This window comes from Hydra viridissima, unplaced genomic scaffold (assembly GCF_058129835.1).
Source record: "Hydra viridissima isolate aposymbiotic clone 2 unplaced genomic scaffold, HvirCarnegie_v1 scaffold_2, whole genome shotgun sequence".
Taxonomy (NCBI): Eukaryota; Metazoa; Cnidaria; class Hydrozoa; order Anthoathecata; family Hydridae; genus Hydra; species Hydra viridissima.
The window spans coordinates 4214570-4285601 of record NW_028324301.1 but is presented as its reverse complement, the minus strand read 5'-3'; the positions used below and the strand labels follow the sequence as shown (position 1 = coordinate 4285601).

The following is a 71032-nucleotide window of genomic DNA, read 5'->3' as shown; positions in this document are numbered from 1 at the left end:
AAGCACGTATGTATTTTATTACGGAGATACTTAAAAAAACTATGTTAAAGTTGTTGTTGTTGAGGGATGGTCGTGAATGGGCTGGCGTCTAAAACAAAGGAATTTTTTTTTTTACATTTCAAAGATAATTATCCTAGCATATCATTAAAATCTCTCTGATTATATCTTTAACCTCCCACTTACCGTTTGTACACCGCATAGAGAAATATATTCACTAAAGGGAGACTCTGTTTCAGCATTGGCACAATTTAATGCTTATCCATTTTCACTCTCCCGCAAAAATTTTAAATTATTTATATGAAATATTAGAATAGGATGAAGAGAGGATTTGATTGAGAGAAAACTGTATAATGTATAGTTGTTGATTGATCGCAAAATTGCCGATAAATATTGCATAAAGGTATCCTATTAATATCCTTAAAGATGTTTTCGGGGAAACAATATCTTTTATAGATAAATCTGGCGTTATTTCTCATGCCCACCCAACTTAGCATTGCGCTGTTGGATTCGTTTTGACAGCCCTGTAGTAAATAACTTTTAACATCAGAAAGCATTCTCAAAGTTAACTACAAAACTGTTTTAAGTACAATCTTGAAAATAATGTGATCTGATTTGCAATTTTTTTAAATTTATCATAATTCAAACTTATCTAATAAAAATAAATTTAAAATAATGATAATATTAATAAAAAATAAAAAATAAAAAAAAGATAAACAAAAATGTCTATAGTTATATTTTTTATAAAAAGAACACGTTTTCTTTTTTTAATAAATAATTAGACAATAGTCTCTGAACTCTACTATCTGAATTTTACATCAAAATAGGTATTAGAGCCATGCATTCATTTAAGTCATTTGCAGATTACTTAGGATCAGAAAGTTTCCCCACACGTGTTTTAGTTATTTGTTTAGCGTGTGGTGGCTAATTTTTTTCTGAACTCAAGTCTTTTTTTTTTTCTTTTCAGGTTTTCGTAAAATGCTGCCTTAAAAAAAAAGTTTATAATTTTTTATGATTACCAAGTCGTTCGCTTATTTGTTTATCTGTTTGAAAATGAAGTATACGTAGAGTGCACCGTAGAATAAATAGATTTATAAATTGTAAACCTTCGCTCGTCTCAAGCTATTACGTCAGTAAAAGCTTTTTTGCTCATAGAAGCCTTACAATATATTATTTGGAAATGATTATGGCATATACAGTTGAATTATTTAGAGAGGTTCAAATTGTAATGATTACTTAGAGCAAAGTTTGAGAAACATGTCTTAGGAACAGTGAGAACTTTTTAAAAAACATTAACTTTATGAGGTTTTGTGCGCATGTTATGTTAAAAGAAATTATAGCAAATAGTTATAAAAAAGTTGTTTTACGAAGAATGAAATTTAATTATAAAAAGTTACTTAAACAAGGCTAAACTTCAAGAAGTGAAGTTTTTTTTCACGGGGAGTTATTTTCAAAAAAAGAGCTTCTTTTTAAATTCCGCAAGAGTTGTTAACAATCTATAAAATTATTGCAAGGATGCAAGATAAACAAAACTTCATAAGTCCCTTTCGAGCATTCCATCTGTTCCTATAAAATTAAAATGAAATGTTCCGCGTTGCGCGGGTGAACGCAGCGTGAGGGTTGTTCTTGATTAATGAAAACAAAATACGAGAATTAACACTAAACACGTTGTCATCTTCACTTTTGACGTTATTTCAAGGCAATATTTTTAATATTCTTTTTTCTTTAAAACAAAAAAAACTTTTTAAAAACGTATCATTTTATAAACACTAATAGTAAAGTATGGGGCAGTAAAATATGGAATATAGATTATCTTACTTATTGGTACCAGTTTTTTTTTAAATTTATTTAAAAACAGTTTCAAGTTAAAATAAAGTTTTCCAAAATTGTTTTTCAATTTAGTCGTCTTTTCATGAAGTATTTGTTTAATTTTTATTATTTATAAATATCAATAAAAAAATAAAAAAGGTGTTGTTTCAATGAAGAACTTTGTGAGGTTACTTGCATGACAACTAATTCTTATGCGCACCAAAAATAACCATTAAAAAAAGTTTTTCAGGCACAAGTTTTTTATGCATTAAATCAATGCTTAACTGTAAATATTAGGCTCTTTCTACAGCATTCTTCATAGCAGCGAATCCTATGATATGTGTATAATATCGGACCGTTACTCCGCATTGTACACTCTAAAAGCTTTGAGTGGGTTTGGCTTTGATTTTTAATTCCCCTGAACATTCAACCCTAAATAAGTAAAATCTGAAATTTCATGATATAAATATTGCTTGAAAGTCTTTTAGACGTTTTTGACAGTCATTTAACATCAGTTTTTGAGTTAACTGGATCTTATGCGAATGTAAATGTAAGCCTGACCGCAAAATTCGGTGTAGAGATGATCTTGAAAGCCTTATTTATTGCGCCCTTATTCTTATTGATGTTTCTGGATCTTTTTCTGTTTAATGTTTAACAATGAACTCCGCGCCCGTGGTCTTCCTGTTCGTAAGTTATGGTATTTTGTCCCTACTTCTTCGAATAGAGCCCGCAAATGCTGGATTTTTGGTGGTAAAGGAGAATATTTTCTCGGAAATTGAATCTAAAAAAAGCCGTTTTGAAAATTCAGCGTTACTAAGAAATCATTATGAATCAAATAAAAACTCTATTCTAGGAGAAATCACCAAATGTTAAAAAGACTTACCGAAATCGATAGAAAATGCAATGCTCATCAATCGAGTTGGCTTGAAGTTTTATCATTAGAAAAAAAAAAAGATTTATACCAAAAACAAACACTTCGCAGATTTTTGCAAAGCTCAAGCTGCACCCTTGATTTACGGTGTGTTACAAAACCTGTTTATTTCTTCATAAGATTGTGCATTCGGTAACCTCAGTTTTCCAGAAGTTTTGTCTGATAAAGCAAATATAAAATACTTTGAAATATATTTCAAAATACTTTTAAAATACTTTCGCTCAAACGGGGGTTTATATCCTTCAGTAAGTGTACATACCTTGCTGCCAAAAAAATTTATTAGTTTAGTATACCATATATACAATACTACAAGAGAACTACTCATATACAGGTTAACAGGTTTTCAGCACCAAAAAGTATTGCATGTCTTAGGCTGAGCTAGAATGTTTTGGTAAATATAAGACTTTATATAAAGTAATACAAAATGGTTCATATTGAACATTATGAGCTGTAGTGTAATGATTAGCCTAGCTGCCTTGAGTACTACAAAGAACTAGCCGATACCGATTCGTTAAAAATTTTTTTCTCTTGACACATGCCAAAAAAACCCTTTTTCAGTTGAAAGAAGAAATGTTTAATTTTTATTTTGAATGATTTAAAATACAAATACTTTTCGAAAAAAGATAAACTTTTTTTTTGGAAAGTATTTTACAATTTCTTTCAAATAAGTTACAAAATACTTTCGAAAAAAAATTAAAAACACAAATACAAAATATAGTATTTAGTATTTAAAATACGTATTTGTATTTTAAAATACAAATACTTCCACATGTCTGGTAAAGAGAATAGAAAGAATGAAAATTCTCTAGAAAATCTTAGAAAATTTTTTCTATTAATTAAAAAGAGGTTGAAAATATCTGCTGTTCTATTTTTGTGATGAGTTACTGACTGTAATTAAGTCTTTGGATTTAATATACTTGGGAGGAACTTTTCGAGTAGTTACCTGTATTTGAATCCTCTCTAATAATCCTGCTCTCTCTAACAATTCAACCTCCTAATAATTGCTGGAAACAATTTACTAAAAATATCAACTATGAAAGGAACCTCAAAATACAATTCTGTTGAATTCAAACTTCGTTCAAATAAATGATTTGACAATAAGGCATACTTTACACACCTAGGACAGAAAAAAACAATTTTCCCGAATCCACTCCACCCTACTCTGCAACTTGCAACGGCGCTGACATTGCATATCATACATCTGTTCTTGATAAATCTGGATGGACAATAAAGATGGCGCTTGAAGTTGAGTCGGCGGAGTAAGTTTTAAAATTCAAAATAAGATTGATTAGTTAAGTTTCATAAGGTGACAAGAGTGCAAATGTTCCTAAGAAATTATTTTTAATTTTATGATTTTATTTACACATGGGTAGCTTATATAGATTAATTCTCATAAAATTCAATAATTATGTAATCGCAAAGTATTTACAAAGATACCTATTACCTACCATAAAAGAGTTTAGGCAGTTTTACTAGTCGACAAATTTTATTATTTAGAAATGCAATCTGCTTCTTTTATATAAAAATAAATGCATGATACATTACTTGTAGTATATAACTGTTTCTATTCTTATTTAATTCTTATTTAAAGCAGAATATTTAAGTGCAAGTTAAAAAACATGCTTTATTATTTCACATTTGGCTCTTATAAAATTATTTTTTTAATATTTAAGTCAAATTTTTTATTTTTCTTACATCTGGACATATATTTTTTTTTGGATAAAAAGTATATTTCAAATATATCACTGTTATCATGAAATCCAATATTGCCAACCTAGCTGACCCAAGAATGCCACTTATATGGGGTGATAGTGTACACATCCCAGGGTCACCTGGTGCAAATTTTGAAATCTTTTAGATACGTCTGCAGGAAAAAAAGTGACTTTGAAGTTACAAAAATGGAAAAAATTTACCTTCTTTTTTGACATAGCAAAACCGCTATAAAGTCCATATTATTAATATAGACCAATAAAATTTAGTGGCAATGTAACCTATGCCAATACCGAGGTTTGGGTAAAATTTTATCCCAATTCCTGCAGTATAACAGAAGTTATGGTAGTTTTAGTGTTGATTTTTTGTTGATTTTCTCACTTCCAATGCAAAACTTTACTAATTACTGCCTATTACAGGCCCCCAGACCGTAATGTGGGTAACACATGTGCTCTAGTTGAATATACCAACAACATTGTAAAATAAGGATTTTGATGTTCTTACCAAAATTTTTGGTTTCGGGGGTCAAAACTGTTGTTCTTGAATGAGCCCTATTTACACCATATAGACCTTATTCTATATAAAACCTTATATGACAGTACTATTAGTGCCCCATAAGCTTTCTTTTAACTAAACTACTACCTTAGAAGTTAGTTGAGACATTTTAACAGATTTTTTGATGAAAATTATAAAAAATCTTGACATTTTTTACTCTAGTAAAATTGCGCTTATTCTACACATGGATTTAGCCCTGAGGATTTGTGAGCAAAGCAAAGAAACGTGTTGAAAACCTTTTGCTTGTGATTTTTAACTGGGCAACATGTACTGTGTGTTGAAAAACCCATTTCATACATAAAATCAGCTAAAAATGCCTAGAATTTCCTTGTGTTTTGTTTTCAAAATCATTATCAAATGTACAAATTGTAAAGTTCAACAAATTTACACTAACAGTGAATTAATTTCTAAAATTTATTCAACTCTATTTTCACACTCTTTAACTTATTTGACATCGCACTTAAAGCACTGGTCAGCTTACTATTCTCAAATGGCATTAAACTTTGACGTAAGATTGGCATAAGTTTTAAATATTTTATTTGAAATTGACTATAATTCATTATAATGGGTTTAAATTCTCTTCTAACATGTAAAATTTATCCATTAAAATGAAGCTTACCAGATGAAAACTTTTCGTTATTTTCTAAAGGTGTTTACTATTCAAATCCACGAGACAGCTGAACAGCCTTTCTTTGTATTCAGGGTGGGTTTTATCTCTTTTGTATCTTGACCAATGCTAGTGAAAATCTTGATGTGCAGTTTCAACAGCCTGTTCACTGAGTTGTCCTAAGGGCAATTCTTTTATGTTTACAAAGTCCTTGATGTGATGGAATACTGTGTGGATTTTGGGCGTAATGCTTCCAAGTTGGATTGTCAAATATGTAGCTTTAAATTGATCAATCTTGACAGAAAAATCCTTTTCTAGTACATTTCCAAAGCTTGAATTCACAACCAAATTAAACTTTTTGAAAGCTTCAATGACAGCAAGAACTTGGGTGTTGGAAGTTTCTTCAGCAAGACATTGTAAAACATCAACATTTTCCAACAATTTCCTGCATTCATTGCCTTCAAAGTGTTTGCTATGATATGGGCTTTGGTGAATGTGAAGCATGGCTGGCCACTTTTCAGCATCAGACCACACAGTTTTGAGAATTTTGAAGAGCTAATTGACTATGCCCAAAAGAAGGTGTAACTCCATTGGTGGAATGATGTCTAGAATCAGTATATCCTAGGTCCATTGATAATTGACTTGTGAACAACATTGCCAAACACTTTGGCCTTGGCCAACACTCCACCCAATTTTTCAAAAGACTTAAGATTTCTTTTGACTGAGCCAAGTGTTCTTAAACTGCCTCTGCAAGCAAGGTTCTTTGAGTCAATATAACACCAACAACAAGGGTGCATGCTTGAGTGTGTTTGAAGTCCACAAATAATGTTGGCAACTTTTATGTCAGATGCAATAATCAACTTCAGAGCATCTGCATTGATGAGTGACCAGACCTTTTGAATATTAGAATGAGTGTCTGGCAAATCTTCAGAGACTGCTACAAGAATTTGTCTTTTCACACTTGTTGCTTTTGCCACTCTGGAACTCAGAAGTTGCTTTTGAGGTGGTGAGTTTGATTTATCTTGTTCTGTGGAACTCTCAATAACACTGACACAAAACTTGAGGAAACCTTTGCCTCCATCAATGCCTAATTTGACAAAGTAGCCACCTGAAGTTTTTCTGGATTGAATGACTTGACTAACCAGAACAGACAAATCTTTGCAATGAACAACAACATGTGTCACAACCTTTGGAATCTGTGGTTTTTAAGTCTGCCACATTTTTGAAGGCAGAGCATGCAGACACACTTTCTGTTCTGCTCATGGTTTCTTGCCTGATTTGGCATCTTAAGGAGTCAGTGGATTGTAGCTGTGTACCTAAACAAATTGAGCTATAATATGAAATTGAAGAATATGATAGACAACCATTAAGAATTCTGGCAATGTTATTTCATTATTAACATTACTAGAGGATTCTCTGTAATGTCATCATAAGAGATGCCTAGATTTATTTTGATTGGAGTTCAAGATAATGATAATCTTTAGAATCCTGCCATCTTTGGTAATGTGAATTTAATGCAATAACATATACGTCACATTGAGGTAGGTATATATCAAATAAATAACATATGGCTATATGTAGAGCTACATATTTACCTAAACCAATCCAATTACTTCAGCCTAACATTTTGTATATTATAAAAAATGAAAAATAAAATTTTTTACCACAAACAACGATTTTCAAGTTGATATTGTTAATTCTTCTTATGCAAAACCCTTTTACTTTTCTAATCATTGTTAAAACAAAAATGGAACAAGACTCAAATTAAAACACTTAAAAACTTAAAATTAAATTTAAGCATATCTTATAATAGAGTAGAAAAAATGTTCATTTTGAGAATAGTAAGCTGACCAGTGCTTTAAGTGCGATGTCAAATAAGTTAAAGAGTGTGAAAATAGAGTTGAATAAATTTTAGAAATTAATTCACTGTTAGTGTAAATTTGTTGAACTTTACAATTTGTACATTTGATAATGATTTTGAAAACAAAACACAAGGAAATTCTAGGCATTTTTAGCTGATTTTATGTATGAAATGGGTTTTTCAACACACAGTACATGTTGCCCAGTTAAAAATCACAAGCAAAAGGTTTTCAACACGTTTCTTTGCTTTGCTCACAAATCCTCAGGGCTAAATCCATGTGTAGAATAAGCGCAATTTTACTAGAGTAAAAAATGTCAAGATTTTTTATAATTTTCATCAAAAAATCTGTTAAAATGTCTCAACTAACTTCTAAGGTAGTAGTTTAGTTAAAAGAAAGCTTATGGGGCACTAATAGTACTGTCATATAAGGTTTTATATAGAATAAGGTCTATATGGTGTAAATAGGGCTCATTCAAGAACAACAGTTTTGACCCCCGAAACCAAAAATTTTGGTAAGAACATCAAAATCCTTATTTTACAATGTTGTTGGTATATTCAACTAGAGCACATGTGTTACCCACATTACGGTCTGGGGGCCTGTAATAGGCAGTAATTAGTAAAGTTTTGCATTGGAAGTGAGAAAATCAACAAAAAATCAACACTAAAACTACCATAACTTCTGTTATACTGCAGGAATTGGGATAAAATTTTACCCAAACCTCGGTATTGGCATAGGTTACATTGCCACTAAATTTTATTGGTCTATATTAATAATATGGACTTTATAGCGGTTTTGCTATGTCAAAAAAGAAGGTAAATTTTTTCCATTTTTGTAACTTCAAAGTCACTTTTTTTCCTGCAGACGTATCTAAAAGATTTCAAAATTTGCACCAGGTGACCCTGGGATGTGTACACTATCACCCCATATAAGTGGCATTCTTGGGTCAGCTAGGTTGGCAATATTGGATTTCATGATAACAGTGATATATCAATGATAACAAGTTTGGAACAATTTATGGAATATGATAAAATGAGATCTAAAAATAATTATTTCTAAAAGTATTTTTTTAAAAGTTATCAATTTTAAAAAATTATTTTTCATATTCATACTCATTCTATATTTGCTTTTAATTTTATCAAGAAGGATTGATCATTTAACCGCTCTTACTGTTTTTATACAACTTGAATTCTAAATGAGCAAATATGTGCGAAACACATATATTTTAGCCTTAAAAATGTAAAGCATTTAGCCTTTGTTTTTGTGGTATGTAAAAAAGTTTCTTTTTTAGTGTTATCAGGCTAATCCAACAATATTTGAAAGAGAGCAATTTAAGAAGAACACTTCAGACCCTACAGGTAAATATTACAGCCATTTTGCAAATTTCCTAAAAAAATTTAACAATTTCAGTGAACCTATGTCAATATAAGTTAACAAATTTTAAAGCTAGAAGATTGCAATAGGTTTGTGAAATTAGCTAATATCATTTTAAACCATATGAAAATTGGCATTCAAGCTTATATAAAAAAGCAAGAGAAATGTGCCTATAAAAAAAAGACTAAATTTATTGTGCCTATAATTAAAAATTATTTTTTTGATTTTTTTATCTTCTAATAAATAAATTATCATTGCAAATGTAATATTATTTTAAAAGTAAAAATTAAGTTGATTTAATGATTTTTTATTAAGGCTTATTAATTCAAGTTCAAGAAAATCACACTTTTTTCTATCTATAAATCGCAAGTAGATTTTTTAAAAAATTATTCATTATTTGTTAAAAATCCAAAACCAAGGGTTGTTGAAGCCTCAAAAGTCATTATTCACCAAAAAATACTTGTATCTCGTCATTTTTACAGACAAGTAATTTTGTTTTGAGAGTTTAAAAATTAGCAAAATATCTATTTAATGTTATCTAATTGTATTTGTGTTAGTAGTTTGTTTTTGGGTGAGCAAGCAAATTTTTTATGTTGTATTATCACATTTATGTTTTCTTTTATATAAAAGTCAAAAAGAGAAAGTGAATTAGCTGAGAATTTTAGTATTTTTTTTAATACTACAATAAATTGGTATTTAAAGGTGATAATTGATAGTGTAAGTTTGTTGTACAAATGAATCTGTAGGCAGTATCAAAGAAGTAGTATGTTTTGTGATTTTCCCGTAAAAGTCAGTTAGCAATGATGAAAACTAACCTGTGGCTGTCTGTGTAAGTTCAACCATGTTCTACATAATAATTCCTAATCACCACACCTTAGCACTAAAACTTAAAACTTATAATACTTTATAGCAGGATAAAGATGTCTATTTTTGAGATTTGTTGTAATTGAAAAAAAAAAAAAAGTTATTCTTGTAAAACTTAAATCAAAAACGTCAAGAATCAGACAAACCATCAAAACAGGCTTTGCCTTTTTTATCCTGCTGCTGATATAAATGATATCTTATTCTAGGTGAAAAGATTTTGTCAAATAGATTTTTATTCAAAATTTTTGTTTTTAAAGTATTATTTTAATTTTAATTTTTATTGTTAGGAAGAGTCTAGTGTGACACTGAACACAGTTGATAGTGTGGAAGGATTTGTGTCAGATATTAATAATGGACATTGGGATATAGTATTGCAAGCTATTCAGTCACTCAAGCTACCTGACAAAACACTGATTGATCTTTACGAACAAGTTAATATTTGTCTATTTTGTTTGTTTTGCGTCAAATAAAGCAGTTCTATTCTAATTTTTATTTTTACATTTTAGATAGTTGTTGAGTTAATTGAATTGCGTGAGCTTGGTGCTGCTAGATCTCTATTACGTCAGACTGATCCTATGTTGATGTTAAAGAAACAACAAGCTGATCGGTATCTTCGTCTTGAAAATCTTTTAGCCAGATCATATTTTGATCCTCGTGAAGTAAGAGGATTTAAATTTTTTGTTTTCTTGTAATTTTAGAAATTAATTTTTTTTTTTTTTTTGAATGTATGTTTTTAAACTAATTATTTTAAAAATGTTCAGGCCTACCCAGATGGAAGCAGCAAAGAAAAACGAAGGCATGCAATTGCACAAGGTTTTCTTTTTTATACTGTTTTATACAAATTACATGATATTTACAAGCTTAATGGTACTGTACTGATAGCACTTTTTAACTTTTAGCTTTATCAGGTGAAGTTAATGTTGTTCCCCCATCACGTTTAATGGCTTTGCTCGGTCAAGCTCTTAAATGGCAGCAATATCAAGGTTTGCTTCCACCTGGAACATCAATAGACCTTTTTCGTGGAAAAGCAGCTGTAAAAGGAACTGAAGAAGAAAAATATCCAACATATTTGAGCAAAACAGTCAAGGTTCATTATTTATGAAATTTTATATTCCTATAGATAATAAATAATACACTTAACTGCAAAATTAATGCACCACTTATACATTTCAAAATTAATGCACCACTTATACATTTTTAATTGTTGTCAATATTATCATATATTTTGATAAACATATTAAAAATCCAACAAATGTACAGAATTATTTTGATATTAATAATAAAATTGAATTTGAGGATGGTTAAAGAAAAAAAAACTAAAACCAAAAATGTGGTTTGTTTAACAAAATAAAGTAAAATAATTATTATTGTTATGCACACTAACACAGCTTAAATTGAAATGTTTTTGACTTATCAATAACTAGTGCTACCACCTCTTGATGTCACTACAGCCTAACAGAGCCATGGCATACTTTCTATTAGAGATCTAATCGTTTCTTGAGGGATATCTTCCCACACGCGGATAAGACTTTGTCACAGCTTGTCTAGGCTGTTAGGTGTTGGATGTTGGCTTCTAACACGAGGTCCTATTATGTCCCAAAGATGCTCTATTGAGTTCATATCTTGACTGCAATCTGGCTAATCCAAAACTTGAATATTAATATTATTTAAATATTTAGTAACAATATAAGCCATATGCGGTCTAGCATTATCCTGCATAAAAAGGAATCCATCCCCAATGTATGATGCAAAAGGTACCACAAAAGGTTCTAAAATGTCTGCTATGTATCATTGAGAAGTCAGATGTCCACCATCAACAATAAAAAGCTCTGTGTGAACTATTAAAGATATTCTGCCCCATACCATCAATGAGCTGCCTCCATATAAAGTGGTTTCTCGAATGTTACAAGCGAAATATCTTTCATTTGGTCTTCTGGACACTCTTGGGCGGCGATCAGAACTTACAAGGCAAAACCTTGACTCATCTGTAAATAAGATCTTTCCCCAATCATTTATTTCCCATTTCATATGCCTCCTTACAAAAGTTAGTCTGTTTCTTTGGTGGTCTACAGACAATCTAGGACCAGTAGCTGCTGCTCAAGGTATTCTTATGGTATCTTGTCTAAAAGCAGTTCCATGAACCTCAGCAACTTGTATTTGGAGACATTGTCAGTAGTGAACTGTTCTCTCAGTGTTCAAAGTATTAAAAATTGGTCCTCCATGGCATTGGTAGCTCCTGGTCTGCTTTGGTCAAGTCGTCTAGCGTGATCATTGGTCTCTACAAACCTTTGTAGAACCCTACTGACTGTTGTATGAGACATTCCAAAACTTCTACCAAGTTGGCGATTTGTTAATCCTTCATTGGACAAAGTAATAATTACAACACATTCATTACAACTTAAATTTTGTCTAGAATGCTGCTTCGCGAACAGATGTGTTGCTCAAATGACAGTTATCTTTTTTACTGTTAAAACAATTTAAAAGTAATACATAATTTTCTTTTAGAAGTAAGGTTTAATTACAGCAAAACATGCTACTTATGAAAAGCTGCTATAATTTCAAAATGAAATAAGGGAAACAGAATAAAACCTACAAAAAGGTGTAACAATAAACATTATTATCATCTTTGTAATTGATAAATCCTAGAAATATATAATATTTTTCAAAATTAGTTGGATTTTGTTAAGTGATGCGCTAACTTTGCAGTTAAGTGTATTTCCAATAACAAATGTCTATTGTATACTTGAATAAAATATATAGAGTTTTTCCATGATAAAATTGGTTATGCATTTTAAATTTAAAATTTTTTGTCTAAAGGTTGCTTAAATAGAAATTCTTCATAATTTATTTAGTTTGGTGTTAAATCTCATCCTACATCATGTGTGTTTTCACCTGATGGTCAATATCTTGTCACAGGAAGTGCAGATGGTTTCATCGAAGTTTGGAACTATCAGACAGGGAAAGTTAGAAAAGATCTAAAATATCAATCCGATGTAAGCATTAAATATTTTCTTATTTTTACTAAATTTATATTGGGAAAGAAGTATTAAATCCTTGAAGCCATGGTAATATGAAATTAAACAAAATTTTTTAAATTTTATTTGAAAAATTTAAAGTGTTCTTTTAATAGATTTAGCTTTGATTTTTATAGGACAACTTTATGTTAATGGAGGATTCTGTACTTTGCCTATCATTTAGTAGAGATAGTGAAATGTTACTATCAGGAAGCCAAGATGGGAAAATTAAGGTATTAATTTATTTTCCTGAAACAAACTTCATCCTAAATTATGTATCTATAGTATTAGCAAAGATAGTATCTATAATATTATAATATACCTATTTTTAAAAAGAATGGTTTTACAGAAGGTTAAATGAACTTTTTTTATGGAGGTTTGGAAGATACAAACTGGTCAATGCTTGCGTCGTTTTGAAACTGCTCATTCTAAAGGCGTTACCTCTGTTCAGTTTTCCAAAGATTCTGGTCAGATTTTAAGTGCTTCATATGATCATACTATACGGTGAGTTTTAAGTTTTTCAATTGCAACTATATTTAATTCTAGTAGTTAATTTTATATATTATTTTCAGAATACATGGGCTTAAATCTGGTCGAACATTGAAGGAATTCCGAGGTCATACATCTTTTGTTAATGATGCAATGTTTACACAAGATAACTATCAAGTAATCAGTTGCAGTAGTGATGGTACTGTGAAGGTATGTTTTATGAAACTTATTTGTTAGATACACAGCAAATAAGTATTTATGTAAATAAGAAGGTTTCATTCTCTGAGACATTTTATTTTTGTTTTTCTTACCATTACTTAGATTTGGAATGTGAAATCTGGAGAGTGTGTACATACCTTTCAAGGAGGAATCGGAGGTTCAACTGCAGGTATTCGAATTAACTCAGTACATTCTCTCCCAAGAGCAATGGATCAATTTATTTTATGTAACAAATCTAGTACAATCTTTTCAATGAACATGCATGGGCAGGTAGGTGTATACGTTTATTTTTATTTCATTCTTTTGAGGTTTATCTTCTATAAACATCTTTATGGTTTTCACTATCCAATCTATTTTATAATGAAAATGTAAAAGATATTGGTCTAATGATGTTGGTAACCTCAGACAGATTTATTATTTTTAGGTTATTTTTGTAAATTTTGGTTTTTTTTTGCAGTTTATGTTTATTATTAACATTTTTATTTTTATCATTGAGGTTATGCGAACTTTTACATCTGGTAAACGTGAAGGTGGTGATTTTGTTTGCTGTGAAGTATCACCTAATGGAGAATGGATATATTGTGTAGGTGAAGACTTTGTTCTGTATTGCTTCAGTGTTTCTTCTGGAAAACTGGAAAGAACAATGACTGTAAGATTTTTGTTTATCTTTTTTAATGTTTTTTCAGTTTAAAAAAGAAAAGCATCACAGTATCAGTAGCATGATAAACTCTAAGTGATTTTTAATTGACAAATAGTTGACTTCTAGTTGTCAAAAAGAATAATAACAGACCAATGTGTGTTTATTTAAATGAACTATTTTTTTTGATTGAACCATTTATTTAAATGAACCATTTATTTAATTGAAGAAACAATTTCAGTAAGAGGTGGGTTGTATGAAGGAAATTGTGTGAAGAAATGCAGAAAAGTATGTATTAAACAAAGTATTTTTTAGCAAAAATGATCTTAGATGTTTTAAAATGGCAAAAAAAAAAAGAAACAACAAAAAAACAAGTGAAAAAAAAAAGAGTAATTACTGCTTATCAAACCATAATATGCAAACAAGGTGAAGTCTAATGATGCAAAAATCATAGTATGTGAATTTATCTCAATCTACAATGTTAGTATATACTAAAGATTAAGAATGAATTTGAAATAGCCAATTTACTTGAAAAGGGTGTGTTCCCATAAGCTGAAGTGGAAGTGCCTTGAAATGAGCATTTCAAAAAAATTAAGTTGGTTTTAGAAAAGTGTTAAGGTGACGGAGTGGTTGATTTGATCCAATTCAAATGCATCTCCGTTTTTTGTACCCCTTTTTAAATCATTTTGATCTAAGATTTTTTTCTTTCAAAACGGACTTTGAATTTTAGGGAATCAAAGTAAATTTGTTGAGTTACTAAAACAAATGTTTAAATTTTGCAGATACTAAAGATGATAATATTTTCTGAACAGGATAGAATTCGTGTAAAAAAATAAAGCAGACCTTATAAAATTGTTTTGATTTGGACTTTAACTTAAAGTTACTAAAAAATGCTTTCACTCCGTTTCATTTTTGTAGCCACTATTTGTTTAAATTGTTTTTTAAAGTCCCACCCTAGTGTTCTTTTACATTTTATTGTTGATGCAGAGATACTGACTTTGGTTACACAAATGAATTTTATTTATTAGGTTCACGAAAAAGACGTTGTCGGTTTATGTCACCATCCACATCAGAATCTTTTATCGACATATTCTGAAGACGGCACCATGAAAATTTGGAAAGCATAGGTACAATCGGTTTAACAAACACGCGAATTCTTGTTGTACAGATAGGATGCTCCATGCGACTAGAAACCTAAGTTTTAAAGGAAAAACAATAGGTGTAGAACAATAAACGACCACTAAAAATTGTGGAATCGTAGGATATGAATGACGTTGGGTATGACTTGAGGATATAAACAATGTTTCTTTTAGGTTGTTTCCTTACAGAATTACATATAGGAATAAGATGAATTTAAGGAACTTTTATTAGTTATCTCTTGTTTATAGTTATTAATTAACATTTTTGTAAGTTGTCTAAAAGATAGTGCAAAGAAGGTTCTCAACCCTTTTCCTACTTTAAAAAGAAGTTATACTAATATAGATTTAAAAAAAACTAATAAATTTCAACATGGATTTCAACAAAACTTGGTATTCGATCATAGAAATACCCTTGTAAAACCTTGTAAGTCCTTTTTTTGGTAAGAAATCGATTTTGAATGCAGTTTTATGAAAAATATATCAAGATACGTCCTTTGCGCAAGAATAAGAATTACTATGTTCACTGAAATTATAAGTTTTAGAGTGTTTTTAATGACCTAAAAAATTTGAAAGGTTTTGCAAGAAAGTCGACAATATTCAAGATCCACTTTATGCATTCAAACCCCGCTGAAAATTTCATGATCGTCCTCATGCTTAAAATGGGAACTCTCTCCCCTGGAAAACCCCAATCACATAATACAGAGAACTTTATTTTTTTTTTTAATTTCTTTCTTTCGTGTTTTAGATTACTTTCTTTAAGTTTGTTAAAGAAAGTAACATGAAAACGTTTTTTTTTCTTGTACACAAATGAAAATACTTTTCAATAGCAAATCCAACAGCAACATAAATATCATGCAGGCCAACTACTTCAGAGTTAAGTTTATAATCGCAGAACTAACTGGTATCTGGCTTTATTTTTTTTTTGAGCAAATTTTGTTTAAGAACAACGATCCCAAATCAACAGGTTTTTACGTTTTCGTTTACGTTTTGTGTTTTTCCATGTAAACCTTTAAAAAACACAGGTTTGAGAAAATTTTGTGATAGGAAGTTATTACTAAAACAGTCAGAGTAACTTATTTTTGTATTTGCTCTTATGTAGTTGTCACATGCACCAATTCGGAATGATTCTGGGATATAACATTTGTCTTTGCAGATCAGATTCAAAAAAGGGCATTTTTTTGCGTAAAATAAAATTTGTTGATGAGAAAGTTAGGGCCATTCTCTTTTTTTTTTTTTTTTTTTTTAATTTTACAACATTATAAGTAAAATCTAAAAGCTTTAAAGAAATATTTTTTTAAAAACAAATTAAACACTTTCTAATTTTTTTACAAATTTGATGGAGGATTCCAACCTTAGATTCATTTTTTTCCCCAAATTTGATGTAGTAGTCCTACCTTTAGATTTACAACAAAAAATATGATTAAACAATCTTAACAATAACGATGTGAATGTAACATTTTTTTTATTACTTCAACTACAAAATAATACTACAAGTATAACTTTACCGATGAAGAAGCTATGAAATTATGAAACGTTATTTTTGATATTCAGTTACCTATCATTCGTTTTCAACCTACAAGTAAAACGAATTTAATTAAGTTAATAAAACAAGAAATGAGTTTCCTTAAAAACAAACGCAATGTACACAAAAAAAATTCTAATGTAACTATATTTATTTTAATATTAATGGATATATAATTTTTGATATTGAATGAACTCTCTACAAGCCAAGGTTTTGAGTTCTCTTTCTTTTTTCTTAATATTTAAATAGCGATCAAAATCTCTAGCAGAGACGTATGGTGACCCTACGTTGATTAAACTTACGTATAAGGAATGCATTTTGTACAGATATAGCAGTATTTACATTCATCGGAAAGCAAAATAGAAAAATCTAGAGAAATTAGACCTTTAAAATTGGCCCAGCAGATAAACTAACTGTATAAGTGAACAAAAATCGTTCAACACTGTTGCTAAATTTTGATACTTAAAGTAACAAATCATTTTTTAGTGGCTTGTGAACAAAGAGGATATTAATAACATCACTTATGAAAGTTTTACGTGCATCTTATGTTAACAACTTTAAATTTTCTAAACAACTTCTATTACCCTACTTAACTCTCATTTATCCAGAAGTTTCACTCAATTTAGAGTTGATCATTATCCTACTACTGTCCAGTGGTAGATAAACCCCTAAGAGCCTCTATCAGAAAATATGGAGAAGGAAGAGGGACTTGTATCACTGCAATAAGTTTACTATGCTTTTTAGATTGCAATTTCAAAAAATTATTTTCAGTTCGTTTAACAATCATAATTTATGACTACACCAAGTATCGATAAAACTCGCGAATTTATGACTACACCAAGTATCGATAAAACTCGCGAATTTATGACTACACCAAGTATCGATAAAACTCGCGAATTTATTACTACACCAAGTATCGATAAAACTCGCGAATTTCACAAGTTCTCGTTAAACTTTTTTAATATACAATACATATATATATATATATATATATTAAGTATGAATACAAAACTAGTTAATTTAAGCAACCCTGTGAATAAAATATAAATATTTTTTAAATTTCCCACCAAAAATATTTAAGAAATTTAAACAATTTTCATAGAAAAAGATTTAATATTAAAAAATTTAGAACTGTAAAAAAAGTGAAAACAAAAAAAAAACAAATAAAAATAAAATATTCCATAAGAAGTTTTATTTTGTAAAAAAATTCCCTTTTGTGAAAATTATGGCACCAATAATAAAAACCATAATAAAAAACGCAACAAAGATAATTAGAAGACGAAATGTTAGTAAAATATCATGTTCCAGTTGAGCTACGTGTTTCTGTAAACGGTCAACCTGAGAGGATAAAAGATTAATAATTCATTTAGAAATGAGTCATTAAAAGTAAATAAAAAAAGGTTCTCTATTTATTAGTTAAAGCAACCTTTGTGCCAAATTCTTTAAGCTGCTTTGACGTATATTCTACTGGGTCACTGGATTTGTCAGATTTACGACTGAGAGATGAGTCATGGTCGCTTTCAGATGGTAACGCGTAATCGAAGCGACATCGAAGTCTAAATTATAACACAATACAGGACATAACTATATCAAAACTGCTTTTAAAAAAAATATTAATTACTAAAATTTTCATATTTTTTAATAAAAATCACCTTTGTTCCATGATGCTAGTTCGAGGAATATTTTTCCACATTGTATTAATGTCTTTTTCATTATCCGGTACAATAGCAGAAAGAATAAGAAACTTATCTTTCATGACACTCTTAACATCATGTCCTAAAAAATTTTGATTATAAAAAAATCTCTTAGGTAGCTCTAATAATTTTTAAACTAGAAAATAGTATAGTAGGATTATTAAATTTTATTATTTGGTCTAATTCATTTTACCCTGCTGAAGGTATATTTGTATTTCTACAGTTGCAAAAGGAGAAATGGGTCCAGAGCTTGGACGAACTCGAAAGTTTTCAGGTGTAGTTGTTTTGATCTATATAAGGTAAAAATTAAATTAAACACATTGAACAGTTTTGTAAATACCAACTAAAAACAGAGACTAGAAAAAAAACAAACTAGAAACAGAAAGTAAAGTAACCTTAAATCCAACTAGGCTGGAAACAGTGTTAGTTATCGTAATTGTTTGTGATATTTCAGCAGATTTATTGCTGTAAAACACCAACTCATTTGCTGGGCTAATGATAAGATAAAAATGATGTAAAATGGTATCAAAGGTACTTTATGTAACTGATATTTCCATGATTTTAAAATTTATATACCTTATTGTTATGAGAGATCCAGTGTCTTCCAACTTGCTTTTTTTATGATTGCGAACATTTCTCTAAACAGATAGAATAGTTACTTTTATCCAATATCTAGTATTGTGCAGATCTCTCACACTGCTGAAAAATAAATTTAGATTACTACAATCAGTGATGTGTAAAATAGTTCTCAATGATTTTTTAAAAGAGGATCTATAAATATCATAAAATGTTCAATCTTGTATAATATTTTTTTTAAGATACCTACCCTATGTGAGGAGTGTTTTGAAATTTGATCTGAATTGTTTGTAGTTTGCACCTAGACACATAAGTGCTTCAAAAAATTGAAGGTTATAAATAGCCTAAGTAATCATCACAATTATTTACAAATGTTATAAAAACATGTTAAAAATGAATATACCAGTTGGTTACCAACACTAAGGGAATGTTCATTAGATGAAGATACGACATTTTTTTTACTTGTGCTGTCTAAACTCATTGTGATGCTGCTAAAGACCTCATTGGTAGAAAGCATCTTCATGTTTTGGCTACTAGAAAATTATTTTAAAAAATGTTAAAAGACATAGTTTTAAAATAAATTTAAACTTGATTTATCTTCTAAACTTTCGTAATTCAAGTTGTCATAAAAAAGAACAAATTTACAAAAGATATTTCCGTATTAAAAGATACCTTGCATTATTTGGAACTGAAAACATCTGTGGAGGATATTTGTAAACAAAGTCATCCTAATGTTTAATGCATGAGCACAATGTAAATATTTAACATATCTAGGAAACCTTTCTAAAACTCCATATAGTTATTTACTGGGTTAGCTTGGAAAGGGTGGAATTTTAGGTAAGAAATAAAAACAGTTTTACAAATAATCTCTAACAGAAAAACCCAACATTTTTTTTTTTTTATCTAATCAAAATTATGTATTGGATGACTCTATTATAAAATCTTTAAAATATTTATTCCACATAATGAAGGTATTTAAATGAATTGGTCAACTTTTATACATATTTACTTTAATCAAATTGTAAAAATGTTAATAAACCTTACCATGCCACCCATGCATGAAAGTAATTTATCAGGTGCTATGTAGTTTATTATGTCATTTTTCCCCACCATTCTAAAGTATAGATTACCAACAAATAGCGTGCTTACTTTCTCAACACTAATTTAACTGGTGTTAAAAATAGTAAGAGCTAAAATAATTTGTTCAACCTTTAAATCCTCAAAATATTTGAAACTCTAAATTTACTTATTAAGTCACATTCTGCTCCACCAATTGCATTTTTTGGTTTATTGAGTGTGAAAATGATATGCAATATTTCAACTTATCACAAAACAATTTGGGATATAAAGACAATATGGTGGTAAATGACTCATAAGGATAGGTTTTAAAAAAATTCATTGTATAAAAAAAAGGTAAAGTAAATTAGGTAAAGATAAGAAAATTTTGCAAGTAGTCTAGAAGTACTACTGTAAAAAATGATTTCAAAAAAAAAAGAAAAAAAAAAAAAAGAAAAAGAAATATAAAAAGTAAGCTAAACTAAAATAACAACAAAAATATTATGAAATATTTTTAAACTTTTTAAATAAACATTAAATATTACTTTATTTTTGAAATTCCTTCACTACTCATCCAACCCTTCACTATTTTCCAAGCAGCTAAACAAAAATTTTAATCAGTTGCAGTTACATAAATTATAAAAAACTTATTTTAGAAATAAAAAAAAAAAAAAAAAGCTAATAACTTCTATAGAAATTGTCTAACAAAAAAAATAACTCTCCATTTGTGTCTTCATAAAAATGCACATTTGCTTTTAGGTTTTACACGAATTATTTACCTGTAAGTATCCAAGGAGTTTCATATACAATCAAATATTCTAAAGTAACGAGTTTTAAAGACTTATTAAAAATAATTATAAAGATGTAAACTTCAGTGTAAAAATAAATTACCACTGTTATCAATGGTTATCCTTAAAAAATTACAACCATGCACATAAAAAAAATTTAAGTGAAATTATTTAGAAGTTAAGCATGGTTGCATAAGTGCTAAGTGTACTTATTGTAAGACCCAAAATATAAAAAACCTAAACCCTACTTGTAATTTATGCAAGAAGATAAAGATGGTGGTGGTTTTCATGATGATGAATATTAAATAGAGATATTTACCCAACATGTTGGGGAAGTATGACTGAAAACAAGTTATAACAAACTTGATAAGATCCATATCCTAAAAAAATTAAAAGTTTAATTTCTTTATTTTACATTGATTGTTACTGTCACAACTGAATATCTTATACGTTAAATGCCTTACATAAATAGCATAAACATACAGCTTATACTACTAAAATAAGGCTTTCTACAATTAATGTTTTTTCTTTTATAAAAAGCAAACAAAAAAGTCCAAAACCGTAAGGACTTAGTTAAGACCAGTTATGTTAATAATTGAATAAGTTTACCATATTAGATATACCAGAATCCTGCATGTCAAATACCATTGTGATTTGTTTTCCAGGAAATTGTAAACTCTAACAAAGTAACAGAAAGGTTGTTAATTATGATAAAAATAACAAAAATAATATAAATTTTAATGTTGATAAATTCAAGTAGTTTGAATTAATTTTTAGTACTTTGATTCAAATGAAGTACACTTTCCTCTTTAATGAAATATGCCTTTAAAAAAACTACTGATCAATAATGACCCCTTTAAAATAATAGCAGTTCTTTAATATAGTTAATTTGTCCAAATATTAGAAAGAATGGTGTGATTTTTAAATTAAAAATCATTTAAAAAGCATTCACTGCCAAGCTTTGTCAGTATGCAGAAAAATACTTTAAGCGAGTAAAATCTTTAAAGTAAATGCATTTTTGATTCATTGCAAGTTATTTGAGAGGGGAAAAACAAATTTTAACAAAATTTTTTTCTCCTCTCAATTAACATTTGTTTCTTATAACTCAACATGGTGTTTTAATACAAAAAAAGGTTTCAAAAAATACAAATGTCCAGGAAATCTGGAAATTGCTTCAAAATAAAAAAAAAACACAATTAAAATATGATCTCACAAGCTTCTCAAGAGCAAATGCAAACAACTTTTTAACTTCTTTCATATCAAACAACTCCTTTTTGTATTTCTTCATATGAAAAAAGACTAAAAAGAAATCAACATTTCTAAATTCAATTATAAGATTTGTTAGAAATCTAGAAGAACAATATTTTAGAGAAAACATCATTAAAATAGTTTTCAGAAACTTTTTGAAAAGAAATATATTTTCATCTAGAAATTACAGTTAAGAAATATAAACAAAAATATTTTACGTAAGGGGTTTCCATGTTTGTCTTTACTTCGAGGGTATAAAAACCCAACTTCAAAAAGATGTCTGTCAATATTTCTCTCTATTATATCTACACAATAATTTAGAAACTAACTGAAATATAATCATTATAATAAGTTTTACAATCAACAATTTAAAACAAAAAAAATTTCTTAGAATTACTTTCTTTGGAAGTGCAAATAATAATAATTTCCTATCTAGACCCAGTTCTCAGGTGGATTTATATGAGAGGGTGTGCATTTTCCATAGACCTTTTTTGCTAGGTTTCTAAAGACAATTGGATGCAATTGTTGGAAGTAAAACCAATATTCTTTTCTATCTCATCAATCAAGGAAGTATATTTATCTACTGGTATTTTACCTAACAGTGTGTAGATAGAAGTATTAATATTACTGAGGAACAGCACATATAACAAAAAACTGATGAACAATTGGAGGAGATTATCCTTTAAAAATTGATTTTGTATCTAAACATTTAAGATACAGCTCTCAACATGTTTCCAATGAGGTCTGAGAAAATGAGAGCACTCTTCCATTAATCCTAACAACAAACTAGAAGCTACCTACAAACTAGAAGCTACCTACAAACTAGAAGCTACCTACAAACTAGAAGCTACCTACAAGCTAGAAGCTAGTAAGACCAAATCTAACTGCACATTATTGCTAGTTTAATCTAAAACTTTAACAAACATATTTATATGCTTTAAAAACTTATGTTGTAAATTGAAGTAAATTGTAATATAATATTAATATTATACTTATAATTTATACACAACAAAAAAGTCATATTTACCATTAATACCAAACTGTGATCGCCACTTGAAGCAATCAACCTAAAAAAGTGTGTTCTTATTTCTTAAATTTCAGATTTGTGATTTTGTTATTTTTAAAAACCCTCCCAAGTCAAAAAATAAATAAATAAATGAAAAAGTTTAACATTACAATATAAACATAGATCTATTTAATTAAAACTCTTTTCACCATCATTTCAAGGGCTTTTTCCATATCTCCATGCTTATGCTTAAAAAACAACTCAACATAAGCATCATCTTGATGGACACGCTCAATATCTCTTTTATCAAACTCTTCTAATTCTGGACCTATTAAAGTAAGAGATATTAATTCACTGGGATGTAAAATACACATTTACAAAACTATTTTATCTGCATATATACTGTTATGAAAATTGATGGGACTCATTATGTTAAGAGCTTATCTCAATGATTAACATGGTATGTAAAAACATCAGTTAATACAGTAATTTTATGAGCAGCATTCTAAACATGACAAAATTTATCCATGGCAAAAATAACTATCAAAGAATCTGTATGGTTTATCATTCCTTGTGAAAGTTTTGAGGACTTTTTTTTCTTTTTCTTGTTTTGTAAAAAAAAAAGACCAATACAATAAAAAACAATACAATAGGCTTGTCTCCTTGTTGCTTGTCTTCTTGTTGCATCCCCAAAACTGTAACAGAAATATTTATGAAAAAATTTGAAAAAATTTTTAACATAAACCTCGTGAAAGAAATCTTTTTCTGAGTTCTTCAATCAGTACATTATAATCTTCATTCTAAAAAAAAAATTAGCAGCATGAGTAAAGCATAAGTAAAGCTTGATTGAAATTAGCAGCACAGTCATAAATATGGTCTGTAACTTTAAAAGTCTAATTACATTAACAAATCAAACATCTTTTTGGAAATTTATTTGAAATGTGAAGTTATAACAATGCCCTATTTAAATACACAATGATCAATCTTGAAAAGCATATTATCTCCTCACAGAAAGATTTTTGTGAGCTGGCAGGAAAAGTAGGAAGAGGTATGGCAACTATTTAAATGAAAGACGCAAGTTGGTGACTACTCTGTAAGAGTAAGAAAGACACCTAATATCAACCTGATTGCTGAGAGTTTGTTAAAATTCATTAGCTGGCCTGAAGCCTATGACCATTTAGGAAATGAAGAGTATCTTGGCTGTTCCTATAGATATACTAAACTGACATGTTTACTCCCATTCCCAGTAAAATAACTAAAGCAGTTGACAAATTTTCATGAAAAAATGGATGGATACATGAAAACATCAAAGATCTTGAGAAAACGGATAGGTAATACAAAGGTTATTGAAGGTCTCATGAGGGAATGGATTGTCATCAAGAAGAACTATCTCCAATAACAACAAAAAGTTGTAACTAAAGAAAAAAGTTTTTTAAAAATCTTTATTTTATTTGTAGAGAGGACAGAAAATCAAGATATTAAAAATATGATCTTACATTTTATTTGAATCTAGATACAGAGATCAGTTTATACTTACTTTTATTGATCAAATTATAAAACTTTGAAGAAATTTTATCTTATGACATATGCTTATTTCAAAATTAAATTTTTAATGTCCTTATTGACATACATTCTTGAAATTGTTAATACCATAGATATGTAATTATCCACATAAAATGTGATGAACAAGCTCATCATATTTTACGTGGAGAATTACATATGAAAATGTTGTTTGGAAAAGTAGTGCTGCATACATTGACTATTCAACAAAAAATGAAACAAAAGAAACTTAATCAGTATTATCTGGTTTATTTGGTTAAGAATAAAACCAAGTATGCATGAGAGTTGGATCTATGAGTATGATCTTAAATTGAAACAGATATTTTTATGGTGGACTGATTTTGCATATTCAGACTTCTCCAGAGAGAATGATAGATAAAAAAGATTATGAGATTTTTTTTTTGGGGGGGGGGGGGGGAGGAGGAGGATTTAAAAGTATTTTTGTTTACTGGATATCTTATAGTAAAGTGAATCAATTAACTCAGAATATTATATAAATTTTTTGTTCAGTCTAATTTCAGTATTTATGTTCTTTATGTTTTTTAAAATTTAAGTCAAAAACTTAAATTAGCAAGGCCCCTACTTAGAAATATCTTTGAGTACTTTAAATGATTTGATAGCATCACATCTTTAAGTTAAAAAATTTTTTTTTTATTCTCTACAACAAAACAGCCCAATAGCAGTTTACTCTCATATGATACAGATTGTTTTGGTTACAGGTTTCTAATACTTTCTTCTGAACAGTATTGACTTCTGTTTAACAGTAAGTTAGACTATTTTTTATCCAATAATGCAAATAAATAAGTTCTTTACTTAGATACAACTGAAGATGTAAAACAATCTGAAGAATAACTGCAGAAATACTTTTCCTCCTTATATTTCTTTGATTCTTTAACAGTTGTAGCTTAAGTCTTGGTGCATGCAGAGCTAGAAAGGCCTAAAACTACGCCTTGAGATAAACTAGGGTAATAACGTTTCTTTTTTTCAACGTAGGATTTAAAGAGAGTTGATTGGAAAAAGGTTTCAGCAAACATTTTATTCAAAATGTATAACAATTTACAAATTGACAAGTGAAATAAAACGCTTTTTTCTTTTTCTTTTTTTTTTTTTTTAAATAAAAATCAAAACTTATAGTAAGGAGAGAAATTCTAATTCAATTTTAATTTTTCTCCCTAAAACTAAAGTTGATATTAAAAAAGTCTCTATTTAAACTTAATGTTTAACTTCCTGATTTATTCTTTAAAATAATAAAATTCATGTGTTGGGGTGTGAGTAAAATGTGAAAATCAAAGAAAAAAGTTTGAATAGAGAGAAGCTCTTTATGTACCTGGAATTCCATACTCCGCCATTAATGTCAAAATCATGACACATGAATGAGTTTTATTATCAATTCCCATAGAGAACCAATTTTTTTACGATTAATTCTTATACGGATGTACATTAAAAATCCGCTCCTGATTTAAAATCGTTGGTTAAAATTTTTGTCGGTCAAGAAATGATTTGCCTCGTGACACTAATTATTACCGAAGTAAAACAGTGGTAACCGCAGTATTGAGGGTAGTACCTCCAGTATTTTTCCCAACAAAGATATAAGATGGTACTAATGGTCACAGAAGCTCTTTTTCCAAATATTTCTATTAAATATTTATTTGGACTTCCGCACGAGAATAATTTTAATAGGTAATTTCGATTGAAGTTTTGCATTACAAAAATTTACTTCTCTACTTTAAAAATAGAGAAATGCGACAGTAAATTTAATAAAATCAGTTATCATTATTGCTATCAATATAAGCATCAGTATTTTTTAGAAACTCTTGATTAGGACTTTTGGTATTTGTTTGTGTCATTGGCATATAAACAAATTAAGAAACATAAGACTTGTACCAGAAAAAATCGAAACGAAAATGTTAATGTTAATATTAGAAAAAGTAAATTGTATTTTAATAAAGTTATCCTCAACAAAAATAAATCTAATAGTTTGAAAATTGATTTTAAATTTCAAATTTTATCTTGATAATTGCAAGTTATCATGATAATTCTTTTTGTTACTTCATAATAAATATGGTAAACAAAAAGAAAAACAGCAAGAAAAAAGAAAAGAGAGAAAGTTTCAAAGTAACATCTACACTAAAAAAGATAGTACATGTTCAGAACTGTAACCTCTGTAAAGAAAACTCTTATAATGAACCGACAAAGACAAAGAGCAAGAGATTGAGGTTGGCAAATCTTATTTTCTTGGCCAATATTGATTTTTTAACGAGAGATCTTTTTAATTAGTAACTTTTAACTTAAAAGTCTTTTTTTCCAGTTTTACTTTTTAAAAATATTTCTAAAACTAAAATATGAATATCTTAAGAGCTATTTTCATCTTTTCATTTTCATATAATAGTTTAAAAACCATTTAAAACCTTTCATTGAAATTGTAGAAAGGACTGGTAGTAAAATACCTACATGACTAAATCTGCCATTTTACTTTGGCTTCGTATTTTTGAAAAACTTTACTGTGGGTTTCTCGACCAACAGTTTACCTTATGTGTATAAAATTTCAAACTTAAATCTTAAATAAGGGAAGTTGGGGCACAGTGGATCGGTTTTCTTTATTTTTTAAATTGAGTAAAAGTTAAAATCTGTATTTTATCTTTTTACAATTGAAAGGATGGAGATACATGTCCTTTATGATAAGAAATCACTGAAACTCAAATAATTAATATTATTCGCTTCACAGAGAGGTTTAAAGTAAGTTATATTAAGTTATTCACTGCACCCCAGTACTGGGGTACCTTGAATCGCTACCTTGGGCACAGTGAATCAGTAATGACAATGTGAAAAATTGTAGTGAATAGGTAAAAAGCCAAATAATTTTGAGACTGAGGGAGGAGAGACCCTATGTTTTTGACATAATTTTGGTAACTAGATTATTATAAAATCGAAAAAATAGGCATTGAAAATTGAGAAAATAAAGAAGGATTTCATTGACAAAAAAAATTATTCAAACATCTAAATAACAACATTTTTATAAAAGTAAACATAATAACAGAGTGCATCATCATACATGTTTACAGTACTTGTTACAAATTTTTTTGTCAATCTGTTTTCGATTTCTGACCATATTGACTAAACCAAATAAAACATAAACAACCATTATTGTTATAAATGAAATTATGTGGGAAGTATTTTGTTAAACTATTTTTTCAAAACAATATACACATCAAATATTATAAAACCATAATGAAATAATACTTAATACAAAATTTTTTTACTTCATGAAATTAAAAAGTTACTTTAAATATATTTTTATTTATTATATTCATATATTTAAAAGTTGTTCAAAAAATAAAAAATTAATAATAACACAATCTCTAAACTTGAAACTAATAAATTTATTTGCATGTAGTTGATTTGTTAAAAATACATGAATTTAATCTTTAAGATCATTAATGTGGCGCAGTGAATCAACCGATTCACTGTACCCCGATTCACTGTGCCCCACTCATAACAAATTAAATTCAAGTCAAATTTTCTTGGGGTACAAGTGTTTGTAAAAGAAAAGCTAAAGTGCTAAAAGGAAGCAAAAAAATATCAATAATCCGAATAAAAAACTTCAACTTTTTACATAATTTCAACCGTGATCTCCATAACAAATAAAAAAAACGTAAAAAAACTTACTTTAGCTAGCTAAAAAAAAAAATTACCTTCTATAAACCGGTAGTCAAAATTTATGGGATAACAAATATAAATATGCCTGATATATGAGCATATAAAATGATGACATTATCATGATGAACAAAATCCTAATCTTTGAGAAAATGCCTCTTATTCACTGTGCCCCTTAATTCACTGTACCCCACCTTCCCCTGTTGCTTAAGTTACTTACGTGCTTGTAACTGTTTTGTCTTGTTTTGTGACACAGCAGCTAATACACACACACACAGACACACACATTTCTCATTTTAAAAAAAAGTAATATTAAATCAAAGGTAAATTAAAAAGTGGAGTATGGCTAGAGACACGAGATGGAATCTGCATCTCAACAAAAACAACACTTGCTACTCTTCAATTTCGTCTAGAAGAATTCCAAAGTCTTCCAATCATTCAAACATTGTATAGATTAAGATTTTGCATAGCTGTCAACACTCACTAAAAAAGTTACAAAAGGGAGAAGTGGACATTCAGGCAAGAAGTGGGACAAGCATGTTAAATAAGACAATTCAATGACAAACAAAAGAAATAATGAGCTCTCCCACTTCAATAGATTTTATTTTACCTTTCCTTCCTGCGTTCTGAAAAATGCTCGAACTTTTATTTTTGGTTTATATAAACAAAACACAAACGAACGCTTTTTGCAATAAGTTTTAATTTAAATATAATATTTAAACAAAAACAAAACAAAACAAAAAAAAAAAAAAAACTTTCGTCAGAAGTAAACTAAAGGATAAACTAGTACAAACTGTCTATGCTTTTCTTTTCAAGAAACTCTGACATACGATTGACAGCTATTTCTAAATCGCTATGAATACGATTCAATTGTGTTGAGTTTTTTTTGGAGATCTGCGCGAACTTTCCTAAATCCACTTTAGTTTGATCCTCACAATTCTTAAAAAAGCATTCTAAAGCATCGTGCAATCGAGTAAATGTTTTGCAAAGCTAAAAGAAAAACGCAGAAAAAAGTGAATTTTTTGGAGGGGTGATGGTGGTGTGGTGGTGGGGAATTTGCTGATTTTAAAATTGGCATAAATTGACGTATTTAAAGATTTTACGTTTTGCTTGTCTTGTAAACTATCTTGTGCAAGGATGAACTTTTCGTATAAGTTAATGAAACGAGTTTTGACGAAAATATATTTGCTTTGTAATAAAATATACATGTGGGCAAGTTTTGTATTTGTTACACGACCATTTTGTATTTGAATCTAAAAAGGAAGAGGAAAAAAGGTATTGAAGATTAAAAAAACCTAAACGTTAATTTTTTGGCACTTTGACGCATCAAGAAGGTAATATGAAGAAACTGAGCTACAAATAACTAACAGAAAAAAGTTATTATTTACTCGTGTTCTCTTCAATACTTGATTTCTAGACAACATCCTTCTTTTATGGATCTCAGCTTGAGCTTCAGAACGATCTGTTGATGTAAAAAGTTACTTTAATAAAGTTACATTTTTAGGAAAGGATCGAAATAAAATAATTTAAAGCAAAATACTCGATATACACATAAAGATATACACAAAATACACATAAAGTGTAAAAGAAAATCCAGAATAACAAAAAATATAAAACATAATACCAATAATTTCTTTCAAAGCAGACGTAAGAGCAGCCTCGATACTAGAATTTAAATCTATCTCTATTTGCAGCTCTTCATCTTCCTCACTAAACAAATACAAGGCTTAAATGCTTATTTCTGTAAACGGAAAAAAGAATCATTGTTTTGAAAGATGAATGAAAATAAAAATTAAGGAAAAACATAAAGTATAAGTATTACACAAAGTAAAATAAATTTTACTTAAGTTTATCAATCACAGCATCATTTGATGAAATGTTCTTCTCCACAGTAACTCTTGACGATTTAATTTGAGCCATCTTTTTTTCTAACTCTAGTGTCGTTTCCTCTTGCAATGACTGCTTTTCAATTATTTGAGACAATTCCTTCTATAAGAATTTTAAAAGCAAAAAAAAAAAAAATAAACATAAGTTTAAACATAAACATAATTTGAATTGCTTTGATTTGATTATTTGATAACTTTAGTAGGGGAAGATAACAATATGTTAATGCATATATTTAGAAAATATTAAAAAAAAAAAAACCTTGAGCGTTTCTTCTTTAGGCTTTAGTAAAGATATTTCTTCCTCTAATGACATTTGAACTTGGTTATTCTTGTCGAGAACCTTACCAAACAGTTTTTCGAAGCCTTGAATTGTCTAAATAAAAATCTATATTTTTAGCTAATTGCAGCAGCAGATAAAGATTTTTTAAATTTATCATCAAGATGTACCTTAAATCTTAAATCAACTTTATCCTTGAGCATATCAACCTGAAAAATGAACGTCATGTATTTAATGATAACTGCAAAAAGCTTCTAATATCTGTTAATCAAAAACTTGATTTATCTTTTTTTTTTTGTTATAAATCTTTTTTATTTGTTGTAAAGTGAACATAATCAAAACGAACTTGGTGATTGACTGTTGTCAAAGCAGCATTAATTTGTTCTTTGGCTTCAGCAAGCTAAATAATTTCATAACATGATTTCTCAGTATATCTTTTATTACTTATGAACACTATAAGAGAATTTTAAAATAAAAGAATTACTCCAAATAAGTATTACTACACAATCACATACAATCCTCTTTTTTTCTGAACATAGATTTTTTAGAAATGTACATAAATTAACATAATTAAGAATTACAACCAATGTTAATCCACAATACTAATTTTTCTTACTTTCTTGCGTTTATTTTCACAGATCTTTTTCTGAGACAAATATTCTGCAGCATCTGAACTGATTTTTGCCTAATAAAAGTTTTTCTTTAAATTTATTTAATTAAATAATCCCAAGAGAAAAGTAGCTTAATTACCCTCAATCAAAAATTATCATCATAAAAAAAACAGGCTTCTGGTTTGAAAATAAATGATAATTATAAATAAATGTAATAGTGATCTAAATTTATTGAATATTATTTGGTTTTAAGGGACATATATATCTTTTTTACAACTTAGTTTAAAAATAAGTTAATTAATTTGAATAAAAAGAAACTTGACCTGTAAAATAACACAATTGCGACTTTCTTCATCGTTCTGTGACTTTAGATCATTACAATGACATAGTAGACTTTCTTCAATTTCTGTTGCCTGAACACGTTGTTGGTCATATGCTAATAACAACTTGTTATGAATAACTCGAAGTTTGTCTGTCTCTTCTTTGATTATCTGAAGAAGAGCTTTTTAGATTAAAATGAAAGATGTAGAACTTTGCAATTCTATCTTTATTTCACTGTAAATTATTTTAACTGTATTCATTCTCAAACATTCTTCATTTGATAGTTTTCACAAGGAGTCTCAAAACAGTCAATATCATTCAAATTGATCAGTTTTGACTAGTTTTTATACTTTAAGTCAATACCTGGAACTACATTTACCCCTATACCATCCTTTAATCCATTTTAAGGCTCTTTAATAGGAGTGTTTCTTGTTTCCAAAATTCTACCAACTTGTTCCTCGGAATAAATTAGGGCTGCAATAAAATTCTCAGGTTGGAAAAAAAAATTGTTTCTTTGAACAATAGGAAAATTTATACCTTACAAATCAGTTGAATAAATTGGAAGATTGAATTGAAAGAAATGGTTTTGGCCCCTCAATAAAACTTTTAGACTTTTTATCATACAGAGTCACATTGAACCATATACTGTTTACATTTACTCAATAAAATCATTTAACTTTCTATTTGGATTATTTTTTCTTGTGTTAAAAGTTCTTCTTCAGAAGTTTGTGAGGTACTGATTTAGCATCACTAGTTTGTGTAGCATTTTTGGAATTTGCCTTTGGTTCCAACCCTCTCCTTTTGACCTTTTACATAAGACTACACTTCATATGGAGCCTAAACAATTTGTTGTGCTTTTTACTTAACTCATAAAATAAATAAAGTGTACCAAATATATTTTAACCTCAAGGCTTTTTCACTCCATATTATTTGATGAGTTAATTTCTATAATGACTTATGAATTTATCATAATTGGAATTACTCTTAACATCTTTTATACATCAAGATACTCTGAGAAACTAAATTTGAAAATCTATTTGTTCTTAAATTAATTTCTCTTTAGAAAAAAAAGACAGGGAGAGTGTTAATAGAAATTTAAAATTATGGTTTTTTTCTACATAGTTATATTTTTTAAACCACAACTTTTGTATCTTACTAAAGAAATTTATTTTAAGGTGATCCTTTCAGTAGATTAAAAAAAAACAACCTGTAAATCAGCAAGTACTTTTTCTCTATCAGTTAGAGCACGCTTTGCTGCCTTAATGTCAGATATTTTCTTCTTTTCACTATTTCACATAAAAAAGATTACTTACTTTTTTATTTAATTTGATGCTTTTATTTTATTCAAAAATCAATAACAAGATAAACCTTTGTGAAATTTTTGCTTTTAAATCATCGATTTCTTTATCTAACTTTTGGTTGCCAAGAACCAACATCCTCAAATTGTTAGTTTGATTTGAAACTTGCAAATTTAACTGTCCTAACTCTTTCTTGATTAACATCTGCAGATCTAAGCATTTTTGATTGTTTAATCTTTCTTCCTCTACCAATTCAGCATACTTAATATTATTCCTTCTACAATGTTCTGCTGTCTGTTGCATCTAAAGAACAAATTTAAATAACTTAAACATACTGTTTACATATTATACATTATAATAAAAATCATAAAATTAAAAAAAATAACACATAAAGGATATAACATAAAACATAAGAAGCTAGTTTAAAATAAATAAATTATATCAAGTTTTTTTAGGTTTATAGAAAACTGTGGAAGTAAAATTACATCTTTCTCTAACTCTGAATTAAGCAATTCTATCTCCATAATTCTCTGATCTAAAAATTTCAAATATACATATTTATATTAAAAATTTCATGCTCAGCTGCTAATATCAACTCATATAAACACTTCCTGCTGAAGCAAATTTGATTGAAATATCTAATTTTTAAATTACTAAGCCAACTTTAAATTTAAAAATAGACTTCTTAATTTACGAGAAAATTTAAAAATAAGCATAGCAGACTTCCTTAAAAAAAAAGCTTCACAATAAATAAAGAATGAAATTGAAAAAAAATACCTACCAAGCACAGAAATTTCGCTTTCTAAAGTTACAATAAGGTTCTTCATCCCTGATAATCTGCTACTCATTTCTTTGTGTTCTTTCTGATGATTAATGTAAACTTGTCTAAATAAAACCACTTCTTAAATTTAATTTTAAAGTTGGAACCAAAATACAATTCAGTGACTATGAAGATAATATATTTATTCTATTTTTCTACTTAAACTAATTCTATAGAGTTTACTAGGAAATCCTTCAAAATAGATTTTATTAATATTAGAAAATAAGCAACAAAAAAAAAATTTCAATTCTGCAAGATTTCCTTTGTTATTTTTGAAGCCTATAGAAATATCAACTACTGCAATGATGTATCCGCCAACCTTATCAGTACTCTGAAAACCTTGAGCCATTTATTTTGTGGGATGTAATTCAAATATTTTAAATAATACTTTAATTTCAAATGAAAATCTCTGGAATAACAACCAATAAACCTCTTTATTGTTTCAATATAAAAAAAATAGAACACAGACACATTAAATGTTAAACTGAGCAAAATAATAAAGCCACTCCTCTGATGACAGGCCCAGGATTAAGAAAGATCTTTTTTGATTCTGACTCTAGACTTAGTTTTCAGATCCATCTTGATCACATTTCTGATGGTGTGCTTGCTCTTTGCCCAGAAAGTATTTAAAGGATTCTTAAGCATCTTAGCAATATCTTTAGACGTAGTGTCTTTCATGACGAGGTCAACAATTGGCTGATTTTTTCTTTTTGATTTTTTTGTTTGTTATTATTTACAGTCTTTGCGTAACAACAAATAAAAAACTGTTACAGACATCTGTTTAAAAAGCATATTTTAACGATTTGTATTAAAATACGCTTTAATTAACATAAAAATATACAAAACTCCTGCTTAGTATAATAGAAGTAATTTTCCAAGTTCTGATACTGTCAAGGTTCATTATAATAATATATACTTAAAGTCTGGCTACAAAAAAAAACAACAAAAAACTTCCTTACTGCATATCATTTAACTTCTTTGACAACAATGAAAGCTCATCTGCTGATATCTTCTGCTCCTTAGTAAATATTTTCATCAATTTATTGAATTCTGCTTCCTGAATATTAAGTTTTTCAAGCTCTGAACTTAATTTCTTATTTGTTATTTCTTGTTCGTTTTTAATGCAGTACTTTGCTTCTTTTTCACATTCAAGTTTTTCTTTAATCAAAGGACTTAAATTGAAAGAAGGTTTTTAATAAAAGATTAAAAGCAAGAGATGCAATAAACAGATTCAAGTTGACTATTTCAAATTGTAATTCAATTTTAAAAAATTATAGAAAATAGTTTTATATACCTAAAAGTATACCAAATATATATAATAAAATCTATTTAAAAGCATATTTAGTTAAATCAAGTGAAAAAAATTATTCTAAGAAAAGATAACGTAGTTAAGAAAACATAAGTCTTAAAATGATTCTTAATCATTTATACTGAGTTAAATAAATTGAGAACCTGCTGATTGGATTTCTTTGATTGGATAAAATAAATAATGAAAGCCATTGAAGTTAGTAAATTAAAATACAGACAAAATCAAAATTCAAAGAACAACAATTAAATTTACCAGTTTACTTCAATAAAACTAATTTGTTGATGTAATTTGCTATTACATTTGCCTAAAAGAAGAGAATGTTAAAAGGTTTTGATAAATATTTAAAAACCAAGTGAATGTATTAACAGCAAAATATATTTGTAAGTAAAATCTGTAAATAAGAGATTAAATATTTGAAAAAAAAAAACAAAAAAACAATTTAGAAGTTTTTTTGACTCCAAGAACAAAAAGACAAAGTTTTAAAAAACAAATTTGACTTTGAGAACGAAAAGATATTTTGTTTAAAAAAAAAACAAAAGAAAAACATTGCATTTTGAATTTGAAAAATGTATTATTATGAATGAATTAAAAGATTAAAAACCTACAGACTAAATAAGAATATATTTTGATTAAGAAAATATATTGAAAAGAACAAATTGATTCTTTTTATAAGGGAGATTTTAGTTGCATCACTTCAAAGAGAATTCATGCTGTGTATTTGTGAGGAATAAAAAACTTTAATGCTATCTAATAGCACAATAAAAACATTTAAAGGACAAGAAATTACCAGCTACTCTGATTTTTTCTTTTAAACGCAGCTCAATTCTTCCTTGAAAATCACAATGCCATTTAAGTTCTTGAACATCAACTGCACATTTTTCATGTTCTATAGGAAACAAACATTATTATCATATTTGATATTCTCATCCATTTGTCTTGAATTGGATTAATTAGTGTGGTTTATTCCAGTGGTGGTGATGTTTTTTTTTCAAAATCTGTTATAAACCTTACAAACCAAACAAATTTTTTTCAACTTCTGTGTTATGATTCATCCAATTTTAGAGTGATTTATAATTTTAAAAGCAGACTTTTAAGAAATTCAGCAGGTAAAAGTTAACAAAAACTTTTAATTTTTCATTTTTCAAACTTTTAATTCTTCAGAATTAAATCTTATTCAGTGATCTTATTTGGTTAAACAAGTTAAAAGCTCTGATATTTCGATAGTATCAGAGTGAAAAAAAATATCAGATTATTGGACTAATATATGTATTGGACTTTGACAATTGGACTAGCTATAGTAAATATCCTTTATCCTGATAACTTCTGGACTAAGTAAATTGTATCAGAATATCTGTCTAAAAAAACAATTACCTGACTTCGACTATTTTGTTTTTCTGCCTTCCTAATTTATATATATGAAAATAGTAGTATATAAGTGCAGATTCAAAAATTGTGGTTTATGTATTTGTTCCTCAGCATTATGCCATAATCTCTGCACTTATAGGAGACCTTCACCGGTACTTGGATGCATGATCATTCATATCTTATCTGTTCCACTAACAACTCCTGTTTTTTTTTTTTGACTGTTGCTTCACCCCTTTCCGACTGGGGGCACATCATTCTCTATTTCAACTGCTGCAACAAGTTAAAGTGTCCATCAGCACTGCTAGATTCTTAGGCCAACAACGGCGTAAGATGGATTTTGGGTAAGATTTTCTCCTCCTTACGCTTGAGTCCCAAGATACATTGGCCTTAGTTGCCTAAGTTACTAGTTGCGCCACAAAGAAGCTGTTTAATATAGATTTACTACAGTAAATTTGAGAAATGAAATACTTCCTTTCACAAAACGATAGCAACCAAAACTAGTGTTACTAACCCCCTGTTTCAGTTTTGCAACTAAGCAATATTTTTTAATATTAATAAATCATTAATTATTAAAAAAACAATCATTGATGGGTTTTATACTTTTTAAAAAAATGAGACAAACCTAGAATATTTGAGAAAAAAATGGGACAATCAATAAATACAAAAAAACAGGAATGTCCTGGCCAAAACAGGTCATATGGTTAGAATACTGCTAAAACTTGCTATACTGTTAGCACATAACTGTGCTAATAGTATAGCGAGGTATAGCAGTATTCTGTAAATCACTAAATGTAATTGAAATAACTCAGTTGTCTGTTCAAACAATCAGTAAATGTAATTGAAATAACCGCTGTCTGTTCAAACAATCAGTAAATGTAACTGAAATAACTCAGTTGTCTGTTCAAACAATCAGTAATTGTAATTGAAAAATTCAGTTTTCTCTTCAAATAATTAGAATATTAAAAAAAGTTATAAATCTTTTTTATAACCTTTTTTAATATTTTAATTGTTTGAAGAGAAAAACTTGGATATTGAAATGTTTCATTAATTTTATAACTTTAGTAGATTTAAATTTCTGTAAACAACTACAGTTAGATATCATATCAAGTTGAAATTGACAAATATTTGACATTTAAATCAAATCAGTCATCTAGTGCTATGAACCACAGGGATATGTCAAGCGGGCCTGATAATGAAATGAGCCAGAGGAGTAATGAAGAGGAGATGATAATGCTTGACACCTCCAGCTAGGGAGATGACCAGTTTTCCTATGATAGCAATTTAAGGCCTCAAACTTCCAGCCAGAGAAACAGCCAGTTTACCACAGGCAACATAGTCAGCCTGTCCATCATGCCACCACCCTGAATCTGTGAGTACATTTGATTTTGCTTCACTTCAACCCAAAAAAAGATGGCTCGGAGGTCCTTAGGAAAGTTGGGCAGTAAGGGTTGTGACAAGGAAATCAAGCACTCTGGAACTTCACTGAGCAACCTCAAGGTCCACAACAAAGCCCAGCATCATCTGAAGGCTCCTGATTTCATAGCTGCCCTAAGTGCTGGCTCTAAGTGTGGTAGATAATCATCTGGAACCAGGTAACTATTAATACTAATTACTTAGTCAACAAGTGTGTTTTGATTCTTAATCTGCATGGATCCTTGTAGATTTTGTATCCCATAGTGTTCTGTATCCATAAGTTTTTGGCTTCCAATATCTTTCCTTTTTTATAACAAATTACCAAAATCTAAGTAAATTTTTCTGAAAAATGAGCTGAATTTGACCTTTATTAAACAATTTTTTTCTTTTTTTGCAGTGAGACATTGAAGTTGACCCTCACAAGAAACAGAGCAGCATAGAGTCTGTCTTAAGAGAAAAATTTGACCAGAAGAAGGTGCGTAGGCAATACTATACCTTCATCATCAAAGTCATTGTGCCAGCTCTTATCACATATTCTCCTGCCATAAAGGAATTCCTGAAACCCTTGAATCAAAACTTTAAGGTCCCCTCCAGAAGAAAGTTGTCCATGGACATTGAAACGGCTGGAAGACAATGCCAAAGCTATCCTCACCAGCAGCTTAGAGAAAGTCATACATGTGGCCATCACTGCAGATAGCTGGTCTGCACATAACAGAGACTTTCTCGGCATGACTATTCACTGATGTGACTGCAAAACCCCAAGAGAGAAAAAGCTATATGGGTGTAAAAGAGATTCTTGTCCAGCGGACAAGCAATTATCTAGCTAAAGCCAAGATGGATCTGGTCAATAAGTTTGCCCTCTCCAGCAAAACCTGTGCATAACAATGGACAATGGTGTGAAATACGTTGCTGTCTTCAAGATCAAGTTTTCTAGTGTTCTAGATATCGGACTATCAATTATTGGACAGGCAAATTAGGAAAACTATCAAACTATCAATAGCGCATTAGAAACTCAAACTATTGGACTTGAAAAAAATTAGCGGTTGCCCAGCTCTGGTTTATTCCATATCAATTCAAAAAATTAAGCGAATCCATCAGCTATACATTTTTCATATATACCAGTATTAAGTTAAGGCTTTAAGTCATTTATGAGGGGTTAAAAAAAGTAAACTTACACCAAGTTGACTTAAATACTGAGTATTGACCTTTTCTTTTCATTAAACAATTTTAAAATCAAACTTAAAAAAGAATATATATATATATATATATATATATATATATATATATATATATATATATATATATATATATATATATATATATATATATATATATATATATGAAGACCACACTGGAAAACGATCAAGCTACATTTTTGCTTTTTTTGGGTTTTTGCCCCTGTTATATTCAGCTGCAGTTTAACTATATAATAATTGATTATATAACTAGAAAACCGATCAAATTACACAGATATTTAGCTTAAAAAATAAGTGAGCTATGGTTTTTTGAAGTTTAAAATCTAATTTACTCAAAACAATAAAAATGTAGCTTGATCGTTTTTCCAGTGTGGTCTTCATATATTTTACTAATGCACTGGGTTGTCTTATACACCAGTATAAAAGATAATACTTACATTTGGCATATATAACCAAGAGCACTAATTTTTTATGCACCTAATTCTAATAATTTCGGAAGTTTAGCCAATTCAAATTTTGTGCTGATTTAACTTTAATACAACCAATTAAGTCCTAAATACTAAATAATGACAATAAAATAAATTTTAACAGTAATTTTAGTATCAAAGTGAGGAAATTTGTAAGATATTTAGATGTTAAATCTAAATAAAATAACACACAAAATTAATTGAACAACCAAATCAAAAAGGTGTTGTTTTTTTTTAATTTTAAATTTTTTGTTTCCTTCTTTTGTAAAGCTTCATTTAGTCTGACTTTTTGATGAAAGTAATATTTTCCTATTTGCTCATTTTTATCATTTTACAGCATTTCCATAACTGTTTTTGTTGCCTCAAACTTCTTTTATACAATTTCTATTATGAAAAATTGAATTCTTTACCTAAAAACCTGTGCTATTTGAAGTTATGCAAAGAAATTTTTTAGCTTTTTTTAACATTGTCTACTAATACTGTAGCACATTTAAATAAATGTGATACAGCATTGTAGGCCATGTTAACAAGATAACAGCTTAAAAAAAACTTTTTCATGATGCTTTAACATGGATCTATTAATCAATATCTTTAACAACTTTTAAGGTTTTTGTAATTAGATTCTAGAAATTTAAATTTTTTAAAACTTTAAAATAAATATTGCTCAAAATTATTGCAACTTTTACTCACTAGTATTGCAGCTAAAGTAAAGATATATAACAAAAAAAAAATTTTTAAGATTAAAATAAATGTCAAGCAACTCTATTTGTGATCATCACTATTCAATCATGGTCAAAATTGAGAAATGAAAAGAGATTAGACAATAAATAAACATAGAAACTAATTAAAAATAAAAAATCCCTTAAATGTACCTTTTTGAATGTCTTTACAAAGTTCATGATACCTTTGATATGCTTGCTTACAAAGATCATCTCTTAGCTTTTCAGTTCTAAATTTTTCTCTTTCCAGTAAATTGCTCAATCTTATACAATCGCTATCGAGCCGCTCTGCCAAATTATGAATTCCCTGAATAATTTGATTTAACTTTAAATAGCCAAAACTTTCTTCCTGAATTGAAGCCTCGTTATGAAGGAAAGGAGAATCTCCTTCAAAATGTTCATAATTTGTACAATCTTTTTTGTCTAAACCTGAAAGAAATAAACAAAGCTACAAACTTAATATTTATCAACTGTTTTAAAATGTAGTTATTGATAAAAAAAAATAATAATCTTGTTTTCTTTATATTTTCATATTCATTATTAACTTTATAACCATAAAGATAATGTGCAAGAATTGCACTATAGCCTTTTAAACTGAAATGATGTAACAACTTTTTTCAAAGTTCCCTGTGTAGATACAACCATTTCAGTTACACTCTTATCATACACTTATTTAATGCCTTTCTTGTAGAAAGATTTTTCAAGATTTTTCTTAAAAACTCTTCAGCGTTTAATTTGACTTCATTATTCACGTCAAATTTCTTTTTCTTTTGAGACTTCCAAACAATTAATAGGGGGACAGATCTAAGGAGTAAGGCGAGTGCCAAGGCAATTCGAAACCTAATTCATTCAACTCTGCAACTATCACCATTGACTTGCGACACGGTGTATTGTCTTGGTGAAAGAGAACTTTTTTCTTAGTCATATAGGATCATTTCTATTTGATATTATCTTTCAATTGGTCCAACATCCAACATCATTGTGTAATAAACACTATTGATGGTTTTTCTTTTTCCTAAATAAATAATATTATTGTTTGGGCATCCCAGAAACCACTTGCCAGAACCTCCTGCAACTTCACTTTAGAATTGTCCACAGAGGTACTTTTAGATATTTTTTGGCGTAGTTACCTTGCACATACAGCATCATTAGTGTCTGTATGGACATGTTTAAACTCAGCTAACTACTGACAAATGGTAGCCTTCCACAGAACAGACACCATGTAACTCCAAGCAATTACTGAGCTTGAACTTTATTTTTGTTCATCAAAAACAGTGTTTAATCAATGCAAAATTCATAGAAATGATGGAAAAAATTTTTTATACACTGTTTTGAAAATGTCAAAAATAATGTTATTAAGTAGTAAAACTTCAATATCTTTCTAATTTAAAATGTCAAAATGTCATGAAACTTTAACACCTAAAAATTTTAGTTTTATGGCATCATCTATGAGTTAGTCAAAAGTCAAAAGCTAGCAATAGTGCTGATGCACTGTTATTGACCTGCAATTCATCCATGACATAATGGACTATGAAAAAAAAGGAAAGGAAGTTGATGATATTCTTTCTAAGAATAGTAATTATGAGTGGACAGTTGATGGTATTCTTTCTATGAACAGTAATTATGAGTGGAACTTGACAGAAGACATATTTGGTACCACAAAAAGAGGAGGGAAACTGGTTTCAGAGCTTGCCACCCTTATAACAAGTGATCCAGGAACAAAGAAGATGGTTGCTGCAGGATAATGAAAATCACAGGTAGCATTATCCTGATCTAGTAAAAAAAACTCTTTGGCAATTAAACAACATTAATAACATCCAGAAAAATCAAATTAAGATTTTAATGCAGAGCTAGTATGACTAAACTTAATAGTTTAGCATATATTATACAAGCTGCTTGAGTTTCTTTGATTTAAATTCAAGATACCAGCACATTTCACTATGTTTTAACTAAAAAGATGCTTTGTTAAACAGGATTGCCACAAAAACTAATATTTTACTAAACAGGATATTGGGCTTGTCTTGAAAGGCTTTAGAGGGGCTTTAGAAAAGTTTTTAAAATTTTTTACAATATAAAGACAACCTATAATAACCAATATTGTGTCAAAGAATTAACATCGATATCAAAATTTTTGTTAATACCTTATAATTTAAACATTAAAAAAAAAAGTTATAATTTTGAAAGAACATTAAAGTTTATAAATCTTTAAGATTTTAATGATGCTTAAACCCAAAATCTACAGCTGTAGTAATATCTAAAAAAATGAATTTGTACACAAAAGAAACTGAGAACCTTTACAAATATTATGATGCATTAACCATTCTCTATGCTCTTCAAGTTCACTTTGTAAACTATGAAAATTAATTTTCACTTTTTCAATACATGTGGATGCAATTTTTGTAAATTGGCAGCTTCTTCTACTATCTTGTCCAAGTTCTAATGTTGTAGATGTACCCATGCTAGCTAAAAGAATAACATCTGAACTTAAGATATACTGAGCCATTTTAAACAATATAAATTCAAATATAAATAATGTTATTTTAATGGAATGTGATTAAAAAAAAAACTTTTAAAACTTACTTGTCATGACTTTTTTCAAGTAGTTAGAGCAATATTTTGAAATACATCCAACTTTTATTGTAAAAAGACATCTATTTAAAGGACAAATATTTGGTATCTTGTCGAACTCTTTTACTGTTTTTAATCAATAAATAATTTTTTGGGATGTGCACCTTAAAAAATACTACCAATTTTTGAGCAGATAAATATTTGAACTTATTTGTTGAAAAAAACATTAAAACTTGAACCAGGGGGAGGGGGAAGGGAGGGGGAAGAGGAATTAGGGTTACTATTCTTGATAAATAATAGGCAAAAGTAGTACTATTGCATAAAAAAAGTCTTAGAAAAAGAAATTTAATTATAAACTACTACGTTATCCACCATATTCAAAGCTTTTTTTGAGTATTTATTAATGGCTAATAGTTATCCAATAACATAAGAATGGGAATAGAAATGGAAATAGATATTGGAATGGGAATGGAAATATTAACATAGGACGAATAGTAAATGTATTTCTCTGGATAAGAAAAAGAAGGGATACACGTTGACAGGAAAGGGACTTTTTTTCTTTTGAGAACATTTCCAGTTTGCCACCAGTGCCAAAGGATACATGCAATTATGAAATGGTAAAACTGTAAGGATACATGCAATTATGAAATGGTAAAACTGTGCGAAAATGATGTAGAAACAAATCAATTTGACGTGAATGACATATTTAGGTAAGTCAGTATGTTAATGAATAAAAACTCGTCAAAGACTCTCATCGATTAACCAAGCCATGCAACCTATCTTAGGTTTCATATTCCTACCATTTGTGAAACCCTTTTAACCTAGTTACTTGTTTCTACAAAATTTAAAAAAGGTATTTTAAAAGTTTAAAAGACAAACATGGATGAGTATATTATTATTAGTGACTTAAAACTTGAATTGCACAGTCAAAATCACAGTAAATCACTGTGGTGGAGAAAAGTTTAGAGGCTAACGGTCAGAGCTAGAATGCAAAGACTAATCCATTCCCAAATAATAACCTATGAAAATGATCAATTTGATATGAGTACCTTCGCCCATACATCACAATATACCAACGGTATTAGAAGATTTATGTTGCAAGTCTTGAAACTTGATATCTTAAGGGTCAAGTTGATATTTTAAGGAGTAATGTGACTATGTTAGCTCATTTAATAAAAAAAATAAATAAAAATTAAAAAGCATATTCTGACATAAAATAAATCATTTATAAATACTATATATATTACATATACATATCAGAAAAGGTGATTTGATAAATATTTTTATACACAAATGTCTCAGCAGAATTTACTAGCCATTTTTAACAATTAAATATATATATTAAGAAACTTATACAATAAAAAGAGATAAATAATCAAAAATAATTTTCTACTGAACACAACGCTCTAATTCTGCTGAACACAACGCTCTAATTCTACTGAACACAACGCTCCAGTTCTAATGCTGCTTTAATTTTCATTTAAAGAGCAACAGATGCACGACAAGGGCATATTATCATTTAAATTTTATTGATTTGAGCTATTTTGTTCCAGCAGTCTAAAGCAATCTTTTCACCTTCTTTTTTCAAGAAATAGCTTTTCTATAAAACAATCGCTTGTTTCGAGGGAATGCCATTGATTAATAATACTTTAGCTTGCGCATTCGCTTTTTCACAAACTAATGTAATAATCTAAAGAGAAAAATCAGTTTCCCCACTCAAGAAGTACACATTTTAAAATTAAAATATGGCTGAGCAGTTTATAATAATATTTACAAAAAAATATACAAATCGTTCAACCTTAGTACCACGATGTTCTTTTTTAGTTAAAAATGCCGGGACACCATATGTAATATGGGCCCTTGTAGACTCTTGTAGTTCCATTCCAATTCCTTCTTTACTCCATTTACTTCTTGGTGGTCCCATATTTCTCTAGATAAATTTTGTTAACGATGATTTCAAAAAAGTTGTTTCATAAAAATTGTTAAAGCGATAGATAGCTATTCTTTTACAAATCCTTACCAAATCCTGTAACGAGTAAGTCCTTTGCTCGCCTGACCAGTTCATATTGAAATCCTCCAAAGGGATATACACACCACCTGCGTAAATGTCTTCTTTACCATCTTGATTGTACACTTCTAGCACAATAATTCTAAAAAAATACAGTAAAAAACCAACTAGCACTCATAATGTTGGTCTCACTGTGCTTGCGTGTAACCACCAGGATAAATCTTGTTTTAATCTTAAAGATTTTGCGTTGACATCATTTTTATGTCAGAAAAGCATTTCTAAATAATTTTAAAAACCTAGCAAAATGCTTTTTTTAAACCCATATTTTTCCTATACAAGATTACATACAGTGACTATTAAACAGCTAACAACATTTATAATGAAAATTTATCGTTTTTGAGCATTTTGCAGTATTTAAACTTAAAACATTAAGTTTTATATTTATATCCGTGTTTTGAATATTTTAGGACATTCTATTTTGAATGCCGCAACAAAAAGTACTAAAAAACCTAAAGAAATGTAGAAACCAATGAACAACTCCAGTGATGGAATAATGCGTTCAACTAATGTTTGTGCATGTTCATCAACACGCAAGAGTTCAGGAGAAATATAATTTTTGAATTCCTATGATTATATGTATAAACATTAATAATAAACTTGTTATAGTAGGTAACTATGGGACCAAAAGTTCTTTTCTTTTGACTTTTGAGAGAACTTTCCTCCTCACACTAAAGCAGGCATTTAAGACTGGTCACTTAAATTAAATACTTCTTTTGTTTTTCATCAGTTTGTTAAGGTCTTTTTTTAACTGAAGCCAAAAGTAATAAACTTTTAGCACAAATGTTATCACAATATTTGTCAAGTACCATGGTTTAATTTTTTTTTTCAATTATCTTGATATTTTATCAATCAAATCTTTAGCTTTGTGGCCTCCCCTTAGTTAAACACAAACATTATTTTTGAAAGTGCAAATGCTTTTAGGTTTTTAATACACTCCATATTGAACTCTGAACAAAGTTTTAAATACGATTTTGTGTTGTAACAGCTATTCTAATAACTTTATCTATGTAAATAACATCATACTTTTTAACTTTTTTTTTGCTGATATATATAAAAGTATATTTAGCAATTAATTAAGATTTTGAAATACTTCTGAAACAAATAATAACAACTACCCTAAAATTTTAAAAGTAAACCAAGATTTACACAGGTGGTTGCAGACAAGCACAATAGTTTTAATAGATATTGCTATTTATATTGGAATAATAATATTAATATTGGAATAAACAAAGCCATGATCATTAGAAACTATTATTACATACCTTCTTTTTAATTCATTTGTATGTACCTCAAACTTAAAAGATTCTTCCCAAATAGGCTCAGTTGTAGATGATAGCTAATTTAAGAATTGTTTGACAAATAATTCTAGGGAACTTTATAATTAAAAATCAAAAAGGCCCCCAAAAAAAACTACTTAAAAAAAAAGCAATTATGATAAAACATAAAATAATATCCACAAAAAGTATATTCTTATTGTTAAGAAATCTAATCTGATAGTCTTGATTTTTTTTGCTGCAAATTTTTTTTACTTTTTTGTTTACCAGTGATCAACTTGTTAAATTAATGACCACTAAAAGAAACTTTAAAAATTATTTATAGAATTTTCTGAAGTCAGTGATTGAATAGCTTTTTTTTTACATGAGAGAGAAAATGTTTTTGGCATGAGAAAACATGTTCTTTTGGGCAATAACATATTTTTTATACTTTCAAAATTGTTTATTATAACATTTTAACTTGTTTGTTTGGTATTACAGACTTTACTATTAAACTCCTTTTCTTAAATTTTGAGCATTTTTACGTTCTTTTATTATAATTGTACTTTTTTGATGAAAGTAGCAATCTTAGGTTTGAATTAGATTTAAAAACAGTTTTATAGCTTTCTTCCTGAGTTAGTGGAGGTATCAAAGGCAGGATGACTATACAGAGGTTGTTTGAGATAGTTAAGATTTGACTTCTATATCTTTTTTATATATTTATTTACATATATTATTTATTACCTCTTTATATTTTTATATTATATATTCTACTTTTGTTCATTGTTTTTGTACCTAATTTTAATAAATACATAAACAAGAAAATTTATCTTGTTTTTGCTTGTGAAAAATTTATTTTGTTTTGCTACATACAGAGTGAGCTCTGTAAAACGTGCAGCTTAGAATCTTTGGATCATAATTTGGATGTGGTTTAATCTGAACATTAGTTACTACCTTTCAATGTAAACTTTATTAAATATGGTAATATCAAAAAAGTTCAATGCCTTTATATCTTTTTTGACTTCAATTTAAAATAGTTTTAAACTGTGTCACATGGCAAAGGTTAGAAAATTATGGTAACTTGTCAATATATCTTAGAAGTGATTTTAGACTCATTGCCATTTTAAAAACATTTTCTTCAAAGAACTAAAAAAAAAACCATTTCAGAACAACATTATAAGAAAGTCCTTTTGGTCCTAAGTTTTCCAGTTCTTGAACCTTATCATTCCAGGAGTTTCTAAGTTGTTCTGTTTAAAAAATAGTCATTATTGAACTTTTACAGCTTTTGTTTTTATAAGTTGATCTAAAAGTATTAAGTTAGCATTTTTAAGTGCTATTGATGGGTAAAAGTTCACTAAATCTAAACTTAATTGTTACTGAAATCACATGCAATCGACTTGCTTTTTTTATTGCATGTTCTATTCTTACAAAACATTTACTTTTCTCAAAATTAATAAATATCAATGTTTGATACTCTTAATTTCTGTGAATACAATATAACATATATGATAAGCATAAATAGATAAATAAATAAGGAAAAACAAATACTACCTTTGTTTGAAATTTTTGGGGGAAACCAGTAATATATTGTCTCACAAACAATTGATATAGAGGGCTAGTTCTACTCATTCCTTTTGCTCTATGAATAGTTAAAACAAGAGAATTTGGTTGGTTAATGGTGATCGTAACATCAATAAAGCCCATAATTGATGAATCAGTCTATAAAAAAATTCTCAAGTTCAAGAAATCCTTTTTTTGGCACATATATCAGACAACCCTAATTCTAAAACAAAAAAACAAAAAAAAATGAAACCAAAACAAGTGAAACTGCATTTATTTGAAGGGATTACAGAGTAATATTACCCTTCTACAAAACTTACTTTTGGCATTAACTTAAGCCACATTATTCGGCCATTTTTAATATCTAAAGAACTTAAAGTCAGGGTTATTTCTCCAAGACACTCATCAGATGTCAAATTACTATTATCTTTCAAAGTGATGTGCAAGCATGTATTCGGGACCTCATTTTCATTTAATTGAAAAGTAAGTACTTCTTGATAGACAGGATCACAAGTGCTAAACTTAACAGATGTCTTGCGTGTTATTATATCCAATGGATTGCTAGAAGATAAAAGATTTAGGCTAGATTTAATTTTATAACATACAAAACCTCTAGTGACAGAATGTGATAATTTAAGGAACATTTCTAGTATTTTAATATTTTTTAACAATCATATATATATATATATATATATATATATATATATATATATATATATATATATATATATATATATATATATATATATATATATATATATATATATATATGTATATATATGTATATATATATATGTATATATATATATAAATATAAATATATATATATAAATATAAATATATATATATATATATATGTATATATATATATGTATATATATATATATATATGTATATATATATAAATATAAATATATATATATATATATATGTATATATATATATGTATATATATATATATATATATGTATATATGTATATATATGTATATTAGGGCTGTTCATGTGAACACAGGAAAAAAATTTTTTTCTCGGATTTGAATGCATAGTTGTTTATTTTGTGCCATTTGACATAGTAATTGACTGTGGAAAAAATCTTTCCAATCAGATAATGTTTAGGGGGTGCTCAATGACCATAAAGTTTTACGAAAAACGTCAAAAACGTGTAAAAAGTTCCAAAGTTCCAAAAATTTCTAGAACCTGGTTAGTTAGATTTTTTCCACTGAAATATTGTCTGATTGCGTGCTATATAGATTAATTAAAGTGCAGCAGATTAACTGTCATCAGGGCACCAGACTAAAAAATGTCTGCTAGTGTTTAAAACAACTGTGTTTATATCATTTTGTTAAAATTTGTATTCATAATTTTAATACTATTGTTTAACTCAATTTAGAATTTGTTCAAACAGAATAAAAAGGTTTACAAGTATAAATATTATTTTTATTTGGAATTTCAGTTTGACAACAAATGTATTAATATTTTGATAGTACCTAACCTTAGTAACCTATTACAGAAAACTAGCATGGTAGTCTGGTAGTGTATTGTTTGTTATTAAGTGCAGATAATAATAATTTCTAATTTGAAAATATTTATTTAATTTCTTTAGTAATAATTATTATAATATATTGCTGCAGCTGCATAAACCAACAACTAAATGATAAGTTTGTATAATATGGTATTGAGTTTTGATTTTCTCATAATATTTCAGTTATCATTGAAATGGCAGCATCATCTCGTGTTGCTATCTCTACACGACTTCAAACCAAAATCTTTTTAATTGGACAACCAGAGCCAAATCTTCCAGATAAAGTTCTTCCCTTAACATCTGATGTTTTAAAAACATTTTTTTATCATCTTAATTCAACCAAAAAGTCAGTGCCTGAAAGTCTTAAAACAACTGTTGATGAACTGATTATTATTTGGAATAAAGCCCGTATTCCGACAGCATTTCATCCGAATGTAGTCTTAAAGTTGAAAACTTTAGTCCAGGAATTTAAATTAATAAAAAAAAATAAATCCAGATTGTCAGATTCTCAGAAATCGAGAGAGAAATCATTTACAGACACCATTGGCCTACTTTTTGACATTGCCCACAAGGATGCTGAAACCATGATCAGAATTGAAGAAGATAAAGAATTTTTATTGGATCAGAGATGTCAGAGAAAAATGGTGATGTTTGGAGAGGACAAAGAACTTTCAAAATTAGAAGAAAGAAATGAAGCAAGGAAACAAGCAGAGAGAGAACGAAAGCTAAAAGAAGAGCAAAGACAATCTGGTGCGAGTGCAATAGTTCCTGTTATTGAACCTTTACATGACGAAAGTTATAGTGATGACAACGATAACGATGCTGTTGATAATGACAAAATGGTTGATAGAGATTTTGAGATAGAAATCCCTGTTTATTACAGACAACAAGTCAGTAAAGCAAGTTCTTCAGGGTCAGCTGAATCAAGTTTAGCAAGTACTCCAAAACGACAATGTATCTTAGATACAATTCTTGACTCGCCTGATGTTTCATCAACATTAGACAGAATTAATCTATCTGACACAAAATTTACTATACTAGCAGCAGCAATTGCAAGGGCTGGTGGACAGAACCTCGATGATGGATCATTGTCACGTTCTACAGTCCGTAGAAAACGAACCTATCATCGATCAAATATTGAAGCCACTGTTCGAACTGAATTCTGCGATTTGGACAAACCACCATTAATCGTCCACTGGGATGGCAAACTGATGATAGATCGTACAAATTCTGCAGCCCCTAAAGCAAATGTTGACCGGCTATCTGTAGGTGTGACAGGTCACAATGTTGACAAAATACTTGGAATAGCAAAACTATCAGCTGGAACTGGAGAAGCCCAAGCAAAAGCAGTTATTCATCTGCTTAATTTCTGGGACATAATTGGTGATGTTATTGGAATGAGTTTTGATACTACAGCCTCTAACACTGGCTCCAAAAATGGTGCATGTGTAGTTCTAGAGAAACATATAGGTAGAAATTTGTTATATTTCGCTTGCAGACACCATGTTCATGAGATCATAGTAGCAGGAGTGTTTGGATCACTATTTGGACCATCATCTGGTCCCAACATACCTCTTTTCCAGAGATTTCAGCAATATTGGCCCAAAGTTAATCAAGGAAATTTTAAACCTCTGGATGACATTCGAATGAAAATACCCCTGGTGCAAGAACTACAAAATGAAGTGATTGCATTCCTCAAAGAAAACCTGCATGTTAAAATGCCAAGGGATGACTACAAAGAAATCATGGATCTCTGTCTGTTAATACTTGGAAAACTGCCTGATCAAGAAGAGAAAAATTATCATTTCAAGATCCCTGGTGCTTATCACATGGCTCGCTGGATGGCCAAGGTTATTTATTGTTTTAAGATTTATTTATTTCGTGAAGAGTTCAAGTTGACCACAAAAGAGGAAAAAAATCTCTGTGAATTTTGCTTATTTGCTAGTCTGGTTTATGTAAAATCTTGGATATCATGCACAAATGCCAGCGATGCTCCAGTTAATGACTTGTTTCTGTTTCAGCAACTTAAGCAGTTTGCAGTTGTGAATAAAACGATTTCCGAAGCAGCAGTCAAGAACTTTCAAAACCATTTGTGGTACCTTTCACCAGAATTGGTCCCACTAGCTTTGTTTTCAAACAAACTTCAAACGAAAGAGGAGCGAAAAATGATTTCCAACATGAAATTTCACGGTGAGAACTGGTCTGAAAGGTTGATCAAATTAAAGAACATTGAAAGTCTAGAGAAGAAATCTCTGGACATGCTGGTGACATCAGTTTCAGCAAGTGCGTTGCGGTCAATGAAGGTTGATATTGATTTTCTGTTCAACAATGATCCAGCTACCTGGAATGATTCCCCAGAATACCAAGAAGGAAAAAATTTAGTATATTCATTGAAAGTAGTAAATGATGCTGCCGAATGATCTGTGGCTTTAATGTCGATGTTTAATGAATCGATTACAAGGAATGAATCTGAAATGCAGAGGTTAATTCAGGTGGTTGAGGATCACAGAAAGCGAGTGCCAGATGCCAGAAAGTGTACTCTGAAGAGTTATAGTCCTCGCTAGCATTAACATTGCACGAACTATAACATTACGATAATTAAATGTTAATTGCTCATATGTTTTTTTGTTTATAATTCGTATTTTAATCAATGACAAAGAGTCAAAAATCCTATAACAAAAACCGCAGAACTTTAGTCGTATTGCAGTATTTTATTTCATTAATTTCTCTGCTAATAAACCAGTCTAAAGTTGATGTGGATTGTAATTTGTATTCAGAATTTAATATTTAGAGATAATTAAAACTGATCAAATCTGAAAAATCTAATTAACCGGGTTTTAGAAATTTGTGGAACTTTGTTACTTTTTCCATGTTTTTCACATTTTTCGTAAAACTTTATGGTCATTGAGCACCCCCTAAACATTATCTGATTGGAAAGATTTTTTGCACAGTTAATTACTATGTCAAATGGCACAAAATAAACAACTATGCAATCAAATCTGAAAAAAAAAATTTTTTTGGACAGCCCTAATGTATATATATACATATACTATATATATATATATATATATATATATATATATATATATATATATATATATATATATATATATATATATATATATATATATATATATATATATATATATAAAAGAAACAAACTGTTTTTTTACTGTTAAGATTATTTTTTACTTAGCTAGTCAAACAAGGACAGCTAGAGAAGTTAGCTCTCTACAGCTAAGTCAAAAGTCTGGCTCATTAAATATGGAGTTAGCTGCAGTCCAGCACAACCTCTGAATTGAGGTTGTGCTGGACTGCAGCTAACTCCATATTTAATGAGCAAGAAATTTAAAAAAAGATGGCATATTTGTAAAGATATAAAATGTAAAAAAATGCTTTCTGAAAAGAATAAAAAAAATTAGTATTTGACTGCATGCAAAATGTTATAAATAAAATGGTTTAAGCAAAATTGTAATGGAGAAAATGGAAACAGTTAAATTTGTAAAAAATAAAATACCACTTTTTTTGCTACTGTTTTGTCAGACCACCTGGTTTGATATATTGAAGAATATATATAAATTTAAACTTAATTAAATAAAATCATTTAATATCCTAAACTGTTAAAGTCCCAACCTTATTTGAAACAAATCAACAACAGCAAAAGGATCCGGTAATTTTGCAGCATCTCTTTTTAAAAGCCTCTTTACTTGTATAAATTTTAAATGCAAAATTTGTTCTTCTACCATATATTTAGCTGCAATTTTAACTTCACCATAATTGAAGCTAGCAGAATTGATTGAAGGATACAAACCCATAAACAAATCATGCAACAACTAAAATTTATGTTAAATAAAATTATATTTTCATGTATAAACTTTTATGCTAAACCGCAAATTTTAGAAAACTAATTGCCTAACAAAAAATTAATATGAACAGTCTCATTTTTTAGTAGATATTAGAAGCGAATAAGTTAATTACAAATCTAAAAAACATAGACATGGGCAAAATATTGAAGCTGTACATAACACCAACACATTTGCTCAAAAAAATTTATAAAATTCTAAATAAAATATTAAAAAAGCAGGAGTTACCTGAGTTTGTTGTACCACAATTTCTTCTTGTGTCTGTGATGCTAGGGCATTTCTTTTTAGATGAAAATGATTTGAGATATTGTTAGATATACTCTTGAACAAATTCTCACCATATAACTCATTCTCCTTAAACTCATCCTCAAACAGCTGTTTAACGCTTTTTTGCTGAGAGAATTTATTTCTATTTAAAAGAATTCTGCGTTGCACACTACTACTGGACCCCATTAAAAAGTGTTCCTAAATTAATAGCTATAAAGTATTTTTATGTTTACTTATTTAAAGCATTTCGAGGTTACCATAACAAGGAGTGACTATTTTACCGGTAGCGTCAGTGGAGATTTACCTGTCGCGGAAAAAACTGTCCGAAGAATAAGTTGTCCGGTGTCTCGGTAAAATAGAATCCGTGAAATTAAGACTCTTGAGGCAAGTTTTCCCGGAAAATGAAAACCTTTTGAGTAAAAATTTACCAGGAAATTAAGAGTAGATCTTAAATTAAGACTCCAATATTCTCTTGAAATCATAAGTTCATCTCGCTACTACGACGTTTTTTGTATCTTGTATTCAACGCAAATATTTTCTTTCATAAACATTTGAAATTTAACTCTATACTAAATATACTAAATTACTAAACATATCGCAAGGTTAGAATTATTTTATATCTCCCATTTTAAACATTTTGAGAAAGTTTTTGATTTTTTTCTAAAAGTAAAAACTGCTTAAATTTTTAGCTTTACTTTTTAAAGAAATAATACCTATTACTTTAAATAATTTATATTTAAACAAATCATTAAAAAAAAAAAAGTTTTAAAAATAAGTGTAATTTAAAAGTAATCGTTACTTACTAAAATTAATAACTTATTTTATCCCAACGTTTAAAATGGGAGATAAAACAAAATAATTCTAACCTCGCGATATAACAAGAATATATAAATTGAAATCAAATCACGTTACTACGGAACCGTTATGGAACAAAGTGAATTTCAAGTTTACAATTTTGTAAAGAATGATAAACACTTGTTTGGAATTTTTTGAAAAAAGTTTAATAAATCTGTAACCATAAGGAAAAAAAATTATAACCATGACGAAGCAAGTAATGAAACTAAGGTAAGCATTAAAACAAATTATAAAAATGAAAAATCTATTTTTGAATCAAAACATTTAAACAATCATTTAAGAATCAAAAAATTTAAGTTTATTGGGAAAGGATAAAAGTAAGCGTCTGTCAAGCATTTCACAAAGTGATTGCGCATTTCATTCACAACAAACCAATCATCAAAAAGGGATTTTCTATCCAATAAAATATTAGCATAACCCAAAGCAAAGACACCACAATTGAAACCATTGGTCTGTTTATAAATGGGAAGAAATGTAACTTCAAGCTGGAGGTCTAAAAACAGATTTCAAACATATTTTCGAGATTAGTGTTAGAATACTGTGCAGGCTGCCACACACTTGAACCCTGGCACTTGAAGTGAATGCTAATAGTCAATTACAACTACCATCGTGCAATAATTGAAGATGGTCACCAAAACCTTGAAGTATATCGACTTCTTTTTCTGGCAGTATAGTTTTAATTGGTAGGTTTCAAAGCTACCAAGAGCCTTACAAACTAACTTTTGTCCTGTGTCTATAAGGTAATTGTTCAACCAACCATCTTTACTTTCAAGGATATCCCTATCTGCCTCTGTGAGCCTATACAGCTCATTCTTGAGCCATGAAGACGTAACATGCGAAGATGATTGATTCGGCTGACATACTTTCGTTTTCCAGAAGATTCGATCATTTGATGTTGATTTTGATTTCTCGCCTGCTCCTTGAATGTAGTGTTTTAGCTGAACAATGTTACATGTTTTCTTAAGAGTTTTCGTTGCTAATGAAAAAGTGGTATCAAAAAAGTCGAATGGTTGTTCTTCATTTCCATCTCCTTTTTCTGTGTTCTCGTTGATTGCTTTCATCTTTGTCCAGATAATGCTTCACATCAATTGACAAAACTGGCTTATGATTATACATGAGCATGAACGGAAAATACTTGGTAGAAGAATGTCGACTTACGCAATGAGCAAAAAGAGTACCCACGATGATTTGGGGCCGCATTTCAGGCTTACTTTCCAAAACCTTTACCAAAGAGTTTTTTATTCTTCGGTTTTGACGTTCTACAAATCCATTCGCCTGAGGGTCATAAACAAAAAATATTTTGTTTTTATCAAAATACAAAAAAATGATAGTGCGCACAGAAAAAGTAGACACCGTAAAACAAAATTACACTTCTAATTTGTTTCGCGGTACCGTATGTCTATTCTAGAAAATCTTTGGCACGGGATGTGCGCCACCATTGTCAGCGCTTAAGAGCTGTATGAAATATAAGGATACCGGCTTCATTAGAGTTAATTTATATAATTTGAAGACATTTGAGTCGATTGTTGATATTAAATTTTTAAACGATTGCAGCACTGCGTTAACTGTTTCGGCTTAAGTATATACTGTATGCGGTTTTATGAAACCCAGAACGTTTTCATTCGTCTACGTCTTACTTCTGAAAAAAACTGATGAAATTTACAGATTTTTTTAGTTGGCTTTTAGTATTAAAAGAATATAGTCACGTTCTAACTATGGGTTATCATAATTTGGCTTATATAAATACATTCAATTATAAAACTACTCCATAACACAACATCAGGTTGCATATTCCATCTTGTTCCATTAAGTTTGGCACAAACTCCAAGTTCCAGAATCAAGAATACTTCCGTATTTATTTAAATATTTTAACATTTATAATAAATACAAACAATTATATTGTTTTCATAAAACTAAGATATGATACACTTTAGGTTATGTAAAGCAAAATTCAATAGAAAATAGGAGAATGCTTACGTGCAATTCTGTTCCGAAAATTATTTGAAAATAGGAGAATGCTTACATGCAATTCTGTTACGAAAATTATTTGAAAATAGGAGAATGCTTACGTACAATTCTGTTCCGAAAATTATTTGAAAATAGGAGAATGCTTACATGCAATTCTGTTACGAAAATTATTTGATAGCATTTAAATCTTATTTAAAATCTTTAAACTCACAAAGCCGTGCGTATTTAAAAATTTAATTATATACAATATTGATAGCAATAAAATATACATTATAAGTCACATCAATGGGTTATGAATGAAAATGACGAAGTCTACTTTTTTGCAAGTTCTTGAATGAACTCAGGCAAGTGAGATACTTTTAGCTTCACGTTTTCTGGCAAAGAATCTGATTTTGAATAACTAAAAAACAATTGTATGCATTCAGAGAAACATCTTAAAAATAAACATACAAAAGCAAAATAAATAAAAAAACTGCTCACTTAAAGGTCTCGCCTTGATGGTTAACGTAACGTACTGTTAATCCGTTAAAGATTACTTGAGTTCCATCGTTGAACTGAACTTCAATTTCTCCATTAAGTAACTAAAAGTCAAAAGAAAAACTCAAAAGAACATTTTAAAGTTAAGAATTTCAAATTAAAAAAAGTTCCACAATGAGTAACCTTGAAAATGTAGAGTAAAAAATAAACAAAAACGCCCAACAAAATTTACAGTAATTGTTACGAAAGTAAACAAAAGGAAGGATAACCCGAAAAAATAAAGTCTGGAGTATGGAAACATATTAAGCCTAATTTTGAAAATAATAATAATAATACAAAATGTCAAGTTTGCTCCACCATTTTAGCTCACTACATAAGCTCTTTTTATAAGAAAATAAAGCGTTCGGTTAAACCTGCGGTTTCTGAAATTTTTTTTATAATTAGCCCCTAAAGTTTCTTAATTATCCTTATTTGAGTCTGAAAAGTTTCTAAAGAAATGATTTTTTTTAAAGGTTTTCTTATTTTTGTATGATGGTTTCAGTATAAAAAGAGTCATCTCACAAAAACGGCATGGATCGTGAATTACGACATTATTACGAGATTATTCTAGGAAAACTGACTGCTTGATCACTGCTGATGCCAGTGAGGATCATTTAATTCAATCTTAGGGCTTGCCAGACTACCCAGTGCCCCTGTTACACTTGGAAATTAAGTCAGTCAATTTCAAATGTTGTTAATATGACAGATAACAAAGAATACTGTGAGGAAGAACTAAATTAAAAACAACCATCGGAAAAGACATAAACAAGATGACTCGTCAACTCTTCATATAAATAAATGATAAAGCTAAAAGAATTAAGTTAAAAACATCAACTGAGAATAGACCTACACACGGAAACTTATTCAACCTGCCATATAAATAAACGATAAAGCGAAAAGAAGAAAAGTAAAAAAACAACTGGGTAAAGACGTAAACGCGAAGACTCGTAAACGATAAAACGGAAAGAAGAAAAGTTAAAAAAACAACTGGGAAAAGACGTAAACACGAAGACTTATCAACCTGCCATTTAAATAAATGGCATCGCAACCGGAAAATAAGAAAAACTATAAAAGCTCGAAAAAAAAAGAGACTGACGGTTAGGAGAACAATTTTAAAGAGAGAATTTTTGTGATTGAAAAATACTTTGATGAACAAGGAGTTTTATAAATAAAAAAAAAAAAAAGAAACTTTTGATAATCAGAAGAATTAAAGAATTAAATAGAAATCAGAAGAAATATCAATTAAAGAGGGATAACCAGAAGTTTCAAATAAAGAAGAGATATTCGTATAGAAAAAGAAGAACAAAAGAGGAGTAATTGATCAAAACAGTATCAAACACTACAAGTAGCGTAAGAGAATATTATTTGTATTTTATAAACGTAATGAATAAAAGAGTGCTAACCATTACATACTAATAGAACGTTTATTGAGTTATATTGTTTAATAGAATATATTGAGGACGGTAAACACAACCTTAACCCTTTAACGATTAAACCTTGCCCATTCCAAACAAAACTATCCACAAACCACACTGTCAAACCTAGAGCACAAACCTCCCTAAACCCTTACATCATTACACTACAAACAACTAACCAACAAACATTAAATAACTTAATTTATTCAAAAATGCCACCCTCACAATACGATGAGCATGAGTTTAAAGGGGTGACTGTTAAAGCTGTTGAAGATGGAAATGTAATTGATATATTCAACTAAATTTTTATTAGACAACAACCAATATTATAAAAACAGTTTTTCATTCTTTGGATCAAATGAATATTTTTTAAAATTATTTTGATTATAAATAAAAAAAACTAACTTAAAAAACATTTTTTTTATTTATAATCAAGTAATTACTAAAGGTTTACTAAAAAAATGCTAAAAAATATCAAAATTCTTCAAAATAAACTTTTCAAGTAATTTGCTAGCTCAAGTGCAACAATACAAAAAAAAATTTTTTTTTCTTAATCTGCTTATACATTGTATAAAAATCAGTCAAAGAGTTGACTATTATTTAGTGAAGAAGTCACATTTTATACTCTTAAAAAAATTAACATAAGGATAGATTAAGACAACTTGATGGTTCTTAAGGTTGCAGATTAAAACATTATAATATTTTTTTGTTTTAGTTATAAGTGACTACCTACTTGAGAAGCCCAACCAGTAGATGGTAAAAAGGTTTTTTTAACTACTTCTGATGGTTCAGCTATTCGATCCAAAGAAGAAGTTGAACTAGCTCGAACAGGCCCTTTAGGTCGATTTGGTAATATACCAGACTTTGTCTGAGGTAACTTTTTGGGAATATCAGACAAGAGTGTTCCATCAAATGACATCACTGAAACAGATACAGGAGCATTTGATTGAGGTGAAGATGGAGCAATTGATGATAAAGCATTATATTGCCTAAAGCATGAATTAACACACTGATGGTATATTTTGTAGACTATCAAAAATATAAATGTAACTTAAATTTAAAACAATATCATAATTACCTAACTTCTGATTTTTTTGAAGTAACTCTCTTGGTAGTAAACGGTCTTTTACCTATGACTACAGGGAAGTATGAAGAGCTGCAGTCAAGTTTGCACAAAGCAGCTTCAAGGATTTGGCAGTGTTGTTTGCAAGCTTGAGCATGAGTTAGAAGTTCTTTTTCTGAGCTTGAAAAAGATTCATCTGAATGATTATATTTACTGCATCTTCCATTTATGTCAATGATTTTTATTGCATCAAACGAAAGACTGACTTTACAACCTAAACAAGGACTTTCTTTTTACAAAAACAAAAACAAAACTATCATATTATTGTTAGGTTAATTACTATATCATTAAAAAAGTGTAAAGTTCATTTAAATACAATTAATTATTTAACAACTTTTACCATTATAAAAAGAAGCTTCAAAATCCGGAGGGATATTCTCCATTAAAGAGCATTTTGCTAGATTGGAATAAAATGTAATCTAAAATTAAAAAAAAAATCTGTTTAATGAACATCAAAAACACACAAATAGATTGGAAACATGTAAAAAGTTTAGAGCAAATTACCTTCGGAGTTTTCATCTTGACTAAACGCACAAATTTATCAGCGTACTTATACTTTAACCACAACTTTGTTGGCAAACCTCCAAATGCATGGCAAACAGCTGACTGGGGAACAGCAATAGGAGATTCTTCTAATGGAACACCAATCTTTCCATTTGGGTTAAATATTGTCACCTTAATTCCATCTGAAGAGATTTGAAATACTTCAACAACATAATCAATACCTCCTCTGTTTTGTAGAAATTCCAGACACACAGTTTCATCTTCAAGAATGCTAACCACAGCATTGCGAGTTTTTTGACGAATAGGACGCAACCGAGCAGCAGAAAGGGGCTCCATAATCTTATCTAACGTCTGTAATGGCACATTTTTTTCATCAGTGTTTCTAATGCTTTGGTTTTCTTTATCATTAAAATGATTTCTAAAGACCTTTGTTTCTTTAGTTCTTTCTTCTATAATATTACTACAATCATGAAGTGGTCGTTTATGAGAATCGTGTTCACAAATGCTCTTACAGGAAACATTGCTACTTTCATGCCAACAATGAGAATGTGAACAACTAGTTGAACAATTGCAAGAAGATCTTGATAAGCAGTGTCTAACATTGTCATATTGACAAGTAGTTGCAGTTGAAAATGTTGAAAAAGCTTGTGTAGAAATATTTCTTGTACAACAGATTGATTTATCCTCAAACATTTCCCTATTTACAACATGTTAAATTATTTGGACTGTTTGGGTACAAAGCTAATGAAAATATTTATTGAAAAATTTTTTATTATAAATTCTTCATAGAAATGGAATGGGATATTAAGATTAGTTAATCCACTTTAAAAAGCCTTAAGGAATTGGTTTTAAAATTTTCTACAAATAATCTGATGTGTTAAAAAATAATTTAAAACATTTATGCCTCTTTTTCATTTTTAGAAAAAACTGTCCTACGTGTATTCATACCTGTGTCCTAACTTAACAGGTGGAGAAGGAGGATGAGTGATTAAATATCTATTATCTGAACTGGCTTTACTTATATCTGTAGATGATGTTCCATGGCCACTATCAATTGAAATTAAACCATTTTGATATGCATTCTTAAAAGAAAAAAACTATTTAAAACTTTTAAATAAATTAAACAGAAGTAACATGCATTCATACATTTTTTAGGAAAAAATGGGGAAAATATTCTTGCTTCATAGACAATAACCAGCAAACTTGTAAGTAACAATACAAAATGAAAAAAACCAACACACAAATAAACATTTAAATTTTACATTTTAATGCATAATAAAATTACCATAAAAGTTTTTTTTTCTAACAAGAAAGGGTGGTCCAAAATACCTAAATAAAAATTAACAGCCATTAAAATAAAAATTGAATAATTAAATAAGATGACCACTTTACAATGCATTAATCAAATCATGACAATAAAAAGGATTGTAATTTTTTATAACGATATTCTAAACTTTGAAAGTATTACCTGAGAGGGTAATTCTGTCATTTGGGTTCTACATCAAAGAAGAATAAAAAGATTTGAAAAGTTAATTGTTACTCATTATGTATTCAAAAGATTACCAATAGACAGTAAATTTATGACATTAAGATATATAAAGTCAATTTTTTCAAAGGAAAGAACTAGAAAAGCTAACTTTTTTAAGAAGTTTATCAATCAGGTCTTTTGCTTCAAACGACAGATACCTAGTGAAACAAAACCAATGAATTTATGAGAAAACCAGACAAAAATATATTAATTTCACTAAACCTTATTAAAAAATATATTAAAAAATAAAAATTGTTTCCAAAAACATAACACCTAAAAGGACAAGTCAAAATATAATAGATGGAAAAACAATCAGGCAACTAATATATAATCATATTAAAAAAAAATTAAATGTACTTTGGTACATTGTAGTCAGCCATCACCACTCTGTTTAAAGTTGTTTTCACACCTTCTGTCTGTAAATAAATATATTACATAAAAAATAATAATTTTTATCAATTGAAATGAAAACATTAAGTTTTATTTCAATATTTCTGAAATGAGACTCTGGCATACTTAAAATGAATATTCTAAAACTTTTATTGAAAATCAACTAGCAACTTACATCAAAAGGAGGTTTGCCAACAAGAAGAGTGTAAAGCATACAACCTAAACTCCAAACATCTGATTCCAGACCATGGGGACTTCTAGTTGCAATTTCTCTAAGCATTTAAAAATTTGAACAAGAGAAAATGAGAAAAATCTTTGAGCAAACTTTTCATACTTAAAATTTTTTTAAAAGTAGTTTACTTAAACATCAAATCATTTTTATCATTTCATTAATTTCAGAAATATTAAAAAAATTTCATTAAATTCATTATCTAAGAGAAACTTACGGTGATATATAATTCGGGGTTCCACACATTGTGTAATGCTTATCTGTAGGCATGTTAAGTTTTGTAGCAAGTCCAAAATCAGCAATTTTCTAGTAAAAGAAAATGTTTATACCCAAGGAGTTTAAATGACTAAATGACTTAAAGGCACTAAGTGACACACAATAACATGGAGAAAAGTTGTTCAAGAATATAATAAAAACAAAATTTGACAATACAACTTCACTACATGATTTTTTTTGTATAAGCAACTTAGAATTTTGGTCAGAACTCGAGTTGCTTATTTTTCAGCCAATTTCTATATCTAGAGTTGCTTAATGGTTGCTTAAGTTTCTTAGCCTAAATTTGAGTGTTTTTACGAATAAGAGACAAAATACGGTTTAATATCAAGTCTTTAACAGAAGAGTGCTCTTTACAACTAAAACCACTTAAATTCTAATAAAAAAAAAAAAGATCAAAAATGTTTCTCTCTTCTGCTGGATCTTTATTTTCTTCATCTCAACTTTCTTCGTCTTCTTGTCCGTCTGATTTTTCTACTTGTCCATCTAGTTCCTCGTCTTCTCCGTCTGATTCATCAGGCAAAACATCAATAGGGTTATCCTTTACTTTGTCTGGAATAGGAGTCTCTGTGATTTCCACCGAGTTGTCAATGTCAACAGGGGGTGGAACAACATAAGCAGGCATGCCTTCAGGATTTATCTTATCGTCCTCGCTACCATCAGCCATGATAAGACATCCTGTTTTCACAAAGCTCTTATAAAGCATACAAAGAAATTTCTCGTCTTTGGATGTTTTACGGTAAGCTTCACCGACCCAACGAGTTATCAAAATGTGGCGATCTTTTGCCGACAATTTCCAATAATCATTGCCAAGCCAGAGATTGATGTTTTCATTATTTTCGAGCCAGGTGTTTTGTTCTGCTTTAATATGTGATTTGAATGCTTTTCCTGGTCCGGCACCAACAGGTTGACAAAAATGTGTCCTGTTGGGAACACCAAACCAGACAATACCTTTATGTTGTCGCATTTCATTCAAAAACTCATCAGCGACTTGGGCTGTCAGGTTATTGCAGAACAAAACATACTCATCCAGGTTAGCGACAGCATTGCAGAGAGTGTTCTTCACCCATTTCACGGAAAACGCTGTACCTGCCCATGCATTTGGTTGCCAGTACACATCTACATCAGTGTCATAGGCTAAAACTTCATTTTGACTAATCCTTTTCCCCTTACCTCTGAAAATCAACATCGGCTTCACCATTCCTTCAGGACTGAAACATATTTGAAGGGTAGCTTGTCGCTTATCAAGCCCACTCCTAGGTTGAGCTACCAATACTTTATGGTCCCTTCGTTCCTTTCCCTTACTCATTGGAATTTCATATGTTCGTTTGCTCTCGACTACAAATGGGAGTGGAATTTGATCTACATTGATTCTCTTTTTCGGTGGGAAACGCCCCCATTTTTTATCGTATGTGGGTTTGCCACTTCCAGACTTAATCAACTTTTCTCTCAAATTTGAATGCCATTTCATCAGAATCAAGGTTTGCTTCTTTACGTCAGCTTGGCACTTACGTTGAACACACAGCATGCGGATCTTATTTTTCCTTAAGAAATGAGTGACTATTGATTTTGGCAATTTGTCAGCATTCGGGCTTTGTTGTAGATGAATTTGATTCGCTCGGACATATAACCACTCAAAGTTAACTTTTAGCCCCTTTTTTCTTGCTTCGGAGAATTTATCATAAAGTTTGTTAAACAAAGCTTTGTGTTTGTCGCCTCTTCGGCATTTCCTGAATAACGCGTTTTTCTTGTTTTCATTGTACTTAATGTAGATTTCTTTTTCCTTAAATTTCCATTGTGTAATCATACTCCTATGAGCGTTACACTTTTTTGCTACATTCCTACTTAACATACCATCGTTTAAGTCATTTAGCGCATCAACCTTTTCTTTTAACGTATAGCTCTTCCGTTTGTCAGCAATTTTTGGTAATTTGTTAGCTTCAACATCAGTAACAAGCTTCTCTAAAACCGATTTCACAGTTTTTTCAATATTATTGTACTTGTTCTTTCCATCAATGATTTGATCCAAGCTCATTGATTTCGGGTCTTTGTCAGTTTGAGTAATATCCGTATGTGATAACTTATTTTTACACCAAAACTCGTGCATCGAAAGAGCTTGTGATGTTTTCAGTGATTTTTTGCAAACAATACATTCAAACAAATTATCTTCTTTTTCCTTCGGCACTACATTTACCAACTCACTACAATGACAAATCTTTTTGGTAAAACCAAAGTTGAACAAATTTGTCTGCTTTCTCTTACTCATGATCTTAACAGCGTTGTCAACAACATACACAACAACAACACTACTGTGATTACTTTCTTTTGAAATCGTTTATCTAAAAGAAGTCATTACATTGCAGAGAAAAAAATTGATTCGAACGCAAAATCGAATGTTTTCATTTCTCAAAAAAATGTGTACAGCAATTTTTTAAACTACATAAAGCTATGTTTTATATCCAACATAAAAATAGTATTTGACAGTAAATAAAGGAACTTTTTGAGTGCTTTGATTTTTATGTACAATTTATGAGTTGCTTATGTTAACATTTGTTCAGAACTGAAGTTGCTTAATATTTTTTCACATTGAGTTCAGTTGCTTATAAACGAGTTGCTTATACAAAAAAAATCGTGTAATGTGGATTAAAATTTAAAAGTTCAATCAAATAGAGCATAAAGGCTTATAATAACTAGTATTTCAAATTTAGTCAAAAATATGAAGCTTTTTTGAAGACTTTAATCATTAAGTTTTCATTCATTTGTGCACCATTTTAAATATTAACTCATAATTTTGAGCTCTTACTTTTTAAATGATGGGTAATGAATTTAAAATTTACATGTCATGTTTAATGATTACTATGTCAGAAAACAATCAATGTAAATAACTAAAAAGGATGAGTTTATCTGTAATAAAATAGCAGTAAACATTTCAAAACAGAGAAAATATATACTTGTTTGTAAAATGACACACACTCAATATTTATTTCGTATTCATACAAAGTATTGGCAATTTTTAATCTCACTTACAATATCCATATTTTTTGTAAGGAGAATGTTTCCAAGCGAAAGATCTCTGTGTAAAATTCCATGAGAATGAAGGTAAAGTAGCCCAATAATAACCTCTCTAATTGTTTTACGAGCTTAAGTTAAAAATAAAAAAAATAAAACCATCATTTTTGGTATCATTTTTATCATTATTGCCATTATCATTGTTGTCATGATTATTGTCATTTTAGTCATCAAGATCATCATTTTTACCATCACCACAGTTATCTTACAAATTTATAGTGCATTTCAGAATCATTAACTTAAATTTCATTTTACTCTTAATTTGAAGAGTAAAATGAAAATTTTATATTTTAATTAAAAGTTTTGATAATGGAAACTTCTGATCATCATGATCATCATGATCATCATGATCATCCTGATCCTGATAATTGTAATCATTATCATGATGATAATGATGATCATTATCATCATGATAATGATCATCATTATCATGATGATAATGATCATCATTATCATGATGATAATGATGATCATCATGAAAGAAAATACAAAAAGAAGAAAAAAATTTTAACAAAGAGTTTGTTAACCTTGTTCTTCATTCATGGGACTCAGTTTTCTTTTTAAGAACTGCTGCAATTCTCCATTATGGCATAATTCCAGAATTAGATAAACATAATTACTATCTTCAAATGAACAATACATCTGAAAACATCAAAACTAGTTCTACCAATAATGTTATTGCCAGATAAAGTTCTAGCAATATAGTTATTGCCAGATAAAGTGTTACAATAAACTCATTTTTATGAGCAATACTTTAGAGAAAATGATGAAAATATTAGATAACTCTTGCTGTTAAAAATTTAAATGAAATTTGAACGCGGCAGTTTTCTAAATCTTATGCATATCCCTAACTACCAATTAAACCTCTATTAAAATTAACTACTTACTTCAAGTATCGATGGGTGTTTTAGCTGACAGTGTATTTCTACTTCATTACAAACTCTTTTCATCATGCTACTGTTCTGCAACTTTCTTTTGTCTATCTAAATTGTATCCAAGATGTAGAATGACTAATCAATAAAATATTAATAAAAACATTCACATTAATGGTAATTTCTAAAAAACAAGGCCTTTTTTATTTTAAGCCTAATAAAGTTTTTAAAATTTTTATTCTTAAAAAAAAACTTTATATATTTTAAATTGGAGCATTTCATTTAGTTGGCAATAAAATTGCTGCAATTTAATCATTGGGTAAAGATGAACTCATAGCTTTGCAAAAAGAAAACTTTTTACACACCAAAATTGTTTTGTGAAGAAATAGTGATCAATAGTGGAACTATTGAGTATTTATATCCTAGGTTTATTTTACCTACATTTATATTACCTACCAATATTTAACATACTCCCAATAAGTTGGCCTGTGTAGAGAGACAATTTTTCTAAAATAAAACTCATGAGTGAGCTATCAAACATCAGACTTATTGGCATCAGTAACTAAAGTATTTTTGAATCAAATACACAGTTAATTTTTTTTAATAAAAAAATAATCCCAAAATATGAATTGACCTATAAAAATTGATAAATATTAAATATTAATTTCATTAAGTTTTTAGATGTGTTATGATTTGTAAAATATTGATGCAGCAAAAAATGACATACTCTTGATTTTCCTACTTAATTTCCTAATAGCTATAAAAAAATGTCAACTTGTGTCAACTAATTATTGTTATGAAAAAAATCATATTGATTTTTTATTTAAAAATGGAAATTCAATTCAATTAAAAAACAATAATTATAATACAGAGAAGTGAAACACTAAAAAAATATTTTTAATGTAACTATATAATTTTAAAATAAATATTACAAATTTTAATGGTTGAGCTTATGTTTATTTGTGTCAACCATTACACAAGATCTGCTTTAGGTTCTTTTCAAGTATCAAATCTGACCTCAAAAAAAATAGATAAAAAAGGTGCAATTATGTCAATTATGTTTTAATGTGTGCTTTTCAAGATTCTGAAGTAAAGTAGATTTTTACTTTAGCTATTGTACCACAGATACAAGAAAACTAAAAAAATCTGAAAACCTTATGGATTATCTAAATGTGCCTATTACTACTTCAACAGACCTAAAATTGTTATCAAACTATCCTTGCAATTGGTATTAAAATTACAGAGACATGCAAACTTAGATTCTTTAAGAAGGCCTTTACTAATTTGTATGAATCTGTCATGAAGAAAGGTAGTAGCATTAGATTTTTTCTAGAATATTTACTTTAGTTAATACTATTCTAGAAAAAATATATATTAGTGAGGTAAATTACAAACATTACTGCTTTCAATATATTTGATAATAAAGATATTCCACTTTAATATTTACGTAAAAATATACATCAAAAAAATAATATGTCCATACTTTCTCATATTTGTAAATTACAGAAATGACACAATGCCTTGACAGTTTTGTCTACCCAGCCATAATTTACCACTAGGCACCACTTGCTGACTGGTCAAAAGAATAGAATTTACAAAGAGTTGAAGAATGTTTTGCCAAATTTTTGATGAGTGATTTGTGTGTGTAAAAGATAAATATATACTAATATGTTTGCAATGTAAAATCAAAATTTATCTTGAAATAAAAATAACATACTATTTTTTATATCATATTAACTTTAAAAATATATTACATTATTTAAGCTAAAACTAAATTACTTTTAATAAAGATTTAAGTAAGAATCTAAACATCGTTACTTTTTTTAAAAAAAACTGTTTTTTTACATTACAAATAAAAAAAATGGAACTTTAAAATTGTCTACTCAGTCTGTAAAGAATCTTGGAAAAAGTAAACTGCATACCATTTTTATTGCAACTTCTTTAGAGGAGGGCTTGTGCAAACCACGATAAACAACTGCAAATGAGCCACGGCCAAGAAGCTCAAAAACTTCATAGTTATCTATAGAATCTTCTTCATCTCTACTAGAGATAGGAGTCATCTTCCTTTAAATGACTTTTAATATAAATTTTAACCTGGTATCTGAGGCTAGCAAGCTACTTTTTAGGTGATTTCTTTATGAATTTGTATTTACTCCGCTTTATTGCTACCATCTTTACAAAATTTCCGCGCTTTTTAAAATTGTTAAAAACGGCAACTTCGCGGATTTAAAACTTTCGATCACCAGTTTCTAGACCTACTTTTGTGGTTTCTAAAATCACATAGACTTTATAATTTAGGTTTTAACTGACAACTTTTCTTATATTAAACTTAGATTTACACAAATTATGACCTACTTGATTTATTGCATGCTTTTCTTTAGATCTATCCGAAACCGACAAGATAATTACTTAATAGTTGATTAGTTCGAAGTTTTCGGTTGTAATAAAAATTTAATGGAGTAGGTATATCAAAAAATGAATGTAGATTTAAACCCAAAAACATTATTGTAGGTTGATTTTATCGTATAAAAAAATTTAATAGTTTGTAAAAAAATAGACTAAAGTCGTCAGTCTAAAAATACCTTAACTTAACTGTTACCATCAATAAAACCCACCCAACATAAGACGACTTTAAGATGTATGTAATTTATCTTTAACTCGTCTAGACATCTGCAACTAGTTAAAGATGATTTTAAGACGGCTTTTCCACACGTCATTAAGACGTCTTCCGACAAATAGTTTAAGACGTCCTTTAGACATCTTAACAAGACGTCTTTCGGAATAACCAGCTTAAAATGTCTTTAATCATGAAAGTATAAGAGATAGAGGTGCAATGTTATTGTTTTTTGGCAAACAATTCTAGCTGTGCATAGTTAAAAATCTATTGTTTTAAACAATATAAATTTAATTCTCTTAAAGTCTGTCGGATTCGTCGAAAATTTTTGGTCTCACCCTACCAATCACACCAACATCCTTTTACTTATTAAAGATAACAGCAATAGAACTAAGTTTTATGCTTAATTTTATAAAGATAGAAATTCTTAGTACTTTAAGAAATAACGCGGATGATGAAAAGAAATTAAGATCATTTACTTGATTACTTTAATGCATGTATAATTTATGATATAATAAATAATACAAAATATCAACTAGTTTTGTAAGTACCTGGAGCACAATGGTTCCGTGTTTAGTAAACTACTCCATCTACTATATTGCTGCAGTCTCCCCGTTTACGAATATTATAGAATTTTCTATTTGGGCTTGTTTCATCGGACACTATAGCCCTTACTTTAAGTCCAATGGATTCTAATATTGTTATATATATATATATATATATATATATATATATATATATCATCTTTAAGATCACTTTATCTATTAGGGTGAGTTAACAATAACTCATTTAAATAGTAATCAAATGGTTTTCAACAATGCAGAGCGTTTTATATTATGTTAGAGTTTGCACTTGATTACGAGCGAATAAATAAAATACAAAGTATATACCCTCGATGCTGCTGAAAAACCTATAAAACTCTTTTTTTACAAGTTGTAAAGAATAGTTTAAGTTGTTTAAGGAATATCGTAATAGTATAAAAAATCTTCTGAAATTTAGTAAAAAGAAATATAACAAAAATATTTTTAACCACAATATCAATAATGTATAAAACACTCGGAAAGATATAAAAGAGTTGATAAATCTAAAGGCAAATAATCAACAGCAATCATTTTAATAATTTCATACTTACTCAATCTCCAATAATTTTAACAAGTTCTTCACTACTAATAATTCAAAATAAATGAAATTCAGTTATTAAATGAATTCAAATTTCTAGATTTAAATTCTGACCAATCCTAATAACAAGTCTTTTTATATGTAACCAATAACGAAGGAGGAATACCTCCGCTATGTAAATTCCACTGTTATAGAAGGTAAGAGTATTGGACCGAACAGCCTTCCAACAAAACATCTTAAACTGGTGTCAGAAATTCAACGCAAACCACTAAATATCATCTTGTATAATTCGTTTTGTAAAAGAATATTTCCTGCCCAAGTTATTCCACTCCACAAAAAAAGGATCTATGGTACTACTATACTTTGCCGGTTCTGACGCATTGATACTTTTCCTATACTTAAGGATTCTGACGCATTGATACTTTTCCTATACTTAATGAAATCAAGATGTCGTTGTGTGTTTTTTTAATAATATGCTGTCATTATTAAAAAAAAGGTCTCTAATTCCAGGACATTGATATATTTAGTCGTAAGCTAATCCAGCTCAAAGACTTGATCATAATCCATAAATTTAAAACAGGGTTTTAGTTTGTAGTGTCCGATGGCAAGTGTGTGAATTCCGTCTTGTAAGATGAATCTTTTGTCGTCGTTAGCGCTGAGTGCGACTTTGTTGATTTCTTCGGTGTATATGTCGTGATCATGGGATCGGATAACGTTCATGGTTGCTAGCTTTTCTTTCTTGTTCATTAAGCAGTCGTAATAGTCTTGATGAGTGATTTTCTTATCAACAACGCATTTCTGAATTCCTTTGCATTTTTTGTTCTCTTTTATTTCATTAAAGACCTCATAGGAGTAGAGTTTCGGTCTCAGTCCAACAAACTGCGTGATTTGCTTGCCAGCAGTCTCGTCCTTGAACTTACCGATAACCTTTTTATTTTTAAACCCAACGTCAAATGCAAAGTTTTGAATGGTAGGATGGTCTTTAGGAAAGTCGCTCGTGTCAAACTTGCTTTCTACATCGTCGGCAATGTCTTGATAAAAATCTTCCGTTTCAATTTCGTAAAAGAGCGAGTCAGTATCAGTCATGAGTAATTTCAGCTTATCCCCGTATTTAGGTTTCATGTAGTCGTAGTGATGTTCATACATGAGAGTTTTGCTGATGTCGAGGATGCACATTCCCAAGAAAACAGGTTTGTCGTAAAAGACATTTGCTTTTTCCATGTGAACCGCGATTAGGTTTTCATCAAAAATGGTGTGTCTTTTATATCGAGGACTTTTGGATAATTTTAGAGCTTCTTTTCTAGTGGTAATGAGTTTAACATCGACGCGTTTTAGAATATTCTCCATTGTTTTTCCAAAGACGGAGTTGTTCATAAGCTTGAAAAATTCCTTATCAGATTCGTTTGTAGCTTTTGCTCTCTCTTTAGTATTGAGGTCAATGTAACCTTCCATAAAAGGTTCTTC

At 29.0% G+C, this 71032-nt stretch overlaps 7 protein-coding genes across 19 annotated transcripts in view; 2 read left to right on the top strand and 5 right to left on the bottom strand.

Annotated features, from left to right (window-relative positions):
* Positions 1–316, bottom strand: part of LOC145189052 (calcium/calmodulin-dependent protein kinase type II subunit alpha-like) — a 15850-nt gene extending 15534 nt beyond the window's left edge. For all 3 annotated transcript variants that reach the window (XR_016449449.1, XM_090077229.1, XM_090077230.1), the window contains exons 1-2: positions 184–316; positions 1–88 (exon numbers count right to left, since the gene is read on the bottom strand). The exon at positions 1–88 is cut by the window's left edge and continues 93 nt beyond it. The gene's annotated coding sequence lies outside the window, so the exon portion shown is untranslated. The remainder of the gene's footprint in view (positions 89–183) is intronic.
* A 3570-nt stretch (positions 317–3886) lies between these two features.
* On the top strand, positions 3887–15426 carry LOC145185309 (WD40 repeat-containing protein SMU1-like). The gene is made up of 13 exons (XM_090077228.1): positions 3887–3996; positions 8760–8826; positions 9994–10137; positions 10213–10365; positions 10468–10519; positions 10606–10793; positions 12559–12699; positions 12858–12953; positions 13097–13224; positions 13293–13419; positions 13531–13698; positions 13925–14077; positions 15094–15426. The coding sequence occupies exons 1-13, from the start codon at positions 3971–3973 to the stop codon at positions 15190–15192; spliced, it is 1542 nt and encodes a 513-aa protein (XP_089933354.1). The 5' UTR covers positions 3887–3970; the 3' UTR covers positions 15193–15426.
* Positions 15427–17915: 2489 nt separating this feature from the next.
* On the bottom strand, positions 17916–26115 carry LOC145194319 (motile sperm domain-containing protein 2-like). Of its 6 annotated transcripts, none has more exons than XR_016449448.1 (20): positions 25982–26115; positions 23840–23894; positions 23304–23422; positions 23116–23155; positions 22307–22393; positions 22054–22139; positions 21450–21518; positions 21160–21220; positions 20832–20870; positions 20598–20652; positions 20041–20110; positions 19669–19724; positions 19400–19529; positions 19247–19312; positions 18997–19058; positions 18816–18912; positions 18614–18710; positions 18379–18502; positions 18153–18282; positions 17916–18064 (listed from the first exon to the last, which is right to left on the bottom strand). XR_016449448.1 is itself a non-coding variant. In XM_090077224.1 (20 exons), the coding sequence occupies exons 1-20, from the start codon at positions 25991–25993 to the stop codon at positions 17918–17920; spliced, it is 1587 nt and encodes a 528-aa protein (XP_089933350.1). In that variant the 5' UTR covers positions 25994–26115; the 3' UTR covers positions 17916–17917. The 6 variants fall into 6 exon arrangements, 5 of the variants coding, with proteins under 5 accessions (XP_089933350.1, XP_089933351.1, XP_079928094.2 ...); XM_090077224.1 differs by having other exon boundaries at positions 19247–19297; XM_090077225.1 differs by lacking the exon at positions 19247–19312.
* A 2873-nt stretch (positions 26116–28988) lies between these two features.
* LOC145195180 (uncharacterized) lies at positions 28989–43075 on the bottom strand. Of its 3 annotated transcripts, XM_090077217.1 has the most exons (20): positions 42571–43075; positions 42283–42453; positions 40144–40419; positions 35618–35716; positions 35083–35134; positions 34481–34693; positions 33483–33586; positions 33187–33236; positions 32772–33004; positions 32611–32689; positions 31406–31573; positions 31088–31156; positions 30818–30871; positions 30642–30680; positions 30454–30567; positions 30152–30297; positions 29933–30018; positions 29697–29770; positions 29412–29561; positions 28989–29298 (listed from the first exon to the last, which is right to left on the bottom strand). In XM_090077217.1, exons 1-20 carry the CDS (start codon positions 42575–42577, stop codon positions 29092–29094), a joined length of 2391 nt encoding a protein of 796 aa, XP_089933343.1. In that variant the 5' UTR covers positions 42578–43075; the 3' UTR covers positions 28989–29091. The 3 variants fall into 3 exon arrangements, 2 of the variants coding, with proteins under 2 accessions (XP_089933343.1, XP_089933344.1); XM_090077218.1 differs by lacking the exon at positions 33187–33236 and having other exon boundaries at positions 42571–42649; XR_016449447.1 differs by lacking the exons at positions 28989–29298; positions 32611–32689 and having other exon boundaries at positions 29477–29561.
* Positions 43076–43953: 878 nt separating this feature from the next.
* On the bottom strand, positions 43954–53377 carry LOC149891624 (synaptotagmin-7-like). Its single transcript, XM_090077232.1, has 8 exons — positions 53055–53377; positions 52597–52796; positions 47760–48000; positions 47431–47598; positions 45889–45962; positions 44579–44708; positions 44357–44488; positions 43954–44248 (listed from the first exon to the last, which is right to left on the bottom strand). Exons 1-8 carry the CDS (start codon positions 53277–53279, stop codon positions 44159–44161), a joined length of 1260 nt encoding a protein of 419 aa, XP_089933358.1. The 5' UTR covers positions 53280–53377; the 3' UTR covers positions 43954–44158.
* Positions 49049–51383, top strand: LOC149891625 (uncharacterized). The gene is made up of 2 exons (XM_090080423.1): positions 49049–50813; positions 50985–51383. Exons 1-2 carry the CDS (start codon positions 49158–49160, stop codon positions 51381–51383), a joined length of 2055 nt encoding a protein of 684 aa, XP_089936549.1. The 5' UTR covers positions 49049–49157.
* A 2814-nt stretch (positions 53378–56191) lies between the features above and the next one.
* On the bottom strand, positions 56192–68037 carry LOC145189404 (serine/threonine-protein kinase PLK4-like). 4 transcript variants are annotated; one of them, XR_016449445.1, is made up of 17 exons: positions 67758–68032; positions 65851–65946; positions 65491–65605; positions 64922–65034; positions 61839–61927; positions 61568–61664; positions 61360–61418; positions 61112–61160; positions 60943–60970; positions 60760–60803; positions 60423–60556; positions 59475–60171; positions 59311–59389; positions 58926–59184; positions 58577–58836; positions 56397–56497; positions 56192–56316 (listed from the first exon to the last, which is right to left on the bottom strand). XR_016449445.1 is itself a non-coding variant. In XM_090077215.1 (17 exons), exons 1-17 carry the CDS (start codon positions 67893–67895, stop codon positions 56229–56231), a joined length of 2442 nt encoding a protein of 813 aa, XP_089933341.1. In that variant the 5' UTR covers positions 67896–68032; the 3' UTR covers positions 56192–56228. The 4 variants fall into 4 exon arrangements, 2 of the variants coding, with proteins under 2 accessions (XP_089933341.1, XP_089933342.1); XR_016449446.1 differs by having other exon boundaries at positions 58581–58768; XM_090077215.1 differs by having other exon boundaries at positions 58581–58836.
* Positions 68038–71032: the final 2995 nt, after the last annotated feature.

Excerpts from the sequence above, each read along its gene's own strand:
- LOC145185309 (XM_090077228.1), top strand. The coding sequence starts at position 3,971 with ATGGCGCTTGAAGTTGAGTCGGCGGA. Across the intron at positions 8,827-9,993 it reads GAACACTTCAGACCCTACAG|GAAGAGTCTAGTGTGACACT; the intron begins GTAAATATTACA and ends TTTTATTGTTAG. Across the intron at positions 10,794-12,558 it reads ATTTGAGCAAAACAGTCAAG|TTTGGTGTTAAATCTCATCC; the intron begins GTTCATTATTTA and ends TAATTTATTTAG.
- LOC145194319 (XM_090077224.1), bottom strand. Across the intron at positions 22,394-23,115 it reads ATCACAGTTTGGTATTAATG|ATATAATAGAGAGAAATATT; the intron begins GTAAATATGACT and ends ATTATTGTGTAG. Across the intron at positions 18,711-18,815 it reads CCAGCCTAGTTGGATTTAAG|ATCAAAACAACTACACCTGA; the intron begins GTTACTTTACTT and ends TACCTTATATAG.
- LOC145195180 (XM_090077217.1), bottom strand. Across the intron at positions 40,420-42,282 it reads GCATCATAATATTTGTAAAG|GTTTAGACAAAAAAGATTGT; the intron begins GTTCTCAGTTTC and ends TATTTCTTTCAG. Across the intron at positions 33,237-33,482 it reads AAGCGAAATTTCTGTGCTTG|ATCAGAGAATTATGGAGATA; the intron begins GTAGGTATTTTT and ends TGAAATTTTTAG.
- LOC149891625 (XM_090080423.1), top strand. The coding sequence starts at position 49,158 with ATGGCAGCATCATCTCGTGTTGCTATCTCTACACGACTTCAAACCAAA. Across the intron at positions 50,814-50,984 it reads TGGCTCGCTGGATGGCCAAG|CAACTTAAGCAGTTTGCAGT; the intron begins GTTATTTATTGT and ends TTTCTGTTTCAG.
- LOC149891624 (XM_090077232.1), bottom strand. The coding sequence starts at position 53,279 with ATGGGGTCCAGTAGTAGTGTGCAACGCAGAATTCTTTTAAATAGAAAT. Across the intron at positions 45,963-47,430 it reads CCCAAAAATTTCAAACAAAG|CTATCATCTACAACTGAGCC; the intron begins GTAGTATTTGTT and ends TTCTTAAATTAG. Across the intron at positions 44,489-44,578 it reads CTTACTCGTTACAGGATTTG|AGAAATATGGGACCACCAAG; the intron begins GTAAGGATTTGT and ends AAATTTATCTAG.
- LOC145189404 (XM_090077215.1), bottom strand. The coding sequence starts at position 67,895 with ATGACTCCTATCTCTAGTAGAGATGAAGAAGATTCTATAGATAACTAT. Across the intron at positions 65,035-65,490 it reads TCCCATGAATGAAGAACAAG|CTCGTAAAACAATTAGAGAG; the intron begins GTTAACAAACTC and ends TTTTAACTTAAG. Across the intron at positions 61,928-64,921 it reads TTACAAAAAATATGGATATT|AAAATTGCTGATTTTGGACT; the intron begins GTAAGTGAGATT and ends TTCTTTTACTAG.